General features: G+C 35.0%; 3 protein-coding genes across 5 annotated transcripts; 2 read left to right on the forward strand and 1 right to left on the reverse strand.

Moving 5' to 3' along the window:
* Positions 1 to 7,019: 7,019 nt before the first annotated feature.
* LOC140872573 (RNA polymerase sigma factor sigE, chloroplastic/mitochondrial-like) lies at positions 7,020 to 10,585 on the forward strand. Of its 2 annotated transcripts, none has more exons than XM_073275456.1 (6): positions 7,020 to 7,205; positions 7,735 to 8,494; positions 8,645 to 8,791; positions 9,071 to 9,307; positions 9,392 to 9,649; positions 10,237 to 10,585. In XM_073275456.1, the coding sequence occupies exons 2-6, from the start codon at positions 7,787 to 7,789 to the stop codon at positions 10,435 to 10,437; spliced, it is 1,551 nt and encodes a 516-aa protein (XP_073131557.1). In that variant the 5' UTR covers positions 7,020 to 7,205; positions 7,735 to 7,786; the 3' UTR covers positions 10,438 to 10,585. The 2 variants fall into 2 exon arrangements, with proteins under 2 accessions (XP_073131557.1, XP_073131556.1); XM_073275455.1 differs by having other exon boundaries at positions 7,020 to 7,196; positions 7,727 to 8,494.
* Positions 10,586 to 17,031: 6,446 nt separating this feature from the next.
* Positions 17,032 to 20,344, forward strand: LOC140872432 (bidirectional sugar transporter SWEET3). 2 transcript variants are annotated; one of them, XM_073275250.1, is made up of 7 exons: positions 17,032 to 17,480; positions 17,570 to 17,606; positions 17,871 to 18,093; positions 18,504 to 18,665; positions 18,799 to 18,918; positions 19,013 to 19,284; positions 19,639 to 20,344. In XM_073275250.1, the coding sequence occupies exons 1-6, from the start codon at positions 17,444 to 17,446 to the stop codon at positions 19,277 to 19,279; spliced, it is 846 nt and encodes a 281-aa protein (XP_073131351.1). In that variant the 5' UTR covers positions 17,032 to 17,443; the 3' UTR covers positions 19,280 to 19,284; positions 19,639 to 20,344. The 2 variants fall into 2 exon arrangements, with proteins under 2 accessions (XP_073131351.1, XP_073131350.1); XM_073275249.1 differs by having other exon boundaries at positions 19,013 to 20,344.
* An 18-nt stretch (positions 20,345 to 20,362) lies between these two features.
* Positions 20,363 to 22,727, reverse strand: LOC140872431 (putative pentatricopeptide repeat-containing protein At3g25970). Its single transcript, XM_073275248.1, has one exon. The coding sequence runs from the start codon at positions 22,544 to 22,546 to the stop codon at positions 20,363 to 20,365; it is 2,184 nt and encodes a 727-aa protein (XP_073131349.1). The 5' UTR covers positions 22,547 to 22,727.
* Positions 22,728 to 72,089: the final 49,362 nt, after the last annotated feature.

Raw genomic sequence — 72,089 nt, forward strand, 5'->3', positions numbered from 1 at the left:
CATTTGCTTCAGGAAATGCCGTTGATCCAGTGGGTCGGGATTGATGATTTCTTATTAACAATTCGTTGTTCTTTTCCGCCACAAGAAGACATGCAATGAGTTCGGAATATCTCGTAAAACCACGTACTCTATATTGTTGCTGTAGAGTTATATTTGATGCGTGAAAAGTGGAAAATCGCTGGTGAGTACAAAACTCGTGAACATGATGATCATAGTCGTTATGAAAAATATCCTTAGAAAAGCCAAAAACTCCATCTTCTTTTTCGAAAAAAACCGAGGAGAATGTTTTGAGATGAAGAATGAATTTTGGTGTGATTGAAAATGAGTTTGAGTGAACATATTTATAGGCAAAAAAACTAGCCGTTTATGACCGTTGAGGGTAAGAAAAAAATGATTATGTGTTGAATAAAAATTCGTGATAATCATGTGATGCGTATAATGATAATCATAATTAAATATACGCAATAAAATATATATCATATCACGTTATTATAAGGTCAGTGTCCTAGACAACCTCTTATATAATAACATGAAATTATATATTGATATAGTTAGTATATATACATATATCATATCACGTTATTGTTTAAAAACCTTAGAGGCTTTTATACTTGTCGTATCCCTTACCGGGAGTGTGGGATGTCGTCTTAACATCCTCCCAGGATTTATAACAAGTTTTTAAAAACTAATTTTTTTTTTCATAACATGATAATATATATTAAATATATACACAATAAACAATAAAATAATTATTCTTACTTGTTGAATATTTTTGACTTCTTCTTGTATTTTGGATCGTCGGAAAATATAGAGAACCTTCGAGCGATCGTGCTGATAACGTGTTGTGAAAAAGTAAAAATTTACGGTAAAAAGTAAATATTCCAAAACTCAAAATATATCAAACTCTACACTTTATAATATTTTTCTCTCAACTTCAATTGTATTTTTCATCACAAATGAAGACCTATTTATAGATCCACATTTGAGATTAGTCCAAAAATTAAAACATCATCATCTACATCATCACACACTAATTTTCCACATTTTACAACTCAATATTCAACATTCAATATTCAATATTCAACATAATAATAATATATTTTTCAACAGTTTCAAGGTTTGATTCCTCCTCTCAAAATTGTATTTTTTTTTCTTATTTCTCTCATCCTAATTTGTTTTCTTATTTCCATCCTCTTTATTAATGTCACCGAATATCTAAATTATTTTTATTATTTAACGAATAATAAAGTATTTATTTATTGAAAATTTTAAAATTTATTCTCTAAAATTATATAAAACAAAATGACATTATAATAACAAATAAAATAAAAACAAAATGACATTATAATAATAAGTAAAATAAAAAAAAGATATCGTATTAATCGAAAAAACAATTTCAAATATTTTAAATATTACATATTTATTGATATCTTTAAAAATATATGTTCTAAAATTATTCTCTGTGTCATATATAATCATTTTTTCAGATTTTTTTTCAAGTATATATACCTGTACGATAATTAATAATATATTTTTCGGTTTTTTTCATTAATATGCTCATATAATTAATTAGACTTTTCATTAAATATGTAGATTACTTTCAATAATTTTTTACGTCATATAAGTATTCATTAAATTAAACTTGAAAAGTTATTTATCCATTGACATTCCAAATTTTTTTTTTGATATGTGTGAAAAAGATGTATATATATTTATTTATTTAAAGGTAGACATATATATTTTTAAAGTATTAAAATAACATATTTGAAATACATAAAAGATCATGACCAAATTAAATGGAGGATGATTTTCTTTGGATGCATTGATAATATGTATTGAAAGAGAAATTGCTAAAAAATTTGTATTGATGTTATCATCGAAATTTTAAAAATTCTAATGAACATCGAGTTCTTTAATGTATAAATATTTTGTTCGAAACATATATTTGATTCTTAATTAGTTGAATATAACTGATACTGTAATTTGTCTTTTCTCTTTAAATCTCGTGTCTAGCTTGTAGGCCCCCCCCCCCCTACAGAAATCCTGGATCCGCCCCCTGTGTTGTGTGATGTCAAGTAATAATATAGGAATTAAGTCCAAGTCGATCCCACATAGAATGAATAAAATGATATTATATTAAATATTTGCAACTAATAAAATCTTAATCCTATGTAGAGCTACGAGAATGGTTTGAGTTTAAATAACTAAAAGTTCCAATAAATAAAAATTTAAATAACCTCGAGTTTGCAAGATAAAAATTCAATAGGAGATGAATGCTAGTAATGGGCTTAAGTTGAGTTATTCGGCCAGTCTAGAAGTTTATGGGCCTAAGTCTAAGAAGTCAGCAGTCTGAACCAATCCATAAAAAATATGCATGTTCCGTAAATATATATTTAATTATTGCATGAATATTTTAATTACGAAAAAAATTATTATTTTTATATTTATATTAATAATTAATTAAATATATATTTACGGACAATGTTTTATGAAAAATAAGATCATGAATGATTTTTATGATGTGCATGATAATGTATGTATATGTATGATGTGGGGCATGAAAATATTTTAAGGAAGTTGAAGTGGGTGTGTGAAAAATACGGGATTGGGGATGGGATACCTAGGCCTGGATCCCTTTCCATAGAGTACGGGACTGAGAGTCGGGATTTTGGGGCCCGATTGCCTTTTCATATGTTATGATGATTTGCCTATGGATCCGGGGTCAGCCTGATGAAGGGTCCAAGAGGTGGAGATCTCACCGCCACGTACGTTGGTTCTTTGATTGATCAATCACTTACACGGTCACACGACATGGATACAACATTCAGAGTTTTTAAATGATTATATGCCCTAAATATGATGTATGATGAACATGTTATGATATGATTATGCATAAATGTTTAAGTTCAGCCATGAGTTATAATTTTTTTAAGGACATGCATGTATATATGTAGTATTATGTATGTTGCATGTATTATGTGATGCATAAGTTTTTATCATGTTGTTATTATGAGATAGAACGTGTTGAGCTTCTAGGTTCATTAGACTTAAATGATGCAAGTGAGCAAGAAATAGATCTAGAGAATATTGCCCCAACTGGTGGTGAAGACGTATGAGCTCCCGACGGCCAGCTAGCCCGTGACCTACGCTCAAGTTTATGTTTTCAGTGGTTTTAATACTATTATGTTTTCCACACATATTTTATGATTTTTATTTATGAGTTATGGATTTTTATGTTGAGATGTTATGAGAGTTAAGTGATATTATTTTATGCATGAATTTATGGATGTTTAAAGATATTTTGATTTCATGCAAAGTAATGAGATTTTTATGTAGAATATTTTTATGGATATTTATTCATGTTTAAAAATATTTAAGAAATTATTTATTTAGTATATGTATATGTGCACACGTTTTAATTTTATATATATATTAAGTATTTAGTTATTTATTAATTTATTTATTTATTTATAGATGCATGATCTCTAAATATATTTATGTATTATTTTAGTAATACACGTTTTTAATATATGTATAATATATTTAAGAATTTAATTAGTGATTATTTTTATTTGCATGCAAAAATGTAGTATTATGTGTAGAATATTTTATTGTAAATTATCTTAAGCTTATGTGCATATATGTATGGGCATATATGTATTACTTTTATTTTAAATTAATATATTTATTTATATATAAATTTATATAATAGAAATAATTTTAAAAAAAAAACCAGTAGTAGTAGGAACGAGTCGTTTCATAAATATTGATTGAGATATCCAGTGAGTATGCATATTTATATTTTGAATTTTACGTGGCATGAGATATGTTTTACTGCTTTGATATTCATATTGTCATGTGCACATACACGTTGAGCCTATTCTTTTGAGATAGTCATGTCTGTGGGGCCGCTCAGCCCTACATCTATATATAGTCTAGCACTGGGAGTACCGCGGCAGCAGGGACAAGCATGTCTTACTATCGTGGTATAGACGAGTGTAGTTGTATCTAGAGGTTTGATCCAAGAGGACATAGCACTCATTGGCACCGGTTCTGAGCAATACTTGTCAGATGATCTGTTACCCAATCATCACACTTGCATGCATCCTATTTATATGTTTACTCATGTTTACGTACTGTGCATTAGTCGCTCACGTCTTAGTTATTATCTTAGACATCTCATTCGACGGAGCAGGTCATAGGTTGGACGAAGCTGGAAGTTCGAGACAGGACTAGACAGCAGGGGTTATCAGAAGAAGCAACATACAGCATGATTAGATATAGCTGTATATTAATACATTTAAGTTTTTATTGCCTACACTATCAATATGGTTGTATCATTATATTTGGGTTTATGTAAACTATAGGTTTAAGTTTTTGATCATTACTCTGTTAATTAAGTATTTTAAATTAAGTTGATTGCATGATTAAGGTTGCCAGTTAGTAGGTGATTCTCAGAGGGTCACTAAATGATGATTATACGCTTATAGGTTTGGACTAGAGAGTCAGTGTTGTTAGGTTGCTTGAATTTCTAAATAGAGGTACGAACGTACTATCCGAGATATCTTGGTTGAGTATGCAAGTTCCATTTTTGCATGATTTATATGACATGGATTTATGTGCATAATATGCCATGGTTATTACTGTTATATGTATTATCATGTTGAGCCTATAACTTGATACTACAAGTAGAGGGGTTGCTCAGCCCCGAGTTATTGTGTGGATGTATTCCATGGATTTGTATTTTGTTACTTTTATCAACTTATTCTTATGGTATGGGAGTACCTCCTGATGCGACGGATCAGTTTACTACATATCATGCATCTTATTGTTTAAGCAAGAGTTTCTACCGTGATAGGTTTCTGATACCTTTCATTTGCATTAGCATTCATGACATGTGTATACTCATACTTTCGTACTAAGCGTTGTTAGCTCACGTCCTCGGTTTTTTGTTCTGGACACCCAATTTTACGGGGCAGAGCCTATTTTGGATTGACGGAGAGATAGCGGTCGTTGATTTGCAACAAGATTGGATTTGTATCGTACCAGGTTTCTATCAGTGGATTTTTTTAGCACTGTTATTCGTTGGGATTGTATAACATTTGACTGCACTTAATTTTAATAATGGTTGTATTCTATCAGAGTATTTAGTTTTATCATTTTAGTTTTCTCTGGTTTTATTTATTGCATGTTTAAACTTTGACTAGTTGGTTATTCTGAAATGAGTCACTACATAAAACATTTCATAAAACATTTCGGTCCACATGGTAGCATGATTAAATTTTGAAAAGACATAAAGTACCTTAAACGCGGTTAAAATTTAAAAATAGTTGGGCAGACCACTCATACCCTAATCATGTATTAAGACTCGATTTGGATTGAAACAGACTCCAAGATCATGGTATGCGATTCTAACTAAGTTTTTTTTTTAACATGATATTACAATAAGCACAGTGGATAAAACATTATTCAAATTCAATAAGGATGATCACACGTTGCTAGTTCAAATTTATGTTGATAGAATTAGGGGTGGAATAGGGTCCGTCCCAAAAAAAATCGAGAAAATTTTTATCTCTCGATCCCATACCCAACACATATCGGGCTCCAATATTTTTCGGGATCCGTCGGGTAGGGAGAGGAAATTTCCAAATTTTTATTTCAAATTCAAGATTTTGTTCTAAAAACAAAAACAAATGTGATTATTTTTATAAAAAAATGTTATTTAGAAACTTATATTTCTGAATAAAAAATAAATATTCAACTTAAAACATATAATATTAAAATCTTCTTGATATATTCCGAAAAATATTTCAAGGTTTTGGTAAGAAAAAGAAGTGCATCGGATAATTATTAATAAAATATTCGAATACAATTAGTAAATAAATTTTGTTAAATATATAGTCAAATTGATCTCTTGTTCTACATATTTGTTCTAATTAAATAATTATAAATATGAATTAATTAAATTATTAATTTGTTTTTTTAAAAAAAATACACAATAATTAAATGTCATTTCTTGATTTTACGATTCGATCGTTCCAACAATAAAATTATATGAATTATATTTACAATTAATTGTTATATGAGTTGAAACATAATAATACTTAGCTACATATATTAATAAAATTATTAGTAAAATATATCTCTCAAAAAAATTTATTAGTAAAATATATAATTATATTATTTCTGGACGGGTCGGAAATGCCATCGGGATAAGGTTTTTTTCCCAATCTCTCTCCCGATATTAATCGGGACGGGAAAAATCCCCAAAGTTCGGGTTGGGAAAGTGTCGGGTGGGGATTTTTTTGGGACGGGAATGGGATGAAATTCGTGAAGGATCGGAATTTCGGGAATTTTTTCCACCCTTAGATGAAATATCTTTGAGTTAACTCACACCAAGCTATGCAAAAATTTTGCTAAATTAATACACGAAAAACTGGAGATGATTATGATGGGTGAACTGATCATATTTTTCTTTAGATTGCAAGTAAAATAAATGCAAAATGAGATATTTATGGGTCAAACCAATTGCACCAAATAACTTTTTAAGAAATTTGAAATGGAAACATATGCAGCTACAGCTACCTCAATGAGCTCATGAAGATGTTTAAAGTACTCGACAATCTCAACTTTTAGACAACGGAGAAAATATAAATATAAATATAAATATAAATATAAATATAAATAGATAAGTGTGTGTACATTTATATATATATTATATACTATAATTAAAAATAAAGAATAAATTTTAAAATTAAAAGGTTGCAATAAGGCGACGTCTGGAATCATAAACCACCGAAAATGCTAAGGCGGTTAGCCGGTGACCGCCAAAGTCCAGGTATTACATTTGAACCATTCACAGGTAAACACGTGGCAACCATTAGAACTTCTCTCATACCGTTCTATGCTCTGCCATTGGCCACGTCACCAAAACTTCTCATATTGATGACGTGGATAGACTGAAGGCCGTCTATCATTTGATTATTTAATTTCAGCCGTATGCAGAAAAGCCTGTGGACGCCAAAATTCGAATGAGTATTTATATTCTTCACATATTTCGGAAGTAGGAAATTTTGCTTCGGTTCAGATTTCTGTTTTCAGCTTATTAGCCACCGGAATATTCCGTCGCCGGGGAGAGGAAACGCGGTGTTGGCTCAGTGAATTTGGATTTGTCGAGTTCTTTTTCCGTTGCCCAGGTATGTACGGTGTTTGTTAAGTGATTATAATTTCTGATTGTTGAAATCGTTTTCCATGATTTGTTTGATTGATGTATTAATGGATCAGTTGTCTAATCTGTTGTTGAGTATTGTGTGGTTTTTTAAGTAAGTTTGGATCCGCTTCTGCGGTTTTACTGATGGCGGTGGTTTCATTGCTTAGTGGTGTGATGAAGTTTTGGTTTATGCAATCTCTGATTAGCTTATGGTGGTAAAAATATGTTGAAACGGTCTGATTGTAGATTATCCAGCGTCTACATGTGCTAAAAGCAAATTCGAATAATTAATTTTACGAATTTAAGGTCAGGCAATACCAACAATATATGCCGCTGCACAAAATTGATGGTGATTTGGGTTTTCAGACGCATCTGCTAATATTTTGGAGTGTGTTTAATATTACATTATAGTTATGTATCTAACTTTATAGCCTTTTGATTATTTGTGGTATTGTTTTACTTATGTAGTTTGTTGTTTAGAAGGAATAGCTAATGTACTGTTAGCTTACGCTACAGGATTCGAGTCACCAGGCTTAGCTTATTTAGCGCAGTTTTTCTGGATCATACAACTTTGGCATGGGAGTTGTGACTATTTCTAGTTCTGCTGCACGAACTCCATTTGGATTGAACTCAAATATTTCATCTCGCATAGCTGTATCGAAAAGGCCAGTAATACTGTCTTTCAAAACTGATAGAAGTAAGAATACATCTTTAATTGCACCACCAAAATCTGTCTCTCTACCTGTTGAGACTGATCATGGAAATGAAAAGAAGTTGAGAAAGGGGAGAAGACGTTCAGAAAGAGTGCACGTTGTGTCACTTGATGAAGCCTCTTCAAGTACATTAGATCAGTTGGATTACAATGAAGCTGCAGCTAAATTAGAAAATATATTCAAACGAAGCCATGCTGCAGCTTTATCTGACACTGAACTTAAAGATCATGTGGCCAAAAGAAGGTGGGCGAAGAGGACTGGAGAAGCTACTGAGGAGGCGGAGCAGATTGAAACAGCGGACAGTTTCGTTAGAAGTCTTCGGAAGAAAGATAAGAGATTGAGTCTAGAGAAGAGGATAGAGTTGAGAAGTAAGAAAGAAAGTGAAAGTCTTGGATCGTCCGAGAGAAGGAAACGTGGCCAAAGTTATGAACATGAAAAGTTAGATAGGCTTGTGAGGGACTATTCATCTTCCACCGACTTGGTCAGCTTAGATTGGAAGAAAATGCAGATCCCTCCAGTTCTTTCTTCATCTGAGCATAGTTGGCTGTTTAAGCTGATGCAACCGATGAAGGTGAGCAAGTACATTAACTTTCTCCTTAGAAATAAGGGTAATTTTCATGGTGAAGTTGAAGACACGACAAAAAGGGGAACAGGGTCCCATTTTTTGGTGTTCTTTTATTTGTGAAACTATCTTCACCTAGCTTTGGTTATTGTCATTCAGGCAATCCTCCAAGTTAAGGATGCGTTACAGAATGATTTACAAAGAGACGTGATGGATGAAGAATTAGCAGAAGCATGTAATATGGGCTCTGTTCATCTGCGAAAGCAGTTGGAAGTTGGTCGTGCTGCCAGAAACAAGTTGATCAAGGTAATTATGTTCCCATGAAAATGGTCAGTGTCTCCTGGTTTCAATTGCAATACATTAGTGTCAGTTAACGGGGAAAAAACTAGCAACATTTTCTTGAGAATGATGGATTAATAGAATTCTTTTTAATGATTTCAGCATGCGATGGCAGTAGCTTTAAACATTGATGGCTCTGGTCCTAGACCCCTTGCTGTTTTATAATATTAGATTTTGCATGAAGTTACCAATTTCACCAATTTCAGGAAAATGATGTTACTGAATTCATACGTTCTTTTATTGCAGCATAACCTCCGGTTAGTTTTATTTGTAATGAAGAGATACTTTCAAGACTTTGCAAATGGTTCAAGATTCCAAGACCTTTGTCAGGCTGGAGTGAAGGGTCTTATAACAGCTATTGATCGATTTGAACCAAAAAGGAAGTTCCGTCTCTCGACATATGGCCTTTTTTGGATCAGACATGCCATTATCCGTTCTATGACACTTTCGAGCTTCACAAAGGTCTCCTTTGGCCTCGAGTCGGTAAGCTTGTTGTATCAAAGTCATTTTTTTTCTCTCTTGTAACAAAACGACTGTAATCAAACATGAAACTACTTGATAATGTAGGTTAGAGCAGAAATTCAAAAGGCAAAGCAAGAGTTGGTGTTTGAGCTTCAGAGATTGCCAACAGAAGAAGAAATCATAGACAGAGTCGGTATATCTCCAGAAAGATACCATGAGGTGATGAGAGTATCGAAGCCTATTTTCTCTCTGAATGCACGGCACGGGGTAACACAAGAAGAATTGATCAATGGTATTGAAGATGGTGTTGAAGGGGATAAAAGAAGTCAACCTGCAGTTCTCAGGCTTGCTCTGGATGATGTGGTAAATAAATGCTAATCTTCTTCTGTAATACATGTGGTATCAAAATTAATTTTTCTTTGATAGGACAGGACAGGATGCAAATTACTCCCTCATCTATACCTTGTCTGTGGGATGTCATAAATAGTTTCTCATTTCCCTTACTTTTAACTACTCCTTTACTCAAAGTAATATTGTGATATATGTAGCGGCGACCGTTATATTAAGATCCTCAACTTCTCAACTTTCCTCTAAAACTCTGTTGCAAGTCAAAATGATTGTATTTGAACTTTATTTTCAAGTATGAATTGGGCGCTATGCAAATATATGGGGTTTCGTTGATTTTAATTTTGTGCTTCAACTAGTTTTGCATCTTCGACTTTGTTCATTGGAAGAGTGTTACATGACCTTTCTTTACCAAGTTGTGTTGATTTGAGAATTCACATATATGTAATTATACTAATTATGCCACTATTGGCAAATGGATCAAACAAAATATGCTTTCTTAGAATATATATGGTGGTGCATTTATCACGTCTACAGTCGAATAGCATAATGGTTCCTATTCCATCTCTCTTTACTAATCTGCCATTATTCTTGTTTTTTGACAGCTTGATTCTTTGAAACCAAAGGAGAGTCTGGTAATTAGACAACGGTACGGCCTCGATGGCAGAGGAGATAGAACACTAGGGGAAATTGCAGGAAACTTGAATATTTCAAGAGAAATGGTCCGAAAACATGAAGTGAAGGCCCTTATGAAACTCAGGCATCCAGCTCGAGTCGATTATCTTCAACGTTACATTTTCAAATGATCCTAACTGACCTACAGCAAATACAATTTCTACAGAAACCAATTATTGTCGTGTATATATATAAAGCTTCAACATGGTGTAACATTCCATCAAGGTAAATTTATTGATAAATAAATAAGGATGTCACAGGTTTTTGTCTCTTTTTCGCGTTTTACGTAGGGTGCTTAGATGTTATCATATAAGTAGTGTTCAAAATATTCTTAAAAAAAAAAATTGATATGATGGTTATGATGAAGATATATGTATTTTTTTCATATTGACAACACATTGTATTACATTAAAAAAAAAAATGTCTCTCATGTAGTCGTTGGATTTTAAAGTACTACTGATATGATAACATGAACAAATCGTCTTTAGTAATTGAGGGTGGTTCCAAGACATGAATTTTACGACAAGAAGAGGGGTACTTTCTCCAAATAATGGGAAACGAACAATTTGAGAAATGTGGAATTTGTCTTGGTTAAAAGGTGGAAATACTTTGTCAAATAGCTACCGAACGGTAATGACATGTAGAGCTGTCAGACGGGCCAACTCATGATAAGACGGGCTAGCCCACATAAAATCCATAGTTTGGAGACTTGAGGACAGGCCGGCCCACCATCTCTGACGGGCTGAAAAGTTTTCAACCCAACCCAAACCAAGGTGGGTTGCGGGATAGACGGACTAACCCGCGGGTTGGCTCACTATAAATAAAAATAATTATTCTTAATTATTAATTTCATTTCATAAATATTAATAGAAACATATTAATAAAATTTTTAATGATTGATTTCACACGTGTAAATTTTATATAAAATAATTAATACAAGGGAAAATTGTCATAAAATCCCCAAAAGTAAACATAAATTTCTTCTCAGTCCCCTTGTCAGTAAATATGCATTTGAGCTCCCTGACACACATTGTTTCTTTGTTTGAGCTTCCTATATGTGTATATTTACATATTTACCCTCCATAATTATGTTTGCCTTCTTCTCAAAATGGTTTTTAGTTTTCTCTCTCCTATATTATATTGCATGATTGTGCATTTCATCGTAAGATTTTTTTAAGTTTTTTTTTTACCATTTTAAATATTTTCTTTATTACTCCCAAAAATATATATATACATATAATTTCTACTTGTTCTATTTCAATTTTATTAGAAAATCTGTCTATTAAATCGAAATTCTTCATTTTTTTAAGGTGAAAATTCTTGATTTTTTAGTTTTGAAAATAAATGTTTAAAAATATAGATGCAATATATAAATAATGGGATTACAATAGATTCTTAGTTTTTAAATATTACAATATATTTAAAAAACGATATTTATTTGTTCAAAAAATGTGATCATTTCTAGTTTATCTTATTATTTAGTTAATATTGGAAAGTGGAACTCTGAAGAATTATAAATAATTAAAAGTGATAGGCAAATATTTATATTTGGAATTTCTTTTATTTTTGTTGTTTTGGTGGCGTACCCTAGAGAATATGGATGTTTGAACTGATTTCGCACTTCTAAGTTGTTCAAATATCTTCAGAAATTGAGAAAATCGGTTGAGTAGATTAACATTCATTCGGTCCTTTGTTTATTTTTAAAAATATTTTAAAAATGTGTATTCACCCCCCCCCTCCTCCTCCTCTACACACACAACAGATCTCCAACAAGTGAACGTGAACAACTCGTCATAATCATCATATTACATTTTGATGTGTGTGCAAAAAAATGAGACTCTTGCTCCCAATTTCCTATCAGCTTGTGTCGTAAATGTCGGACATTGTTTCACATATGTTTGGTATTATTCCAAATATGAGATAATTCGAACCGAAATTATTTTCACTAGGCAATGGTTATCTTTAGATCCCAACTTTTTTTTTTTTTTTTTTATTTTTTATCTTGGTAAGTAAACTAACACATGCTCAATTAAGCCTCATGTGTACTATTGTTGTGGTTGTGTTGTGCCAAACCCAAGTATCACATATGATTTTTTTAATAATGTAGTTCAGATATATAAATCGTCTTTAAAATTAGTATAATCGATTACTAAATATCATGTTCAAAAATTGTTGCAGTTGTGAGTTAACATTATTTTAGACATTGAGCAATTAATTATGTCAATACATGTGATCTTATTGGATAATGGGTAATGTGTTATCTTCTACATTAATCGAAGTAGTGCATATGGTATTACATGACAAACACTAATGTAATTGGTCGACAACTCTTACGACAATGAAAACTGATCATAATCATCATAATGTGTGTTAAATACCTAAAAATAACATCTCGATACATGCGCAAAGAATGAGTCTCTCGGTCTCAATTGTTGTCAGGTTGTGTTGTAGATGTCCAATATTGTTCTAAATAAGTTATGAATTATTCCAAATCAGAGACAATTCGAACCAAATTTACTTTTACTAGGAAAATTTGATCTTCAAGGCTAAAATTTTTATCCCGAAAAGTAGAACAATGCATGCTCAATTAGACCATATGTATACTATTATTGCACATGTGTTGTGCCAGATACCAGTATCACATATGCTCTTTTAATAGTGAAGTTCAAATACATTTGTCGTCTTACAAATTGGTATAATCGATGACTAAATATCATAATCAGCAATTATTACAGTTGAGAGTTAACATTAGTTACTCAATTGTAGACATTGAGAAATGAATGATATTAACACATGTGATCTCATTGAATAATGAGTAATGTATTTCTCTTCTACATTTGTCAAAATAGTGTAAATGACATTACATGACAATCATTAATGTAATTGGTTGAAAATTATTACGACAATGAAAACTCACCATAATAATCGTAATGTGTGTTAAACACATGAGGATAACATCTCGGTGCATGCATAATGAATGAGTTTCCTATTCTCAATTTTTGTCAAATCGTAAAGAAAATATCCAAGATTGTTCTAAATAAGTTATGGATTATTTCAAATCAAAAAAAACTCGAACTGAAATTACTTTCACTAGGAAAATTTGATCTTCAGTGCTAAAATTTGTATCCTAAAAAATAGAACAACGCATGCCCAATTAGACCGCATGTGTACTGTTATTATGCATGTGTTGTGCCAGATACCGATATAACATATGCTCTTTTAATAGTAGAGTTCAAATATATACGTCGTCTTACAAATTTGTATAATCAATGAATAAATATCATATTCAACAATTGTTACAGTTGAGAGTTAACATTTACTCTATTGTAAACATTAGGAAATGAATCATATGAACACATGTGATCTCAATGAATAATGAGTAATGTATTCTTCTTCTACAATTGTCAAAGTAGTGTATATGACATTACATGACAAACATTAATGTAATTGATTGAAAATTATTACGACAATGAAAACTCACCATAATCATCATAATGCGTGTTAAACACCTGAGGATAACATCTCAGTGCATGCATAAAGAATGAGTTTCTCGTTCTCAATTTTTGTTAAATCATGCAAAAAATATCCCAGATTGTTCTAAATAAGTTATGCATTGTTCCAAATCAGAGACAATTCGAACCGAAAATTACTTTCACTAGGAAAATTTGATCTTCGGTGCTAAAATTTGTATCCTGGAAAATAGAACAACACATGCCCAATTAGACCACATGTGTACTGTTATTATGCATGTGTTGTGCCAGATACCAGTATCGCATTTTCATTTTTAATAGTGGAGTTCAAATACATTTGTCTTCTTAAAAATTGGTATAATCGATGGCTAATATCTCATTCAACAATTGTTATAGTTGAGAATTAACATTAGTTACTCAATTGTAGACATTGAGAAATATATGATATCAACACATGCTATCTCATTGAATAATGCTTAATGTATTCTTCTTCTACATTTTTCACATACATTACAAACACTAATGTAATTGGTCGACAAATCTTATGATAATTAAAACTCATCATAGTTATCACAATGTTTGTTAAACACATAAGGATAATATCTCGGTGCATATGCAAAGAATGAGTTTTTCGTTCCCAGTTCATGTCAAATTGTGCAAAAAATGTCCAAGATTGTTCTAGATAGGTTATGTATTATTCCAAAGGTTTGATACCTAATTTTTTTTTTAAAAAAATTTATTCAATAAAAGCCTCAATTGATACTATAATCAAAATGAATTATATCACAAATATTAATCACTCACTTCGGTAATTAGACCAATAATGAAATTGTGTAGTAATAATTATTAAATTATATATATTAAATTTTTATCCTAATTATCCATGGAGCAAATGCGATACGATACGTATACAATGTATTTTTATTTTATTTTAACAAATAAAAGTAAATATATTTTTGGATGTTAATTTAAATTTGGGTTATAAATGTAAATTTTAATTTGTAGTAATTATTTCGGAACAAAATAAGTTTTTTATAAAAAAAACTGAGTCACTGAAGTTTTTTGCAAATCACTAGTATTAATATTGATACGTGAAAATGTATTATATATAGAGTTTGTATTCTTTTTCTTAGTATATTTTTCGTTAACCAAATTAATCATTAAAAAATGTTATTCCAAATTTAAAACTTGGAAATATCTTAAATTTTTAAAAATGATTGGTTATCATTTAAAAAATAACAAATAATAGTTGTAATAATTATTTTAAATATTAACAATCAAATTTAGATACTCGATTTTTTTAAAACAAAATTCATAACCAATATATTAATTATTATGTATACTAATGAGCAAAGAAAAAAAAATTAATTCTAAAGCAAGTCTAGAGAAGAAAGATAAACAATATCATTTAAAACAAAAACAAATGGCATTATTGGGTTTTTATAGGTGACAAGGGGTATTGTGGTACTTTGGTTAGGTATAGGGAGTTAGAACAAATAAAGATTTGGCAGTAGGGAGTTGTAACACATATAATCTGACATGGGGACTGACAAACAACTTAGGTTTGCTATTAGGAATTTATTGATAATTTTCCGTTAATACAATAGAAATCACAACTTTTATTTAAAAAAAAATACATGTATATATCACCATAAAAGTACAAAAAAAATAAATAAATATATTGAAAGCCCGCGGACCAACCCATGCCCGCCGAGCGGCCCGCCTTTAGTTGAGTTGAAATTGTGTGACGGGGCAGATCGACCCGACGGGCTAACCCAAATTGAGGGACAAGCCAACCAAAACCAAAATGGTTAATTATAACAATTTTCCTGATCAAAGAACACAAGCAGAATTTGAATTTGTTTCATCACCTGAATAGGATAACAATTTTTATTTACCTTGTTGGTCCCTTTTTTTAGGTGATATGTCGATTTATAGTCATGTCGTGCCCACATCAACGTCCGCACCAACAGTCACAAACGCAGAAAGCATCATGAGAAATGTCCATCCAGGGATTTGTGCTTCACACGAAAACAAAAAGAGCATGCAACTTACATCGCCTGAGAATAAGAATATATTCAGCATTGATTCACTTCCTTGTACGTTCTAATCTCTTCTAACATAAAAATAACTCCATGCAACATTTGGTCTGCAAACATCCAAAAGAATATGATTCTGACCTTCAAGTTCCACAAACAGTCTTTCAGCCGAAGGTTTATTTTGGACTGCGAACAGCCACTTAATCAGGCATACAGCTGCCAAAGATATCATGATATTCATATTTATATAAGAATACCCAGAAAAAAAAAATTTGAATTTCGGGTTGGAATAACATTTTGAGTGCAACACCATCAAAAAGAATAAGCCTTGAAGCATCAGAATTGCTCATGCTTGCTCGAGCATATATAATTCCATTTGACAGTTGAGGTGAGGGAGAAATAGTGGGAGACAAAAAGAAATGCATGTGTCACTATTATAGAAATGATATTTTTCATTAGGGATGCATTTCTCTGAGAAATAAATTCCTTGGGAATTATAGTTCTATGCGTCACAAATTTGACCCGCTAACACTTGTCCAACCAAGTTAGATCATGTATGCTTCAACCATATGGACCGAGGGTGACAAAACTAACTGAGCAATACAGCTGATGGAAGATTAGGAGCAGAACTCAGAAGAACCACTTTACATTTAACTCATAATCGCATGATTCCAATAACTAATTCAACTGAAAGCCGCATCAACGCTAAAACACACGAATGCGTTGTGTACAGTTAGAATTTTCTGTCAATTTAAGCAGTCTAACGGAATTTGTTGATATATGCTAGTTTAAGTCCTCAATATTATTTTTTATCATGTTCCACGTTCTCAGCTTTAGTCTATTGATTCTTCATCTTAAGAGTTGCAAGAACGTAACACAATTATTGGTTTTTTTAATAAATCAAATAGCTAAGAAACATAATTCTTGGGGTTAATGCCATTTTTTTGGCGAAGGCCCCACAAGTCAGTTATTGTTGATTATTTAAAACTAAGAAACTGATAAGAATGCACATCTTCATCAGCATTAATTGTTATTTTTTACTATTCACCAAATCACAACAAGAAATGACATTAAAATACCTAACAAAGAACAAGAGCACCGAATGGACAGTGGAAGTTTAATGACATGTTCCAATTGCAAAAGAGCAAGTGGTTAATTGCTTCTTTTCTATTCACCAAATCAGAGCAACACCTGAAAATTAAGACAGCCAATACATCTCAATTGCGTCAAATTGACAGTGGAAGTCTGTGAACATCTTCCACTAGCAAGAGAATCAAAATGGCAAATTCTGCTTTTCTGTTTTAGTCTCCTTGTTTTACTATTGAAAACAAAGGCATTTGAAGTATTTGCATTAAATATATCAAAGAAAGAAACACTAAATCAGCATCAACACCTCCCGTCCACAAATATTCCTTTTTCCTTTTCTTATTGGTATCTTTACCACCTCAAGTTCATAAGATGGCAACAACACTATCAGAATTCTAACAATTTGGTTCATGTTATTCTCTTTCCCCCCTCATTTCTTTTCATTATAAATATCACATGGACACAAAACAGTACAAAGCAACATTAATCTTCATTAAATCTTCCAAAATCACCTCTAGAGTAATTTTTTGGCTTCAAAAGACATGGATCAAAAATTGCGTCTGCCAGTAGGCATTTTGGGTAACCTCCTCGTTGATTCTTGTAATCAGATATGAGAACTTTCCAGATGTTTTCATGTTAAACCATAGTCGTTTTGGTGTTTCTTTCAGGAAATGCAGCCTCCATGCTACTATACGCGGCGCCAATGTAATCACAAGTTCTTGTTCTCCTTCTCAATTAACTACAAGATCAAAACCACGAGTTAAAACTAAAACAACTTAAAGCTACTTCTATGTTTGGCAATAATCCTACATGCACTTGGCACTGTCTTTGAGTATATATTAACTTAAGTGCCATTGAAGCCCATATTGTCTCTCTGGTTAACTACACATTTTTTAGCACAAAATGAAGGATATATATACAACAGTATAACTGATGTGCTAATCTTGTATCATGTTTTCAATATTTCAGATTAACTTTCTCAAGGGTGATAAGAAAGAAAAGCACTGAAGAGTTTTCGTGTACTCCGTATATCATAGCTCTATTAAATTGTTTACTTTACACTTGGTATGGCTTGCCAGTTGTAAGTTACAAGTGGGAAAACTTTCCAGTGGTCACTATTAATGGTTTGGGCATTCTTTTGGAGTTCTCCTTCATAATGATATATCTCTACTTTGCTTCAGCAAATAGGAAGGCAAGTCACTTGTATACAAGAATTTGGCATTCTATACCATGTCTAACATCAACTTTTTACAAGTGCATCTTTCATGGTTCCAATAAGTTTTACTCTTATCATTCATTCAGGTTTTTCAAATTCAACTCACTGGGCTAATTGCTCGTCATAAAAATGTCTGGTTGGTATATAACCGCTGTCAATGAATTTGCACAGCAGTTTGTATGTGCTGTAATAGCGAAATGAAACTTAATGCCTGTATGATGCAATGATTATCCAAGTAAAGTTTAAGCAAAAGATGTACATAAGTTTTTTCAAAGTAAAGGATGGACGATGAGTTTTATCAACATAATAGGTGTATAATTTCATGCATGTGCGAGAAGAATAGAAGGTACACTATGTTGTAACATACCAAACCGATGTACATGCAGAGGAAGGTGGTCATGTTAACAATACCTGTTCTCCTGGTGTTCTGCCTCACTGCAATTCTATCAGCATTTGTCTTTCATGATCACCACCATCGCAAGATGTTTGTTGGAAGCATCGGCCTGACAGCATCTGTAGCAATGTATGGTTCTCCGCTGGTGGTTATGGTGAGTCATTTTCTTTTAGAATGATGTCATTATTTACTATAGGGAAGAACAGAAGAGAATGTACATGCACAAAATATACATAATTGTACATTCATATATACTTTCACTGATTTAGTCGTGTTAATAATGCTAGAAACAAGTGATACAAACTAAGAGCGTGGAGTTTATGCCATTCTACTTGTCATTATTCTCGTTTCTGGCTAGTTCACTCTGGATGGCTTACGGATTACTAAGCCACGATCTTTTCCTTGCGGTTAGTGTGATAAAAGGCTCTAATTTCAAAGTGAAATGTCATGCTACATAATAGTCGGATTTACTGAACTTAAATATGATATTGTAATTTACAGTCTCCAAACCTGGTTGGTAGCCCTCTAGGCATCCTCCAGCTTTTGCTATACTGCAAGTACAGAAATGTGGGAATTACGGAAGAGCCTAAAGAATGGGATCTGGAAAAAAATTACACGAAGCAAATGCCACATCTGAAGGCAAGTGCAGAAAAGGATGAAGAGAAGTTGATGCAATCTTTGAAGGCAAACCCACCGGCAAAAAATGATGAGAAATCAACAGAGAATTTTGAGCTTGTGGTTACTGATACAACAAATGGACAAACGTGAACAATGTAAGCACAAAGTTCTATCACTTTTTTCAGTTTTTATCGTCATATACTACCAACAAAGCAGTTTATTTTGGTTAAAGAAAAAGGTGTATAAACCTGCTGTTCTTTGCCTCGGCCATCGGGACTACCAACAAATATTTTCTTTGTGCATGGTACTTCCTACTTATAGCTTATAGCTCTATTCTTGCTGAATATTAATAGTAGATAACTATCTTAACAACTAGTCACTTAAAACAATTACTACTAATATTCAACAATTCTTCTATTTGTAACGACAGAGAAAAACACACACACACATATTCAATCTTCAAAGAGGCTGTATGAAGTTTCTTAGACTCTGTTTTGCTTTTTTAACAGGGAGTACTTTTGCCAAATATACAAGCAATAAATACAAGATCTTCAAAATTGGAGAGATGCTGATTCTAAAAGCAGTTTGTCAATAAATTGGGGAAGCGGGTAGGGATGAATATATCTAACCTAAAATGAAAAAGTATGCATGTATTAGTTGATATCTATGGAATGATAAAGAGAAGCTACTTCATCAGTTTGCATTAAAATGCATCTGCAACCTCCAAAGCATCACAAGACCACAGTACCAACCTGGTCAAGAAAATCAACCTGATTTAACCACTATACTCAAAACAAAGATTATTCATCATCAACTATACTCAGAAGTCAGAACCATGATTATTCAATCATACCAATCCTGATAAAATATTTTCAAATTCCATAAGACTAAGCAAAAAATTTAGCTTTAAAATCAATTAAACTTAACTAAATTCACAACCATGCCTCAGAAAGAATATAGAGAGAATATTCACTAGAAACATTCTCACAAGGATTTTATATGGTCAAGAATGATGGTAATCAATACCTCAAAATGATATAAAATATAGATAGAGGCGCAGGTGCAAGAAAATGAAAAAATGGCAAAAACCCTTACAAAGATGGGGCAGTAACAGAAGATCATCTTGCATCCAAAGATTCTGCTGAATATCTTTTTTGCTTTTCTTTGTAGTTTGCATACAAATTCACTTGAAAGAATTTTCAGCATCAAGATTATGTTGGTGCATTAGGAATGCTATGATATTAGATGTGGAGAAAGAAAATTTAATAGACTTGTAGAATATGCATTTCTTGTTAGGGATTCTAAATATGCTATCATATTAGAATCTGGACGCTTTCTATCATCTACAGAAAATACATGAACTCTGTTGTTTACATCTATCCAACTACAGCCAGGGTCCTTCTTGACTCCCAATTCTGTCAAAAGTTCCCTAACCATTAGCTTCTCCCCCCACTTCCCTAAACCTGAATAAATATTAGACATTATAACACAGGCAGATGATGGATTAGGGTCCAAAGCGAAAATTTTTTCTGCCACTCTCTCACCCATTTCCCTGTCCATCCAAAAGCAACAAGAATTGAGCAATGATATCAAGAGAATTTTGTCTGCTTCAATTGGCATCGACTCCATAAGTTCCTCAGCTTCTCTTAGAAGACCAGATCGACCAAGAAGATCCACTACACATGTAAAGTGTTCTATGGTTGGAATTATACCATAGTGCTCTTTCATTGAGTAGAAAAGATGGATCCCTTCATTCAATAAACCTATGCGTGTGCAAGCAGATAGGACAGCAACAAAAGTTGCAGCATTTGGATTTATCCCCATTTCCAACATAGCAGAAAAGAACGACAATGCATCAGTGCCAAGTCCATGATGTGCATGCCCATTAATTAAAGCAGTCCAGGCAGCCACATTGGGAGAAGAAATGCAGCCGAATGATGCCCTTGCATCGGCAAGGCTTCCACATCTTGAGTACATGTCAATGAGAGATGTGCCAACGTATACATTGGATGAAAATGGAGTTTTTTCCAGATGTGCATGAAGTACCTGACCCTGTAGCAGAAACCCTAAGCATGCACAGGCCTGAAACAGAGCAGAGAAGGTGGATCTGGTTTGGCTTATTGATGACCTGAGCATTGATGAGTACAGTTTCAATGCATTTTCATGCTGATCATTGTGAATATATCCCTTAATCATTGAATTCCAGGTAATGGATCCCCCGTCTACTTTTGTCATTTCAAATAGATCCACAGCTTTGTCAATATGACCGTTCCTAGCATAAACTGTGATCATAGTATTCACAGAAGCTAAATTCTTCACAGGCATTTGCATAAACAACATTTCCGAATCCTCAAATCGGCCGCACATATCATACCCTTTGATCATCAGATTATAAGAGACTGGATTCTTTTCGATCATATTAGTAAAGATTGACTCTGCATTTTTAATCTGACCCAATTTCACAAGCCCACAAATTAACTCATTTGAATCATCCAAACAGGGAATCATTATCCCATCATAAACTCTCATAGCATCATCCATAAGCTTGCAGCTAGAATAAAAGTAAATCAATGAACTAATTATTGAACGTTCAAATTCAAACCCAAGTTTTATTGTAAGCCCATGAACCACCCTTCCTACCCACACATCTTCTAATCTACCACAAGCTTTCACAGCACAATCCAAAGTAAACTCATTTGGAACAGCCTCATTTCTCTCATTCATCTTCTTAAACAACTTCAATGCCTTCTCGCACCCAGCCTCACAGTTCACAAAACCCGAAATCAATTTAGACCACTCCACCACACCCCGCCTCGGCATTCTTTCAAAGACACTAACTGCTTCACTAAGTAAATTGCACTCAACATAAGCAACTAACATCAAACTCCATAATAATTCATTTTCCTCGTGCAACTCACCGAACACCCTCATTCCATCCCCGATTTCATAACAATTACCATACATATATAGCAATGCACTTCCCACAAACTTGAATCTTTCGAGTCCAGATTTCAAAAGCATACCATGAATCTGCTTCCCAACAACCAGCAACTGCGCACGTGCACATAAGCTCAGCGACATCGAATAAGTAGTCTCGTCAAACTTCACATTAGAGTGATGCATAACAGAAAGCAAGTCTAAAGCTTCTGAAAACATATTCCATCTGAAGTATCCAGTAATCATGGTGTTCCACGAGACCACAGTTCGTTCAAGCATTTCACCGAACAGATGCCGGGCATGTTCGAGTTCCCCCTTATCGCTGTAGAACTTGATGCATTTATTCGTCGCAACAACGTCTGCATCTGGATTCCCTTTCAAGCGTTGGTGCTTCCAGGTGCCATAAATTGGCGACGATCCCACGGCCATCTTCAGTGATTTTCTGAGGTTTGTCAAAAAACCGAAACTCAGTTTGGGCATAAAATTTGCTGCGAAAAGTGGGACTTTCTCACTGGTTAAGTTTGTTCAAAAGAAGAGACGATAGTAAAATGGAATTCCAAATTAGATGGCACTTTGCTTTGCTTTGTGCATCTCTTTTCACCAAGTTTAGTATTGTAACGTGATATTTGAATATGATTTTTATTTTATAACTTCTTAATAAGTCTAATTAGCTATCCTTTTTTATAATCATAAATCTTATAATAAATAATTTAAATAAACACGGTGTTTGTAAAAACTGAGGACAGGAGGTTATAATTTGGGGAGAATGACTTTCATAAGTTTGAAAAAGTGGGGATAGGTGGTTATAATTGGGGTAATCAATTTTATATTAGTATACTCCTCATTGAATTCAATAGTGAATAAATTTGAGGGCTAATTTAGGATTTATATATTTAAGACCAAAAAAATAGTTTTTATAAGGGGTTCACCTATTATTAAATAGTAAAGATAGTAAAGATGACAATAAACAATTAGATCATGTACGACGTCACGCTCATGTCATTGTTTTTCATGGCCATGATTTGTCCCCTATTCAATTATCATTGTCTAATAATATTGACGTTGTAGCGATGATGTTTCATCATTTTGCATTTAAATTTTAAAAAATAGTAAAATTGTATATAATTGAGAAAAAATAAAAGTATTGATAATTATTTTTTTTTTTGATGTAATCTGTAATTAAATATAAAACTTACACGTAAGTTTAAAAAATATAACATAATTAAATTTAAAAACACACATAACAAAAAAAATCATAATTAAAAATGACACATTGGTAATTTTTTACATTTTTAAAACAAATTTAGATATTTTTTCAATTTTAAGATTTTTTAAAAATAATTTTATATTATTTTAATTTTTAATAATCTTTAGAACAGTCAGATTGATCTGACTGTCATACTTTTTTTTACGAAAATTAAAAACATTAACTAAGGATTCTCCGCGCGGCTCACCAATATCTCTGCACGCGAAAAATTTCGTGTGCGTTTTATCGTCCCTTGGAGATAACAAGGATGATATGGGTTGAGGAAGCTTCCTTGCCCGTTGTACCTACTCCCAGGGGCGGAGCCAGGATTGAAAAGTACCTGGACTGGCTCCGCCCCATGTTAGACAACATATATATGTATGAAAAGTCAGTTAAAATCGAACCGCACTTTTTAAAATTAATTTAATTTTTTTTCAATAAAACGAATCAACCGAACTTTACTATGAACATCAAAAAAAATTTAAAAAAAAACTATTATTTTGATCAGTAATCAAATTAAACGATCTCGATCTTTTAAATTTTTTTTAAAAAAAATCAAGTTCTACTTCTAAAATTATAGTTAAAAATTTAATTATATAAATTTAAATTATTTATTAAAAATATATTTTCAAATCTAGTTCTATTGTCCAATAAAATTTTATTAGAAAATTAAACAATAATAATTTTTTTTATAAATATTAGGTTTGTTCAGTAAACAAAACTATTACGTTAAAAGCCGAAATCAAAGCGATTTAACCAATATTTTTAAAATCTAAAACCAAAATTCTGAATAAACTGAACCGATTTTTCATATGAATTTAACTTGGTAGGTTATTTTGATTGAAATTGATATTTTCTGCTCATCTAGACTGTAATTGATGTCTGCTCCAGATATGTCGATATTTGCTCTTTCGGTTTAAAAATAAATTTTAAAATTTTATTTTTTTATTTCCTGAAATACCTAGCTAGAAAATATCAATCATCCCAAAAATTTACAACAAACAGTCATTTTTCAAATCTCATAATTATTGAATTTTCAGTTTTTCTAATTAGAAAAATAATAATACAAGCTCAATAATAATTGAAAGTCAATAAGAGCTCAAATATTTCAATTTTCAATCAATTGATTATTTTTCCTAAATTTCGAAACAATAGTTTTTAGGATAAAAATTCAAACTTGAAAATGCATATGTATCATAAATCAATATTATCACAACTAAATATTCGACAAAAATTTAGAATTTTCGAATTTATCTCAAATCACATAATTTCAAAAACTACTACAATAAATCAACCACAAAAATATAATTGATCATTCTATTTTTAATTTTTTTACATGGGGCTGAATTATTTTTTTTTAAATTTAGTACTACCAAAATTTTTTTTGAAAATTTGGGTGGGGCTGGAGCCCACCCTAGCCCAAGGATGGCTTCACCCCTGCCTACTCCTAAGGTAAATCCCCGATCAAAGACACAACTTACTCGTAGTTCCTCCTAATTCAGAATAATTATGCACTTCTTTCCCATGATATCATAAAACTAGATGTAAATGAGTCGAGTTGAGCTTAGTTGAACAGAAATAGGCTCGAGCTCGGCTCATTTAGTATACATAGCTATGGTCGAGCTCAATTTGAGATTTTGTTCACGAGGCTCGAGATCGACTCGTTATAAATATATATATATATATATATATATATATATATATATAAAAGTTTGATCTCGGTTCATTAATAGCTCGTTAAGGATCTCGTTTTCAGGTTCGTTCAAGCATACAATTAAACTCGAGTTTGAGATTTATTTGAACTTGCAAAAGATAAATTGAGGTCACACATACAATATAATGCATCTTTTAATTCTAAACTCAGACAGAAAATAGTAAATTCTTTCATAAGTAACAAAAATAAAAAACTAAAAACTAAAAAAAACATAAATTTAACACATTATTGAATATCTCAAAATACTACATCCAACTTTTAAATACCATATAAAAATAATATCACCACAAAATACATTATTAAATATCTCACAACACAACAAAGATCGGGCTTGCAAACCACTTAAACGAGTCAAGATCGAGCTTAAAGCTCAAGCTTGGATCGATAAAATTTTAGATTGCGAAATCAAGATCAGACTTAACTCGATAAGTTTAACTGTAACGTCCCAAAACCCGAGGACGCTACTAAACATACTAACTTATTTAAAACAAAATTTATGGAAAATAAAAAACTTTAACTAAAATAAAATATTGTGATCCAAACAACTTAATAAAATATTGTTCAACAAAGTTTTGCCAACATATGAAAAAATTTAGAAGTAAACTTGTTTTCCCTTCACATAAACTCAAGAGATGCACAACATAAAAGTTCTTTGGACAGCGCGCTATTGCATCTTTTCTCCGCCCCGACCGTCTACTCCCCTTCATGTCCCTCGACATACTCATCAATGATATCATTAAATTCATCGTTACCTGCATCATTCAAGCATAATGAATCTAAAGACGCAAACATTACTCATATCCAAAATAGATACAAAAAAGGTTCATCATGCTATGGACGTGTAAAACATAAAAATAAACATCATGCATAAAACATATGTCATAAAAATATTTATTTTTGGGTGATGAGGTACATGTAATTGTGGTAACCACCATTTATGAGCACATTAGATTCCCGTGATTACGGTAGTTTTACAACAAGCATATGAAACATACTGGCATTGGCCAATATGCTTCTCGTCTCGGTCTTGACCGCTTAAACTTTTATTCTTTGGAAGGGCCTCTCCTGGACTCAATTCGGAGTACCAATCCCGTACTGTTACCACAAGAACACATACAACATCAAAATATTTTTCATGCATCATCAAAACATCATCATAATCTTCATAAATTCATCATAAAATTTTCTCATAACTTCATCATTATCATCATAAATACATTCATCAAACGTGATCATCTTAAAGCATTTCCATCATATAACTTCATGCTTTCAACAGAACAAAGCTTTCGTGAAGAAAGATAACATCTACATGCAATACATAGCTAACCAGATCCACGTGGGTCCTTCTTTCAGTTCTAGACGTCAAAACTTGAAATTTTTTAGATAGAACATCTTAAAAATACTTAAAATACCTTAAAAGATCATAAACATGAATTTAGGACCTAAAATACATGTAGTGAAATTTCTTGGACATAACACTTCCCGTCGGGATGAAAAAATAATTCCGCCCCAGCGCATGCTCAATTTCTTGCGGTCGCACCTGGGCACAAGAAATTTGCGCCTGGGCGCGAGGCGATCTGCCTGGGTTTCTAGGCAGGTCGGCGCTGGTGCAAACTCGACCAAAAATGTTTCCAAATGATCCATTTCGATCCCCTTTGACGTCTTTTGATAAAAATACACACTCACGCGTTGAAAAGTACGAGTACACCCCGAAAAAGCTTCAAAATATAAATGGAATCCATCAAACAACCCAACTTTCAAAAGTTTTATTCAAAACCTCGGAAACAAAATACACACACTGAAATTATGAGTTTTACACATCTCAAGTCATAAATCTCACTAAACTTCAAATAATTTTATATCAAAACCTCAAGAATGATCCATACTTCACGAATCTACATCATGTCCTTAAAAATCAATGCAAAGGAATACATATACACATCAACATGAATATTTTCATATCAAAATACATATATCTTGAATTGTGGTTTCAAAAGCATTAAAAACTTGCCTGATCGTTGTGGGTTGAAGATAACTGGTACTTTGATAGCGATCTTAGCCTTGCACGAATGAGATTGGGAAGACTTTTTTCTACCTTGGTGCATCGTTTGAACAAGAGAAGAGAGATGGAATAAGGGGTAGGCGGTGGCCAGGGGGATAAAAATGATAAAATGATTTGATGCCTACTCAGTTGGTAACTTATGGCCTTGGAAGTTGGCCCATTAGTTGCAAACACTGCTTTTTCAAATTTCCAAATATTAAAATAACACTGCAACAACCTAAAACTTAAAATAAACGTGAAATATTTTTTTTAACCTCGTTCGAAGGCTAGTCTCGTTTCTCGGTCCAAAATAATCCTAACCTGAAAACATTAAACTAATTTTCAACATTAAAACATCATGCATAATCATATCATAACTTTAAATTCCAAGAATAACAAACATAAATTCATAAAAATCACTTTAAAATTTATCGTGAGTGAACTAGTGGACTTTTGGACTTTATATTAACGATGAACTCAAATGAACTTTTTTATTGAGCCGAGCTCCAAATTGCTCATGAATATTTCAATTCATTTACATCTCTACATAGAACCTACTTTCCACTCTATAGTTCATCATTTTAATTTTTTTGTTGGGAAATCAATTATTAAGTTTTGGTATTTAACAAATAGTTAAAGGCAAAGAAACTGAATTAAGCTTAACTGAGCTAAATGAACTTATTCCATGACCTTAATTGAAGAAATACCTTAACTGGAAAAAGTTTGGAATCGATCAAATTACTCAACTGGAAGAAGCTGACAGAATGGAGTCCCTTAACTGGAGTTGATATCTTGACTGGATGAAATACCTTAACTAGAAAAGGACACTCAACTGGACTCAAGCTTAAGTGGAGAAGAATCAAAACTAATTACTCGAATGAATATTCAAATTGTTAGTCACGTTCCCAAAAGGAAAATCAATTATGCCATGTATATATTTTTGGATAAGGATTTTTCGTACATTTCAAATGGCTAATTGAAAGTTTTTTAGGCGCATTACATCGTGCTAATGTCATAAATGATGACGTGGATTGCAATCACATGGCACTTGGCCCGTATCGGTATATGATTAATTTGTTATGCCCAATATATGATGATATTTTTGAACTTTATGAACCATAATTTTTAACAAATATATAGTATTTCAGTTAGTTAAGTTATATATCTCAGTAATTTCAATAATTTAATGAAAATATAGTTGGTTCAATATGTTTAATCAGTTGATTAATGAAATTATTTCAGTTGGTTCAATATTTTAAATCAATCGGTTAATGCTTATATTTCAATTGGTTCAGTGCTTAATCAGTCAGTTATGAAAAATATTTTGATCTATTTAAGAAATATGATGGGATCGGGTTTGGGGGAAAAATACACAAGTTTAAAAATATTTTGGAGCTACAGTAGCTCGGTTCTTGAAATATTGAACATCTATGAATTAAATCGAGTTTGTTTTAAAACCAAGTGGAAGACACTCAAAATAATCCTTCGTAGAAACCGATTTAATATTTTTTAAGCCATTTGAAGACAATACAAGTTGAAATGATCAAAACAGTTTGTTGAAGCATTTAATGAAACACTTTGTATGCAACATTTAGGTATATGAAGAACACATAAAATGCTTCAACAATGAATTTTAAAAACAATGGTAAAAGTAAAGTAAATGCGATAAAGAAATAGACACGAGTTTGTTTATGGATGTTCGGAGCTCAAACTCCTACGTCACCTCTTCTTCCTCTTCAAAAGGATAGCACTAGAAGACTTTGATTTATACAACCCATTTGTACAAATCCACTCCAAGACTTGGACTTACCCACTGCCTATCTTAGTAATCCTAGCCACTCGATTGTAGGCGGCAGCCTCACAATCCACATAATATTTAACATATTTTATGTCAAGACTTCAAACACAATCTTTAACGTCTTTGTGTTAAAACTCTCACTCAGCTAATTTTTCAAAGTACATCTCTCGTATGTGTGTGAGTGAGCTCTCTTCAACTAATATACAAAGATATTGAACATGGAAGAATGTTCTAAAAACTTGGTTTGGTGTGAAGAAGTAGGCAGTGAACGCTCATCTTTTTTCTTGTTTTTCACACCTTGGGCTTTGCTCTCATTCTAGCCAATTTCTTCAAGTAGGCTGCTCATGCTTTGAATCCCCTTCAAAAGCTTGCATTTGATCTTCAAGATGTTGTATTTATAGACTCCAAGAAAGATATAACTGTTAGACACAGAAATAGAGTCGTTGGAAGATTTATGTACTATTTCTAGAGCTAAAATGATCTTCGAGCTCAACTGAATTTTGGTGCGAAACTGATCTTGGAGCTCAACTGAACACTGGTGCGAAACTGAAACTGAAGTATTGTAGCATTTTGGGTACTGTAGCATTTGAGAAAACTTTGGTTTGGTAGCAGTTGAGCAAACCTCAGTTTGGTAGCAATTGAGCAATCTTCAGTTTGGGTAGATAGACTGATCTTGGTAAACTTCAGTTTTGGTAGGTAAACTGATCTTGGCCAACTTCAGTTTTGGTAGGAGTTTGGCAAGCAAAACTGAAATGTCAAACTGGATGCTGTTTGGTATGATCCATTGATATTTAGACAAATTGATGAACACAAAAGTTGTATCTCTTGTCTCGTCTTTCCAACGCATCAAGAATCACTCAATTTAGATTTCATATGAGAGATTTAAGCTAGAAATACCAGACTATGCCAGAAATTCTGCTCTGCAGAATTTCAGTTCCAAACTAGCAATTTCAATGAAGTTTAGCAGCTCTTTATGCTCAGATTCAGACTTTGAATTGTACATATGATTTGTAGATCATTGTCTTTTCTTTGTAACGCATACTGAATCGTTTTATTTGGATAACTGAGTTGAAAGATATGGCCAAAATACCATAACTGCTCGAGTTAAACTGATTCTGTTTTCTGCTCAACTGATCCAATTCAATTTGGTTTTGCGATGTCAGTTTGATCTAGATAACATCCGTTTTTTCTCAACTGACATGAAATACGATATGTTTCAAATTGAGTCTTCTATGCAGTTATATTGACAGCTAATCATTTTCATCATTGATCTATGAGATATCATTAAAGAACTAGAGCTTGCCAGAAATTCAGTTTGGCTAAATTTTAGTTTTGGCTTCCATCTTGAGTTAGCTACTTCACACTAGAGTTAATATGTTAGAAATACGTTAGCAAGTTTTGTTATCAACAAAATCGAGATTTCTTGTATGTTATAACTCAAAAAAATATTTCAGTTTGTTCAATGTATTTAATTAGTTGCTTATGATTCTAATCTATTAAGTATTTGTGTTTTATAGCATAATATGTGTGTGTATAATTTCTAATATCATATTCAATAAATATTATAAGATTATCAGGACTATATATAATACATAAATGTGTTACATATCTTACATTTGACAATTTTATTTATAGTCACAAGGACTATATATAATACATAAATGTGTTACCATAACTTACATTTGACAATTTGATTTATAGTCACAATAACATTCGACTTCTCAATTAATACAATAATATGACATATTTACCAAAAATATATATATGATTAATTCGTTATGCCTCGTTAATATATTTGAAATTTATAAACCATACATTTTAATACATATATAGTATTTCAATCGATCAGTTCAATAAGTTAAATAAAATATTTCATTTGGTTCAATGTGTTTAATTATTCGATTAATGCAAATATTTCAGTTGGTTCAATGTATTTAATCCATTGGTTAATACATATATAATTAGTCGGTTATTGCATATACTAGTATCTCAGCCGTGTGATGTATAGAATATATCTCGTATATAATATTTATTAAAATGGGATAATATGAAAATTTTGAATATGAAATTAAAAGTTAAAAAAAATTAATTTTATAATGACTAATATGAATAATGTGCGGAAACATATTATTTTTAAAAAATAAAAAAAAAACTTTCTTAAATACAACATTTGTCGTGCGATGCAAGTTATGTTATTTTTATACGATTAATAATAAAAATTAATAAGCATGAGCATTTGAACAAATAATTGAAGTATAAATTATTTAAATGGATTATATATCGTACAATTAGAAAACAAAAAAAATTATCCTATAAATTTTGAAAAAGTTCCTAAAATACAATGTTTGTCGTTGAATTTTGCTGGTTGCAATTACTATCACATATCAAAATTTTTAGACCCTTTGGATTCATAACTCTAGATATAGCGATATAAAACTAACCGTGACTAAACACGGGGTTCCTCAAAAGAAGTCCTACGCGAGAAAATGATTGACCCTGACTTTTGTTGATTGTCATTGCATATGATACAATCAAATGATACTGTCTTCGTTGACATTTAAAAGAAATTCTTGGATAAGAAGGGGTCAATGACATTCTTGGAATAAGCACTTTATGACCCGCATTACTTCCAGTTAGAATTTGTTCCTCCAAAATATGGTTTCCGGTCCTCGTCACTATCAATCTAGCTAGTGCCATTGCATAATTTAAATATAATATTCCCTCAAAATGATTTAGAGATATCATGTATTTATTTATGGACTGGACGACATCAAGAGTCGGTGCCAAAATAGCTATCTATTGAAAATATGCATTATCACCGATAGTAATGTCTGAAGACGGATATTTACTCTCAACTATTGATGCAATAGTATCGTTCCAATCTTTCAGCAAAAGTTTATCAGGAATATATATCGATTGTCGCATAACCATCATTTGGTCCTCTAATTTTCCATCTCTTAAATTAGCAATCCAATCCGAAATTGCTTTGTTTTAGCACATTCTTCATCAGAACCTAATTTTTGTAGTCTCGTGTTTTTCGTCAATCTCAAAACCGTGCAAAGTCTCCAAATATACAAAGAATTGATGGTGGCAAGAACAATATCTTGTCTACTACCTTTTGGAATAACGAGCAATATATGCCGAAAATCACCACCAAAAACAACAGTTTTACCTCCGAATGGAAAATTAAGGCTTGAGAGATTGACAAATCTCATGATATATTTTATGCTTTTATCCAAAGCTTCAAAACAAAACTTATGAGTCATTGGAGCTTCATTCCAAATTCTAAGTTTAGATTTTTCAATAAGCTCCGCAAGAGGACTCCCTTGTTTGATACTGCATGTTGATTCCTCATTAGGATTAAATGAAATTGCAATAGATGAAATACCACTGGGCGCCACATTCAACACAACCTCCCCCTTCGATCTCAATGATGCAAATAGAGTCTTCCAGAAAATTATTTTTCCATTACCTCAATATCCATATATAAAAAAAAACCCTCCTTTATTTGAATGAACTACAATCATTATCGTATCATATACACGACTTTTCTCAAAGTTCAAGTTATTGAGGATATTATCATGTTCTTCTGACAAAGATCTTCTATCAAACCGCGACTTATCATGTATAAATCTGTTTCTTGAAATTTAAAAATATTGATCACGGGGAAATGATATTGACTAGAATTCACGTGAAATCTTTCCATAGCTTCGCAATAATTTTCAATTTCAACCAACGCATAATTTCTAATTCATCATCATTCAATTCAAATTCTACAAATATATATATATATATATATATATATATATATATATATTATATAGCTTACAACAATACCAAATATAACAAAAAAATGTTTATTGATGCATGCATACCTTGGTGTTGAGCAAGTTATGTTGTCTCTATAAAACATCATCTAAAAAATATGTCCAACATGACTCCCAAATTACTTCAGGTCGGCTGATACAGTTCGATGAAAATAGAGTAGCAAGCAAAACTCTCAAAGATTATGTTGAAGCCCAATGACTTGCCTCAATAATGTCGTCGATATACTCCTTATCATAGCAAGAATCGTGAAATGAATGGTATTGAACGCCATAAACATTAGTTATATCATCATAGGAAGTGGCACCACGGTTTACATTTAGGAGACATCTTAAATAATACATGTCTCCACAACCCGGAGGAACATAAAAAATACGCCCGATCAAAAGTCTCTGCTTCCTAGGAACAAATTCTCGTGTATCTTTATTCCAAACATACTTCATTAGAAATTCAGCATATTTCAATTCTCTTTCCGCTGAATATTCTTATTATATTCCATCCATGGTAGAAACATGCTCTGGTTAACAGTAGGTCGATCGAGAACATTACTGATTTCATCTAAATCTGAAAAAACAATATTTTGTTCATTTGGAAGATGAAAGCTCCGCTCAATGGGTGGATCTCTATATTGAATATAAAATCCAAAAATTCGCCACGCAACCTCATGGGGAAATGTATATGTAGTCGTAGTACATATTAAATTCATCAAATTTTTTCCCAAACTCTCATCATCTGAGCTCTGATAGAATGATGTTGTCACATGACCGTGTCCTTTGTTTATATATTTGAACAAATATTTGATAGCCCGAGATTGGTTGCACCATTCAACATTCATATGAGCTCCATACCGAATCAACAAATAACGATTATGAGGAAAAACAAATCCATTGTCCAAATTAACTCCATTTTTTTTATAACTTTTCTCCCATTATCTTTGCGTCGATAAATTGGGTATCCATATTAATCAATTGATGTCACTTCAACAAACTATTTAGGAAAATGCTTTGTGCAACGACCATCAGACATGTGTGGAGATTTTTTTTCTTGCCTCCTTGCATGGACCGTGCATCATTAGATCCTATACTGCTTCATAATAAACATGATCATATTTTCATCAGGAATTTTGGCAGAAATGATATGATTGATTGTCTTTACTACTGGACATTTTTCTTCTTTACGTAAGAAGAGAAAAATATGGCATGCGGTAATCCTCTCTTTTGGAATTCCACTTTATATATTAATGAAACAATTAAAGAAAATAATTAATTATATTTACTAAAATATATTAAATTGATAAAATCAGAAATATAGTTCCTTGGATAAAAAAATAAATTAGTTTACTTGATTTAACATTTTAAAATATTTTATTCTTTCGGACATCTTTAATCAAGGCATCCAACTTAATTTTAAAGATTCTGGAGACAATATCCAGACGATCTGCGGCCTTCAACCCTCGAGCCTCAAGAAATCTCACAATTTCTAGCCATTTTGGGTTATATGTAAATATAATTAACAGATCTGGGTATCCGAACTATTTATTACATATAGCTATTGTATCTTGGTTATTCTGAATCATATATCTTGCACCTCCAGTAAAACTAGAAGGCAAGATAATAAGTTTTCGTTGTGTAGATGCATTTGTTTCACCACACAAAAGCGCATCATGAAGACCTTTGTACATTTCACATCTCAATTGTTTTATGCATCCGAATATACGTCAACCTTTGAGATTCAACCATTGGATATGCATCAACAATGAACTGTTGAAAAAATCTTCTCGAAAACAAAGTACTTGAAAATTCGATATCCCTATCATGCAGTCGATAAGCAAAAAAAATTCTCTTGTACTAAATTTTTTCCTACCTCCAACACTTTCCTTGGATCCTGAGAATGAAATAACTTCTCTATATACATCCTCACCATAGGGGAAAAGTATAGGATACTGGAGAGCGAGATACGCGAGATTCAACTAATTGATATGTTTAAGTTGTCCCGTTCGTGTTTCTACTAAAATATCTTTGTCGCCCAAAGACTCATCGAAATCTCCCACAATTAATGCAGCAACCTCAGAAGTAGAAAGAAGATTATATCGTCTTCTGTCCCTACCCCTTATACCAACCAACTTTAGTTTAATATCAGATGGTCCTTCTACCATCATTTTTTTGGTCATCCGAAAATATTTGAGCAAGACATTGTTTTCATATGACATGACCTTCACATCAGAAACTATCGCCAAATCCAGATTATCTGTGTCACTATTTTCTGGAAAAAATTTTGTCGATTCAATGTAATTGAATATTTTCTACTCAAATCGTGTAAAGCCCAGAAAATATTTAATTTGGGAATTTATGGGATTCAGATTTAAATTCCGAGATTCTTAAATTAAAAGATTGAATTGGAAGTTTAAAGTTTGTTTGGGGACTGATTTGCAAATATGAAAGAATTCAGGGACCAAAGCGCAATTTCTTGAGCTAGTGGATGCCACATGTCTTCTTCACAATTATAAGCATGTATATGTGTATATTCATCAGATTTCTCAGAAAGAAAACCGAGAACACATCCAAATTCAGATTCAATCCATTCCTTTAATTTTCAAAATTCGATTCTCTTAATCGGTCCGTCAGATTCGAAATTGAACGCATATTCACATCAGGGCATCGAAGGCTTCGACGTGACCTTTGATAAGGGATTGAAGATCTTGAGAATTCCAGATTCGAACTGATAAAAATATTGGTTAAGATTTGAAGCACCATAGAACCAAGATCTAAATGTATGAGCCGACATCAATCAAGACGGGATAGAATACTCGGGATAGATACGATCCTCGAGTTCCCTAAAACATATACTTGCATGTTTGTTGATTTTTGGTTTATGTGCTTTAATGTCTTTATGTGTTTTCTATCAATATTTGATTATCATGATTTATGTTAATTTATTATAGTATGATGCATCAAATTTTATATGCATTCATCTTGAGCCTTAACCAATGAAGCATAGAAAGCGGAATGGCCTAGATTGCGATAGACTCTTGGGGAGCTATACTTGAGTGGCATGGGATGTATATGTACTCCTAGAGCTAGATTACTCATAGTCGCGCCAAATTCAGGGGATTGAGATGCTCGACACCATGCCGAGTGGGAGTGTAGAGACCCTGCATTGAATCACCTACTAACTGGCAACTATGACATGCATTAAGCTTAATTAAAGCATAATTACTTAACAGAGTAAAAGTTCGGAAACAGAACCCATATATTACATAACTGAAGACAAAAGTTCAAGGCTTAATACTGTAGTTATACAACCAAATCGAAACAACTAGAAAGTAAACATTATACAGCTATATCGAATCATGTTGTATAATAACTCCTCAAAGCTCGTGCTCCCAAGTCCTGCCTCAAACTCCCAGCTCTGTCCATCCTGCGACCTGCCCCGTGGAATGGAGTGTCCAAGATAACAACTAGGACGTGAGCGACTAACACCCAGTACGTAAACATGAGTAAACATAGGTATATGATGCATGCAATCGTGATGACTGGTAACAAGTCATCTGATAAGTCATGCTCAGTACAGGCGCCACATGAGTGTTGTAACCTCACATATCAACCTATGGGTACAACCACACTTGTCTAAAACACTAGAGTAGTCAGACATAAACGTCCTCGCCGTCGCGGTACTCTCAGTGATAGACTATCAAGTATAGAGCTGAGCGGCTCTATAATCAGGATATAACAAGGTACAGGCTCAACATGTATGTGCACATGACATATGAATATGAAAAGCAGTAAAACATACACCATGCCACATAATAATGCCACGTAAATGCGGCATATAAACATGTATATTCGCTGGTAATCTCAGTCAATGTGTACGTACCTATAGGCTAGTTCAAGTATAGTAGGACCTAGGTTCCAAGCCTATATTCAAAAGTTCACCGTATCATTATATAAGTTCTATAAGCCTTAACTAAGCTAATAAGTACTCCCAAAACTTAATATGATTTCCGGACAATACCTTTGTCCGTAGTCAACCCTTTGGAGTCTCTAGTTCTGGAGGACTATGTCAACACCTTGTTATTCCAGAACCTCTATATAAACCGATAGAGCCCCCAAGTGTATATCTAACACTATATAACAGAAGAAAAAAACTCGAAAATTCGTAATTCAAAATGAATACAAATGACCCCTATTTATAGCCCCCAAATTCGTCCACGTTTGGAGCCTCCAAACTCGAGTTCGGAGCGTCCGATCCAGCTCCCTGCTTGCATGTGACACGTTAGGTTTGGAGCATCCAAAGTCAAGATCGAACCGTCCGAACTGCTCTATGTCCGACACTTGTCAAAACTCATGGCTTAGTCATCGTGCATTGTTGGCTGAAGGAGTTCGGACCATTCAAACAGGGTTCGGATCTTCCGATCCTGCCTTAACTCCAAAGTAAATATGCTCATCATCGGAGATTCCGATTCATAGGGTTCGAATCATCCGAATTGGGTTCGAACCGTCCAATCCTGTCCAACTTCGAAAGTCCAATTTTTTTACTCTGAAGCCCGTTTAAGCCCTTGAATTGGTTAATTACTAACTCTTAATCATATTTAACATATTATTATCTTAAAATGGAATTTGGGTTACTACATTCTCCCCACTGTTAGACATTTTATCCGCGAAATAAAATCTAAAGACAAATCAAGATAATAATATGAAACATAAAACTATGTTTTATTACAACAAACTGTAATTACATCTATACATGATAATCAAAAGTACAAAAAAAACAACTCAGAATATTCTGTTCGCATACGGCTCTCCGTCTCCCAAGTTGCTTCCTCGATGCTTTGGTGCTGCCACTGTACCATCACAAGTGGTATAGTCTTGTTCCGAAGCACTTTCTCCTTCCTATCTAGAATACGAAGTGGTCGTTAAACATACGAGAGATCTGGCTCTAGCTGAACGTCAGTATGCTGGATAATATGTGACTCATCAGCTATGTACTATTGAAGTAACGATACGTGAAAGACATATTCACCAAGCTCGAAATTAAGTGGCCTGCGGTGAATATTAGCATAACTGGCTTGTCTATCCTGAGCAGCTTTAATCCTCCTCTTGATCAAATCTACCTTGTTTACAATCTGTTGCACTAATTTTGGGACCCTCAACTTGTCGTTCTCTACCTCATCCCAGAATAGCGGAGTACGACATTGTCGACCATATAATGCCTCGAAAGGTGCCATATCAATGCTGCGGTGATAACTGTTATTGTAAGCAAATTTGATCAAAGGTAACTGATCTGCCAAGACAAACCAAAATACATCGTCGAAGCACGCAACATGTCCTCAAGCGTACGAATCGTTTGTTCAGACTGCCCATCAGTCTCCGGATGATATGTAGTGCTCAGACTCAGAGTGGTACCCAATGCCTACTGAAACTACCCTAGAAACGTGAGATAAACCGCGGATCTCTATTACTGACTATGCTCACTGGAATCCCATGCAATCGCACTATCTCGTGGATGTATAAGCATGCCATACGATCATAAGAATACTCTAGGTTGTAGGGAATGAAGTGTGCTGATTTCGTCAAACGGTCAACAACGACCTAGATAGCATCACATTGACGTGAAGTCATAGGAAAGTGGGTTACAAAGTCCATAGTCACGTGCTCACACTTCCATTTGGGAATCTCAAGATTCTGTAGTAATCCACCTGGTCGTCGGTGTTCAGCCTTGACCTGTTGACAAACTAGACATCGTGAAACAAACTATACACACTTTATTTAATCCCTTTCCACCAAAATCTAGTTCGCAAATCCTTATACATTTTCATACGTCCAGGACGAACTGATAATAGACTCCTGTGAGCTTGAGAAAGAATATCATTCCCGAGCTCCGCATCATTAGGTATAACCACTCGATCAGATAAACATAATAAACCATCCGATCGATAATGGAATCGAGATGTATTTACTCCATTGACTAGACGTACCAAGCGCTGAGTCCTAACATCAAATATCTGAGCTTCTCTGATCCGAGAGTACATTGCTGGCTCAAATAAAATAGTATACAAACGAATTCCATTTCTCCCTTTCTTGTGCTTAAATGTGAAACTCAAAGAATAGCACTCCTGAATCCTTTGAGATAATTCACTATTCTGAAGTGCAGAAAGTCTTACCTGCTGACTCAAGGCATCAGCAGTAAGTGTTGTGAAAATTCCTCGCAAGCGTACGAGTGTCAAGTTTTAATATAGTGATAAAATCAGATATCGATCCCACATGGAGTAAAATGAAAATATTCAGTACTTGTAATTAAAATAGTCCAAACTTTATCTAGAAAATCAATAACTCAGAATTTTGCAGAAAAATAAAATAGCAATGAAGTTTTGATTAGCACGCACACAACTTTCAGATAAAATTCAATCAGAGAAAAATGGTCTAGAGGTATAGATTTCACCTGGTTTCAACAACAATCAATCCTAATTAATTTAGTTTCATGAAATCCAGTCAATTAATAGCCAAGAACACTTAAGTTTATTATTTCCCTCTCCCGAGCAATAAATAATTTTTATCAACTACAATTAAATTCCAATATCCCTATTAAGAATTTATCGCAGTGATCTATCACAAAACAATGTTCTTTTTAAAAGCTCTGTTAAAATTATACACTCTCCCGAGCGATATAAATAAATAACAGTGTATTTTCTAATGGTCCTATTCAAAATCTCCTCTCCCGAGTGCCAGATTTCAAATAAATATTACAAATCAATTATTGATCAGATAATTGAAAAGACAATAAATTCTAGAAAAAACAATAAATCTAGAAGAAACTCAATTCAATAAAATCAAAAATTCATGAAAGTGTCTACACCAGGTTCCATCCGACCTCTAGACTCTAAAAATTAGTTCAAAATAAAATTCTGAATAAAACAAAACATGTTCAAAAATCCAAACATATTCAGAATAAAATAAATAAAGATAAGAAACAAATCCGTCGATGCGATGCCGTGTCCGATCTATTGATCTCCGTCTTCGTTCTTCAATTAAAGCTCCAAAAATCCTCCAGAAATCACACGTTCAAACCCAGAAATCTCTTCTTTGATATATCGTGTATGTGTGGCGGCTTTCCCTTTTTTTGTCAGATAAAAATCCTTTTATATCGCTCAGCAAAGCCCAAAAATAAAGCCTATAAAAATAATTGCCCGATTTAATAAAATTTTCCAATCCACGATCGGGGCAGGCGCTCTAGGAACGGCGCGTGCGCGCCTTAGTTTCGTAGAATTATTTCTCAATCTTGACAGCACTAGCGCGTTAGCTCTTTCCTCAACGCTAAATAGAAGCACTATCCTTAGGCCCATCAAAGAAGCTCATTACTGTTCAATCTCTTCTTTTCTCTTTACGTTCATTTTCTTCTTCTTTTCTTTTCTCAGCCTCTTCTTTCTTCTTTTCTTCTTTTTCCTTCCTTTTATTATTTTCTTTCATTTTCCAAATAAATTCAATAATTCTTCTTTTCTCCACAAAATTCCATAATTTACTGTAAACACAAATACAACAAAATACTCACATAAATCTGCTCGAAACAAACAATTAATAATTAAAATTATATACAAATTAAGTGTATAAAATACACTTATCAAATACCCCCAAACTTAGACTTTTGCTAGTCCCGAGCAAAACTATTCAAAACAATAAATTCTAAAAACTCAATCTCTAAAACCAACAAGAATAGTCAAGAAATATTATGGAACAATGGCCTCGACAATGATTTCAAAAATAATCAAATCCAATCTCATCCAACCTACTAACACTTGAAAGTTTTAGCCAATAACAAAACTCACAATCTCCGCAACTCACGTTCAAAACACCCTAGTCCAAATTCAATTCAAACATTCATAGATCATGAGGACTTTTCAAGGTAGCATGGATAAAAAATAGGATATTTATCAAAAACACTCACAATTAGGTAAATGCAACAAATAATAGTGTGTGCGTGTTTCGATCAAAATTCAAATCATTAAAAGCATCAATCAACAGTCCATAGGCTAAATTCTCGCAACTCTTCTCCATTAGTATATTGGGCAACTGAGACTCGGTCAATAGGACTTAATTAGCTTATAGTGTAAAGCCTGGCTTATGGCTACAAATAAAGGATAAGAATTCAAATTAAGGAGTAATTTATATTCATGCTTAATTCTAACTTCAATTCCTTTTCAATCACAATTTTTTTTTTTTTTTCAATTCACTTCAATGATTTTTCAACATTTCACTTCATCTCTTTTTTCTCTTTTTCCCAACAATTTCTTTTCACAACTTTTTCAACTCTTTTTTTTTTCTACTACTTTTTTTCATCTTTTTCACTCATCCACCACACCATTCCATTTTTCACAAATAAAACTAGGAGCATATAACATTTTAGCACTCAAATTACTTGATTAAAGGTAGGAATTAGTGTTTAGGCTAATTAGGTAGTCAATGTAGGACCTTGAAAAAATGACGAATGGGGGTTTATCACACGTTTACACGCATGCTATTCGATTTTCAATAAGGCTCAAACAAGGTACTAAGGATAAAATATATATAATTAGGTAGCTTGAAAGGCTCAAACGAATTCAGAAAAATCGCCTAAATCATTCTTAATCACAGTTTTGCCTGTATTTTGCCTCGAACAGTGTTCGAACTAGTTCTAGACAAGTCTCAATCCACAATTAAATTATACAAATATCAACCAGTGCAGAATAAAATAATCATCAATAGTAAACGATGATTTTCACAACAAAATTCAGATTATTCCATATCTCAAAGTACTCATATACGTGTAGGCTCAAGCGGGAAACTAGGATAAATTAATTCAATGAAAATTAGGCCCAAAAATTCAAACAATGCCTCAATCATCTCTATGTTTGTATGTTTCAAAAATCAGATTCAAGTATTAATCACAGAGTATATAGGAAATTTGTTCATTCAATTGGTTCCATTTTTTCAAAAATTATGACGTGGATTGCAATCACATGGCACTTGGCCCGTATCGGTATATGATTAATTTGTTATGCCCAATATATGATGATATTTTTGAACTTTATGAACCATAATTTTTAACAAATATATAGTATTTCAGTTAGTTAAGTTATATATCTCAGTAATTTCAATAATTTAATGAAAATATAGTTGGTTCAATATGTTTAATCAGTTGATTAATGAAATTATTTCAGTTGGTTCAATATTTTAAATCAATCGGTTAATGCTTATATTTCAATTGGTTCAGTGCTTAATCAGTCAGTTATGAAAAATATTTTGATCTATTTAAGAAATATGATGGGATCGGGTTTGGGGGAAAAATACACAAGTTTAAAAATATTTTGGAGCTACAGTAGCTCGGTTCTTGAAATATTGAACATCTATGAATTAAATCGAGTTTGTTTTAAAACCAAGTGGAAGACACTCAAAATAATCCTTCGTAGAAACCGATTTAATATTTTTTAAGCCATTTGAAGACAATACAAGTTGAAATGATCAAAACAGTTTGTTGAAGCATTTAATGAAACACTTTGTATGCAACATTTAGGTATATGAAGAACACATAAAATGCTTCAACAATGAATTTTAAAAACAATGGTAAAAGTAAAGTAAATGCGATAAAGAAATAGACACGAGTTTGTTTATGGATGTTCGGAGCTCAAACTCCTACGTCACCTCTTCTTCCTCTTCAAAAGGATAGCACTAGAAGACTTTGATTTATACAACCCATTTGTACAAATCCACTCCAAGACTTGGACTTACCCACTGCCTATCTTAGTAATCCTAGCCACTCGATTGTAGGCGGCAGCCTCACAATCCACATAATATTTAACATATTTTATGTCAAGACTTCAAACACAATCTTTAACGTCTTTGTGTTAAAACTCTCACTCAGCTAATTTTTCAAAGTACATCTCTCGTATGTGTGTGAGTGAGCTCTCTTCAACTAATATACAAAGATATTGAACATGGAAGAATGTTCTAAAAACTTGGTTTGGTGTGAAGAAGTAGGCAGTGAACGCTCATCTTTTTTCTTGTTTTTCACACCTTGGGCTTTGCTCTCATTCTAGCCAATTTCTTCAAGTAGGCTGCTCATGCTTTGAATCCCCTTCAAAAGCTTGCATTTGATCTTCAAGATGTTGTATTTATAGACTCCAAGAAAGATATAACTGTTAGACACAGAAATAGAGTCGTTGGAAGATTTATGTACTATTTCTAGAGCTAAAATGATCTTCGAGCTCAACTGAATTTTGGTGCGAAACTGATCTTGGAGCTCAACTGAACACTGGTGCGAAACTGAAACTGAAGTATTGTAGCATTTTGGGTACTGTAGCATTTGAGAAAACTTCGGTTTGGTAGCAGTTGAGCAAACCTCAGTTTGGTAGCAATTGAGCAATCTTCAGTTTGGGTAGATAGACTGATCTTGGTAAACTTCAGTTTTGGTAGGTAAACTGATCTTGGCCAACTTCAGTTTTGGTAGGAGTTTGGCAAGCAAAACTGAAATGTCAAACTGGATGCTGTTTGGTATGATCCGTTGATATTTAGACAAATTGATGAACACAAAAGTTGTATCTCTTGTCTCGTCTTTCCAACGCATCAAGAATCACTCAATTTAGATTTCATATGAGAGATTTAAGCTAGAAATACCAGACTATGCCAGAAATTCTGCTCTGCAGAATTTCAGTTCCAAACTAGCAATTTCAATGAAGTTTAGCAGCTCTTTATGCTCAGATTCAGACTTTGAATTGTACATATGATTTTTAGATCATTGTCTTTTCTTTGTAACGCATACTGAATCGTTTTATTTGGATAACTGAGTTGAAAGATATGGCCAAAATACCATAACTGCTCGAGTTAAACTGATTCTGTTTTCTGCTCAACTGATCCAATTCAATTTGGTTTTGCGATGTCAGTTTGATCTAGATAACATCCGTTTTTTCTCAACTGACATGAAATACGATATGTTTCAAATTGAGTCTTCTATGCAGTTATATTGACAGCTAATCATTTTCATCATTGATCTATGAGATATCATTAAAGAACTAGAGCTTGCCAGAAATTCAGTTTGGCTAAATTTTAGTTTTGGCTTCCATCTTGAGTTAGCTACTTCACACTAGAGTTAATATGTTAGAAATACGTTAGCAAGTTTTGTTATCAACAAAATCGAGATTTCTTGTATGTTATAACTCAAAAAAATATTTCAGTTTGTTCAATGTATTTAATTAGTTGCTTATGATTCTAATCTATTAAGTATTTGTGTTTTATAGCATAATATGTGTGTGTATAATTTCTAATATCATATTCAATAAATATTATAAGATTATCAGGACTATATAATACATAAATGTGTTACATATCTTACATTTGACAATTTTATTTATAGTCACAAGGACTATATATAATACATAAATGTGTTACCATAACTTACATTTGACAATTTGATTTATAGTCACAATAACATTCGACTTCTCAATTAATACAATAATATGACATATTTACCAAAAATATATATATGATTAATTCGTTATGCCTCGTTAATATATTTGAAATTTATAAACCATACATTTTAATACATATATAGTATTTCAATCGATCAGTTCAATAAGTTAAATAAAATATTTCATTTGGTTCAATGTGTTTAATTATTCGATTAATGCAAATATTTCAGTTGGTTCAATGTATTTAATCCATTGGTTAATACATATATAATTAGTCGGTTATTGCATATACTAGTATCTCAGCCGTGTGATGTATAGAATATATCTCGTATATAATATTTATTAAAATGGGATAATATGAAAATTTTGAATATGAAATTAAAAGTTAAAAAAAATTAATTTTATAATGACTAATATGAATAATGTGCGGAAACATATTATTTTTAAAAAATAAAAAAAAAACTTTCTTAAATACAACATTTGTCGTGCGATGCAAGTTATGTTATTTTTATACGATTAATAATAAAAATTAATAAGCATGAGCATTTGAACAAATAATTGAAGTATAAATTATTTAAATGGATTATATATCGTACAATTAGAAAACAAAAAAAATTATCCTATAAATTTTGAAAAAGTTCCTAAAATACAATGTTTGTCGTTGAATTTTGCTGGTTGCAATTACTATCACATATCAAAATTTTTAGACCCTTTGGATTCATAACTCTAGATATAGCGATATAAAACTAACCGTGACTAAACACGGGGTTCCTCAAAAGAAGTCCTACGCGAGAAAATGATTGACCCTGACTTTTGTTGATTGTCATTGCATATGATACAATCAAATGATACTGTCTTCGTTGACATTTAAAAGAAATTCTTGGATAAGAAGGGGTCAATGACATTCTTGGAATAAGCACTTTATGACCCGCATTACTTCCAGTTAGAATTTGTTCCTCCAAAATATGGTTTCCGGTCCTCGTCACTATCAATCTAGCTAGTGCCATTGCATAATTTAAATATAATATTCCCTCATAATATCTAGAAAATCAATAACTCAGAATTTTGCAGAAAAATAAAATAGCAATGAAGTTTTGATTAGCACGCACACAACTTTCAGATAAAATTCAATCAGAGAAAAATGGTCTAGAGGTATAGATTTCACCTGGTTTCAACAACAATCAATCCTAATTAATTTAGTTTCATGAAATCCAGTCAATTAATAGCCAAGAACACTTAAGTTTATTATTTCCCTCTCCCGAGCAATAAATAATTTTTATCAACTACAATTAAATTCCAATATCCCTATTAAGAATTTATCGCAGTGATCTATCACAAAACAATGTTCTTTTTAAAAGCTCTGTTAAAATTATACACTCTCCCGAGCGATATAAATAAATAACAGTGTATTTTCTAATGGTCCTATTCAAAATCTCCTCTCCCGAGTGCCAGATTTCAAATAAATATTACAAATCAATTATTGATCAGATAATTGAAAAGACAATCAATTCTAGAAAAAACAATAAATCTAGAAGAAACTCAATTCAATAAAATCAAAAATTCATGAAAGTGTCTACACCAGGTTCCATCCGACCTCTAGACTCTAAAAATTAGTTCAAAATAAAATTCTGAATAAAACAAAACATGTTCAAAAATCCAAACATATTCAGAATAAAATAAATAAAGATAAGAAACAAATCCGTCGATGCGATGCCGTGTCCGATCTATTGATCTCCGTCTTCGTTCTTCAATTAAAGCTCCAAAAATCCTCCAGAAATCACACGTTCAAACCCAGAAATCTCTTCTTTGATATATCGTGTATGTGTGGCGGCTTTCCCTTTTTTTGTCAGATAAAAATCCTTTTATATCGCTCAGCAAAGCCCAAAAATAAAGCCTATAAAAATAATTGCCCGATTTAATAAAATTTTCCAATCCACGATCGGGGCAGGCGCTCTAGGAACGGCGCGTGCGCGCCTTAGTTTCGTAGAATTATTTCTCAATCTTGACAGCACTAGCGCGTTAGCTCTTTCCTCAACGCTAAATAGAAGCACTATCCTTAGGCCCATCAAAGAAGCTCATTACTGTTCAATCTCTTCTTTTCTCTTTACGTTCATTTTCTTCTTCTTTTCTTTTCTCAGCCTCTTCTTTCTTCTTTTCTTCTTTTTCCTTCCTTTTATTATTTTCTTTCATTTTCCAAATAAATTCAATAATTCTTTTTTCTCCACAAAATTCCATAATTTACTGTAAACACAAATACAACAAAATACCCACATAAATCTGCTCGAAACAAACAATTAATAATTAAAATTATATACAAATTAAGTGTATAAAATACACTTATCAAATACCCCCAAACTTAGACTTTTGCTAGTCCCGAGCAAAACTATTCAAAACAATAAATTCTAAAAACTCAATCTCTAAAACCAACAAGAATAGTCAAGAAATATTATGGAACAATGGCCTCGACAATGATTTCAAAAATAATCAAATCCAATCTCATCCAACCTACTAACACTTGAAATTTTTAGCCAATAACAAAACTCACAATCTCCGCAACTCACGTTCAAAACACCCTAGTCCAAATTCAATTCAAACATTCATAGATCATGAGGACTTTTCAAGGTAGCATGGATAAAAAATAGGATATTTATCAAAAACACTCACAATTAGGTAAATGCAACAAATAATAGTGTGTGCGTGTTTCGATCAAAATTCAAATCATTAAAAGCATCAATCAACAGTCCATAGGCTAAATTCTCGCAACTCTTCTCCATTAGTATATTGGGCAACTGAGACTCGGTCAATAGGACTTAATTAGCTTATAGTGTAAAGCCTGGCTTATGGCTACAAATAAAGGATAAGAATTCAAATTAAGGAGTAATTTATATTCATGCTTAATTCTAACTTCAATTCCTTTTCAATCACAATTTTTTTCTTTTTTTTTTTCAATTCACTTCAATGATTTTTCAACATTTCACTTCATCTCTTTTTTCTCTTTTTCCCAACAATTTCTTTTCACAACTTTTTCAACTCTTTTTTTTTTCTACTACTTTTTTTCATCTTTTTCACTCATCCACCACACCATTCCATTTTTCACAAATAAAACTAGGAGCATATAACATTTTAGCACTCAAATTACTTGATTAAAGGTAGGAATTAGTGTTTAGGCTAATTAGGTAGTCAATGTAGGACCTTGAAAAAATGACGAATGGGGGTTTATCACACGTTTACACGCATGCTATTCGATTTTCAATAAGGCTCAAACAAGGTACTAAGGATAAAATATATATAATTAGGTAGCTTGAAAGGCTCAAACGAATTCAGAAAAATCGCCTAAATCATTCTTAATCACAGTTTTGCCTGTATTTTGCCTCGAACAGTGTTCGAACTAGTTCTAGACAAGTCTCAATCCACAATTAAATTATACAAATATCAACCAGTGCAGAATAAAATAATCATCAATAGTAAACGATGATTTTCACAACAAAATTCAGATTATTCCATATCTCAAAGTACTCATATACGTGTAGGCTCAAGCGGGAAACTAGGATAAATTAATTCAATGAAAATTAGGCCCAAAAATTCAAACAATGCCTCAATCATCTCTATATTTGTATGTTTCAAAAATCAGATTCAAGTATTAATCACAGAGTATATAGGAAATTTGTTCATTCAATTGGTTCCATTTTTTCAAAATTATTTGTTAGATAGGTAGACAGTCATGAATTTCAGTTATAGCACAAAAATATTTTTTTCATCAGCCATGCATCCATTTCTTTCTCGACTTATTTTCAACTCAACTCAACTCAACTAACAACAACTAAACTCAACAAAAATTTTATCTATGAAGCACACAATAATTATCTATGAAGCACATAATAAAGTCCACTCAACTAATCAATTATCAACCAAACAAATAAATCAAACACTGATTCACCCCCCAAAGTTAATGTAATCATTGTCCCTAATGATTAAAAACAATAAAAAAAACAAGGGATTCATACCTCCGACACCGAGCATCAGGACTCGGCGTCATCATCATCATCTCCGTGTAAAATAATTTTGCAGCCACAATGCCATGGTTAAAATGTTTAAGATGCATGCATCACATGAACATCCAAATGATCAGCAGGGAAGTGCAAGCTGCATGTGGAAGTGCTGTAGGGAGCTGGATGGCGCATGGAAAGGTTGGAAGTAGAGTGCTAGCGCTGAGGAAGCTGCGCGATTGCGCCTCATTGTGCGCTGCTGGAGGATTTGCAGCACGATGGCGCTTCGTTTGGCGCAGATGGTGGGGTAAGACGCGCGATAGCGCATAGGGGGGGCCGCGGAAGGTGATGCGCGTTAGCGCTTCATGCGGCGCGGTTGATGACTGTGTTGGCGCTTGGAGGTGATGCGCGTTAGCGCATGTGTCTGCGCAAATGGTGAGCGCGATAGCGCATGTGTTTCATACTTAAGTATGCGTAGAGGTGAGGCGGGCGCGGGAGAGTCATAAGCGAGCGCGCACAAAGTTCTGCCTAAACGTCAAAAATCCTGAAAAAATTCAACAAATTTATAATATCATGCCTCCAAAATTTCCAAAATAATTTTTAAAAAAAACAAAATTAACTAATTAACAAAAATGAAAATAAAAACAATTAAATCAGAAATTGAATTAAAAAAAATAAAAATAAAACAAAAATTTTGGGTTGCCTCCCAAAAAGCGCTTGGTTTAGAGTCGTCAGCCCGACTTTCACCGGTGTTAAGTCTTCCCTTTCTCTTTCACTCGCCAAATAAATTCCACAAACCGCCTTTTAAATTTTGGTTTCTTTTTCGTGGTCTTCTTTGTTGAACTTGGCGCTTTACTCTTTGCTGCAACCTCAATATCGGCTCTTTGACATCCCTCTAGCTTCACGACCTGTTCAACTGAGCATAATTCCTCGAAGAGTGTAGTAGGTGTCTTCATGAATATATTAAAAATTACTCTTTTACCGTCCACACCCATCGACAACGCACCCTTCTTCACCTCTATCTTGGCATCGGCAGTGGCCAAGAAAGGTCTCCCCAATATCAGGGGCATATTTGCATCCTCGTCCATATCTAACACAACAAAATCCGCAGGAAAAATAAATTTATCTACTTTTACCATAACATATTCAATGATTCCAAGCGGATATGTGATAGATCTATCAGCCAACTGCAACGCGGTCATTGTGGGCTTCACCTCACCAAGTCCTAAGCTCCTGAAAACAGACAAAGGCGTGAGATTAATGCTAGCTCCTAAATCGCAAAGTGCATTATTAAAATAAGAAGAACCAATTGTGCAAGGAATAGTAAAACTCCTTGGATCTTTCAATTTTTGTGGCATCTTCTTTTGAAGCACGTTACTGCACTCTTCCGTTAAATTCACCACCTCGTTCTCTAGCAGTCTCTTTTTTTTGGACATCACCTCTTTGTTGAATTTTGCATAGTTCGGCATTTGTTCCAAAGCATCAGCAAAGGAGATGTTGATGTGAATTTTCTTGAAAATCTCCAAGAATTTGGAGAACTGCTCATCCAACGCCTTCTTCTTGAACCTTTGCGGGTAGGGGAGTGGCGGCTTGTACATCGGTTTTGTCTCAAGTTCAGGCTCCTTTTCTTTCTCCTCGACTTTTTTCTCCAATTTCTTCTCTTCAATAGCAGGTTCTTGGACTCCAACTTCTTTGCCACTCCTTAACTCGATGGCATTGCACTGCTCCTTGGGATTTACCTCTGTGTTGCTCAAGAACTGGCCTCTGTTATTATCCTTCAGTGCGTTCACCAACTGCCCTATGCTAGTCTCCATAGATTGAAGTACAACACCCATGTTGGCCATGTGCGTCTCCAAGCTGTCAAGGCGAGACTCAGTTCTCGCTATCCTCTTACCTGATTCCTACACAAAGGTACTAACAACGTCCTCCAAAGAAGGCTTACCCTCATCCTTGTTTGTATTGAACCCCGGAGGATTCAACACATTTTTATTGTTAGCATACAAAAAATTTTCATGATTACGCAAGCTAGGATGGTAAGTATTGGGAACAGGATTACCTCTGTAAGCTCCATAACCTCGGTAGCCATTAGGATTGATATAATTAACTTCCTCTGGGGTATGTGATCCTTCAACTCCAATTGAATCTGCAACATTAATCATATTTAAAGAAGCTACCTGTGTAGTCAGTGCAGATAATTGAGCAGTGATGGATGTGAGAGGATCCACAGCATACACTCCAGCTGGCTTCTTGACTCCCATACGCTCAGATGGCCATTGAAAACTATTGACTGTCATCTGCTCCAGCATACTATAGGCCTGCACATGGTCCTTAGATAAAATGGTACCTCCAGCCGCAGAATCCACATTCATCCTCGTAGGCGCATTCAGTCCATTGTAAAACCACTCGATCTGTTCCCAATCTGCAAAATTGTGGTTAGGACAACGTCTAAGTAATTCTTTGTACCTTTCCCACGCCTCGTATAGTTGTTCAGTGTCCATATGCCGGAAGGTGCTAATCTCTATCTTCAACTGAGTGGACTTGGCAGGTGGAAAATATTTAGCAAGAAATTTTTCTTCCATCCCCTCTCAAGTAGTGATGCTTCCAAACGGCAGTGATTGCAACCAACTCCTTGCTTGATCCCTGAGAGAAAAAGGAAACAAGCGTAAACGAATCCTCAGATACACCATTAATTTTTACCGTATCGGTTATCTCCAAGAAAGTGCGTAGGTGTAGGTGAGGATCAGCAGTGGTGCTCCCATTAAATTGGTTCTGTTGAACCATATTGATCAAGGCCGGCTTCAGCTCAAAATTGTTGGCGTTGATAGTTCCTCGAGCGATTCCAGAATAGTGAGCCTGGATCGTCGGCCGGAAGTGATCTCTAATTGGCACCAGGGGAGCTTGTTGTGCTTCTTGTTCAGCCATTCTCACAATTTCTTCTCTTCTAATTCTTCTTAAAGCACGTGCAGTGCATTCGATCTCCGGATCAAAAAGTAGAGAATTCGCACTTTGAGATCGTCGCATAGACTGCAATTAAAAATAAGAAAAAATTAATTAGTAACTTAAAATAAAATAAAAAAACTCTAAATTAAAATCTAAACTAATTGGTAACAAGACTAAAAATAATCAAAATTTACTCCCCGGCAACGGCGCCAAAAACTTGTGAAAATTCCTCGCAAGCGTACGAGTGTCAAGTTTTAATATAGTGATAAAATCAGATATCGATCCCACAGGGAGTAAAATGAAAATATTCAGTACTTATAATTAAAATAGTCCAAACTTTATCTAGAAAATCAATAAATCAGAATTTTGCAGAAAAATAAAATAGCAATGAAGTTTTGATTAGAACGCACACAACTTTCAGATAAAATTCAATCAGAGAAAAATGGTCTAGAGGTATAGATTTCACCTGGTTTCAACAACAATCAATCCTAATTAATTTAGTTTCATGAAATCCAGTCAATTAATAGCCAAGAACACTTAAGTTTATTATTTCCCTCTCCCGAGCAACAAATAATTTTTATCAACTACAATTAAATTCCAATATCCCTATTAAGAATTTATCGCAGTGATCTATCACAAAAAAATGTTCTTTTTAAAAGCTCTGTTAAAATTATACACTCTTCCGAGCGATATAAATAAATAACAGTGTATTTTCTAATGGTCCTATTCAAAATCTCCTCTCCCGAGTGCCAGATTTCAAATAAATATTACAAATCAATTATTGATCAGATAATTGAAAAGACAATCAATTCTAGAAAAAACAATAAATCTAGAAGAAACTCAATTCAATAAAATCAAAAATTCATGAAAGTGTCTACACCAGGTTCCATCCGACCTCTAGACTCTAAAAATTAGTTCATAATAAAATTCTGAATAAAACAAAACATGTTCAAAAATCCAAACATATTCAGAATAAAATAAATAAAGATAAGAAACAAATCCGTCGATGCGATGCCGTGTCCGATCTATCGATCTCCGTCTTCGTTCTTCAATTAAAGCTCCAGAAATCCTCCAGAAATCACACGTTCAAACCCATAAATCTCTTCTCTGATATATCGTGTATGTGTGGCAGCTTTCCCTTTTTTTGTCAGATAAAAATCCTTTTATATCGCTCAGCAAAGCCCAAAAATAAAGCCCATAAAAATAATTGCCCGATTTAATAAACTTTCCAATCCACGATCGGGGCGAGCGCTCTAGGAACGGCGCGTGCGCGCCTTAGTTTCGTAGAATTATTTCTCAATCTTGACAGCACTAGCGCATTAGCTCTTTCCTCAGCGCTAAATAGAAGCGCTATCCTTAGGCCCATCAAAGAAGCCCATTACTGTTCAATCTCTTTTTTTCTCTTTACGTTCCTTTTCTTCTTCTTTTCTTTTCTCAGCCTCTTCTTTCTTCTTTTCTTCTTTTTCCTTCCTTTTATTATTTTCTTTCATTTTTCAAATAAATTCAATAATTCTTTTTTTCTTCACAAAATTCCATAATTCACTGTAAACACAAATACAACAAAATACCCACATAAATCTGCTCGAAACAAATAATTAATAATTAAAATCATATACAAATTAAGTGTATAAAATACACTTATCAGTAAGGTTGGCAGAACCTGGATGATATTTAATTTCGCAGTCATAATCTTTCAATAAGCCCATCCAACGTCTCTATCGCATATTCAACTCTGCCTAAGTGAATAAATACTTCAGACTCTTGTGATCCGTAAATATCTCAAACTTCTTGCCATATAAATAATGTCTCCAAATATAGAGCGCAAATACAATGATGGCTAACTTGAGATCATGCATTGGATAATTCGTCTCATGAGTCTTCAACTGCCTAGAAGCATAGGTGATAACATGACAATGCTGTGTCAGAACACATCCTAAACCCTGACCAGAAGCATCAGTGTAGACAACATAACCTCTTGATCCAGAAGGTAAAGCTAGCACAGGTGCAGTAGTAAAACGTCTACGCAGCTTGTGAAATTATTCCTCACAATCCGATGACCATTTGAAGGCAAAATCTTTCCGTGTAAGCTGTGTCAAAGGCCTGGCCAACTGTGAAAATTTTTTGATAAACCGACGGTTATAACCAGCTAGATCCAGGAAACTCCGGATCTCAGCAACCGTCGTCGGATGAGACCAGTTCAGCACTGCCTCAATCTTGCTTGGATCCACATATATTCCTTCACTAGATATCACATGATCGAGAAACACTACTCTATCAAGCCAAAACTCACACTTGCTCAATTTTGCATACAGCTTCTTCTCCCGTAACGTCTGTAAAATAATTTTCAAATGTTGTGCATGCTCATTCCTGCCATGAGAATAGACAAGAATATCATCAATGAAGACGATGACAAATCTATCTAGATATTCTCAAAAAACTTGATTCATCAGATTCATAAAGACTGTCAGTGCATTCTTCAAACCGAATGACATAACCAAAAATTCATAATACCCGTATCTGGTCCTAAAAGCAGTCGTAGCAATATCTGAGTCTCGTACCCTCATCTGGTGGTATCCCGATCTCAGATCAATCTTTGAATAGACAGAAGTACCGTGTAATTGATCAAACAGATCATCAATTCGTGGCAATGAATACTTATTCTTGATGGTGACACAATTCAGCTGCCTGTAATCAATACAAAATCGCATCGATCCACCCTTATTCTTAATAAATAACACAGTTGCTCCCCATGAAAAAACACTCGGACGAATATAACCCTTATCAAGTAGATCTTGCAACTGCTGTTTCAATTCTCTCATCTCTGACAAAGCCAGAGGATAAGGTGCCCGAGATATAGGTGATTTTCTTGGTACTAGATCAATACTAAATTCCACCTCTCGAACCGAAGGAAAACCAGGAATCTCATCAGGAAATACATCAGGAAACTCGCTAACTATAGGTAACTGATCAATACCCGGACTACTCATGGACATATCAACTGCATATATGAGGTAGCCCTCCCCACCTGACTCTAAGACATGACATGCCTTCAGAGCCGATACAAGTGGCATCGGAGGTCGTGCTTCCTCACAATAGAAGTACCAGCTATCACCCTCATTGGGATGAAACTATACCAGACGCTGATAACAATTCACAGTAGCATGATATAAAGTCAGCAAATCTATTCCCAAAATACAATCAAAATTTGTCATCGCTAGAATCATTAGATTAGCAGACAACACATGACCCTCAAACTCTAGAAGGCAACCCATCACTAGACGCTTAGTTACTACCTCCTACTCCAGTGGAGTAGATACAACTAAATTCAAGTCTAATGATACATAAGGCAATCTATGTCTCTTAACAAAACGGCTACAAATAAAGGAATGTGATGCTCCAGTATCAATTAAAACAAGTGCAGGAATACCACATAGCAAAAAGGTACCTGCCAACATGCGATCGCTTCTTTCCTTAGCCTGCTCCATGGAAAGAGCAAATACCTGCCCCTGGGTGTGTGGGCGAAAACTGGAAAAACTAGGTGGTGCTGGCTGCTGACGTGGATATGTAAAAGCCTGAGATCCAACCTGTGATCCCGATCCACTCGCAACACCCATACAAGTAGGACAATCCCTTCGCAGATTCCCCTGCTCGCCACAGATAAAACAAGCACCAGATGCTCTCCGACATGATGTTGTAGGATTCTTCCCACCACAGTGAGTACAATATTCATCTTTATTCTTCTTTCCAAATCGAAACATACCTCGTGAACCACGAGATCCAGAAGAAGTAGTTGTAGAAGAAGAAATAGAACCAGACTACACAACAGATTGAGCCCTAGACCCAAGTAATCCACCAGGCTGTCCAGACATCATCAGTTGTGCCCGCCTACTGCTGTTCTCCACTTGACGGAACCGATTAACCACAGTCTTGTATGATGTCGGATCATCACAAACAACAACATGTGAATAAATATCCTGATTGAGGCCTTGCAGAAAGATATCATACTTGGACGCATAACTCTCATTGATATGAGGACTGTAAGGTAGTAGATCAAGGAATGCTGCTGATACTCATCAATAGTCATAGATCCCTACCTCAGCGTAAAAAACTCCATCGATCGTGCCTGACGGTCAACTAGAGGAAAATAAAGCTTCTGGAACTGCTGACAGAAATCCTCCCAAGTCACACGACCTCTCTTAGTACGAGCCTGAACTGCTTTCGCATCCCACCATAACCGTGCACTTCCATCAAGTACAAACTCCAGAACCTCCAACTTCTGCTCTTCAGTACAGTTGAAAGCATGAAAAACACTCTCAATTCTGGCCATCCAGTTCCTTGCCTCTTCAGGATTCTCGCCTCCCAACAAGGGTTTTGGTCCTACTTACATAAATTTACTGATGGAATAGCGACGTCTACCCTTGTGGTGATGTCGATGACGATGATGGCCACCTTCATGACCAACACTGCCATGACTTTCATTTCCTATATCAGCCATTATCTCAAAAAGAATTGCACATTTAAAAATCCCAAATGCGCAAGAATTAATCAAAACTAGACTAAATCCCAAGTACTAACCCCAAAATCTATTCATGCTCTGATACCACAAATGTAGAGACCCTGCATTGAATCACCTACTAACTAGCAAATATGACATGCATTAATCTTAATTAAAGCATAATTACATAACAGAGTAAAACGTGCAGAAATAAAACCCATATATTACATAACTGAGTACAAAAGTTCAAGGCTTAATATTGTAGTTATACAACAAAATCTAAACAACTAGAAATTAAACATTATACAGCTATATCGAATCTTGCTGTATAATAACTCCTCAAGGCCCTTGCTCCCTAGTCCTGCCTCGAACTCTCAGCTCCGTCCATCCTGCGACCTGTCCCGTGGAATGGGGTGTCCAAGATAACAATTAGGACGTGAGCGACTAACGCTCAGTACGTAAACATGATTAAACATAAGTATATGATTCATGCAATCGTGATGACTGGTAACAAGTCATCTGATAATTCATGCTCAGTACAAGCGCTCACGAATCAACCTTTGGGTACAACCACACTCGTCTATAACACCAGAGTAATCAGACATACACGTCCCCGCCATCGCGATACTCTCAGTGATAGACTATCAAGTATAGAGCTGAGCGGCTCTATAATTATGGTATAACAAGGTACAGGCTCAACATGTATGTGCACATGACATATGAATATGAAAAGCAGTAAAGCATACATCATGCCACATAATAATGCCAAGTAAATGCAACATATAAACATGTATAATTGCTGGCAATCTCAGTCAATATGTACGTACCTCAAGGCTAGTTCAAGTCTAGTAGGACCTAGGTCCAAGCTTATATTCAAAAGTTCACCGTATCACTATACAAGTTCTATAAGTCTTAACTAAGCTAATAAGTACTCCCAAAACTTAATAATATTTCCGGACCATACATTTGTCCGTATTCAGCCCTTTGGAGTCACTAGTTCTGGAGGATTATATCAACACCTTGTTATTCCAAAACCTCTCTATATATCGATAGGGCCCTCAAGTGTATATCTCACACTATATAACTGAAGAAGAAAACTCGGAAATTTGTAATTCAAAATGAATACAATGACCCCTATTGATAGCCCCCAAATTCGGCCACGTTCGGAGCCTCCAAACTCAAGTTCGGAGTGTCTGATCCAGCTCCCTGCTTGCATGTGTGACACATTAGGTTCGGAGCGTCCGAAGTCAAGATCGGACCGTACGAACTGCTCTATGTTTGACACTTGTCAAAACTCATGGCTTAGTCATCGTGCATTGTTGGCTGAAGGAGTTCGGACCGTCCGAACAGGGTTCGGATCGTCCGATCCTGCCTTAACTCCGAAGTAAATATGCTCATCATCGGAGCTTCCGATTCACAAGGTTCGGATTTTCCGAACTAGGTTTGGACCGTCTGATTCTGTCCAACTTTGGAAGTTAAATTTTTGACTCTGAAGCCCGTTTAAGCCCTTGAATTGGTTAATTACTAACATTTAATCTTGTTTAACATATTATTATCTTAAAATGGAATATGGGTTACTACAGAGAGAGTCGGTGGCTATGTTGTGAGGTCTTTTCCCCGGGATCCCAAAAGAAGAATCAAGATTCTTTTGAATTAGGATTTGATAGCCTTTTTACCAAAACATGCATTTTGTTTATCTTATGATCATAGAAGAACATCTATGGTTTGATGAGTTTACTTGATATTGTATGTTTATGTTGTTTATACTGGAAATTATATTCTCACCGGAGTTATCCAGCTGTTGTCTTGTTTTGTATGTGTGCACGGTAACAGGTGGGGCAGGGTTGAGCTGTAGTAATCCAGAATCCATTTTAATATAATAATATATTAAACATGATTAAGGGTTAGTAATTAACCATTTTCAGGGTTCAATCAGACTTCAGAATTAAGAATTTGGCTTCCAATGTTTTGGCTAGAGCTTGTTGACTTCGGAGTTAAGGCACGTTCGGACGGTCCGAACCAGGATCGGACGGCCCGAACTTCCTCATGCCAAGTAGGAAGGATTACTCAGCCATGGATTTTGACAAGTGACGGATTTAGGACACATCGGACGGCCCGAAGTGGCGATCGGACGGTCAAAACTCGACGTGCCTCGCATGAAGACAGTGAGTTGGATGGGACGATCCAAACCCGAGTTCGGAGGGTCCGAACTTGACTGGAAATTTTCCTATAAATAGGGCTCATTCGATTTCATTTTGAATTACAAATTCCGAGTTTCCTTCTTCAGTTATATAAGTGTGAGATATACACTTGAGGGCCATATCAGTTATAATAGAGGTTCTGGAATAACCAAAGTGTGGTTATAATCATCCGGGACTAACGACTCCAAAGTGATTACTACGGACGAAGGTATGGTCCGGGAATCTATTTAAGTTTTGGGAGTACTTATTAGCTTAGTTAAGTCTTATAGAACTTCTATAGTGATACGATGAACTTTTGAATATTGGCTTGGAACCTAGGATCCTACTAAACTTGAACTAGCCTAGAGGTACGTACACATTGACTGAGATTTTCAGCGAGTATACATGTTTTTGTGTTGAATTTATTTGGCATTATTATATGGCATGATATATGGTATACCGCTTTCCATATTCATATGTCATGTGCATAAACACGTTGAGCCTATACCTTGATATACCTGATTATAGAGCCGCTCAGCTCTATACTCGATAGTCTATCACTGAGAGTACTACGACGGCAGGGACATGTATGTCTGACTACTCCGGTGTACTAGACGAGTGTGGTTGCACCCAAAGGTTGATCCGTGCGGTGGCAGCACTCATGTGGCGCCGGTACTGAGCATGACTTTTCAGATGACATTTTACCAGTCATCATGTTTCATGCATTATATACATATGTTTACTCATGTTTATGTACTGGGCGTTAGCGCTCACATCATAGTTGTTATCTTGGACACCCTATTCCACGAGGCAGGTCGCAAGATGGACGGAGCTGGTAGTTCGAGGCATGACTAGGGAGCAGGAGCCTTGAGAAGTTATTTATACAGCAAGATTCGATATAGCTGTATAATGTTTACTTTTAAGCTTTTCAATATTGTTGTATCACTACACTATTAAGCCTGGATATGTTTTACTAAGCTAATATGTAAATTATGGATTATGTTTCCGCACGTTTTACTCTGTTACGCATTCTTGCTTTATTAAGCTAATGCATGCTACAGTTGCCAATTAGTAGGTGATTCAATTCAGGGTAACAACATTTTTGGTATCAGAGAATGCTTATATTTTGGGATTAGTACTTGGGATTTAGTCTAGTCTTGAGTAATTATTGCGCATTTGGTATTTTAAATGTGCAAATCTTTTTAGGATATGGCCGGGAGAGGTGATGAGAGCCATGGTAGTGTTGGCCAAGAAGGTGTTCATCGTCATCATCACCATCATCATGAGGATCGACATCGTCCTCATGAGGGTAGACGTCACCACTCTATTAATAAATTCAAGCAAGTAGGACCGAAGCCTTTATTGGGTGGAGAAAATCCTGAACAAGCAAGAGGTTGGATGTCCAAACTAGAGAGTGTTTTTCGAGCTTTCGATTGCACTGAAGAGCCGAAACTATAAGTTCTAGAATTTTTTCTATAGGATAGAACACGCTTATGGTGGGATGCCAAGACTACTCAGGCACGTACGGAGAGAGGACATGTAACTTGGGGGGATTTTTGTCAGCAGTTTTAGAAATTGTATTTTCCTCTAGCAGTTCGCCAGGCACGATCTATGGAGTTTCTGACTTTGAGGCAAGGATCAATGACTATTGATCAATATCAGCAACGATTACTTGATCTGCTACCTTTCAGTCCTCATATCAGTGACAGTGATGCGTAAAAGTATGATATCTGTTTGAAAGGTTTGAATCAAGATATCTATTCACAAGTTGTCGTCTGTGATGATACGAAATCTTATGAGACTTTGGTGAACCGTTGTCGTAAAGTGGAGAACAGCAATAGGCAGGCACAGTTGACGATGCCAGGATAGCCTAGTGGATCTCTTGGGCCTAGGGCTCAATTTGTTGTGAAATCTGGACCTATGTCTTCTTCTACTACTACTTAATCTGGTTCTCGTGGCTCACGAGGTACGTTCCATTTTGGGAAAAGAAGAAGAAGGAGGAGTTTTGCAGCCACTGTGGTGGGAAGCATCCTGCAGCTTTGTGTCGAAAGGCTACTGGTGCTTGTTATATTTGTGGTGAGCAAGGACATCTACGGAGAGATTGTCCTCAGCGTATGGGTTCTGCTAGTGGATCGGGATCACAAGTTAGATCTCAAGCTTTGACTTTTCCACTTCAGCAACCAGCACCACAGAGTTCTTCTGGTTATCGTCCACAGTCACAAGGGCAGGTGTTTGCTCTGTCTCAGGAGCAGGCTACTGAGGGAAGCGATCGCATGTTGCAGGTACCTTTCTATTTTGTGGTATTTCTGCACTTGTTTTAATTGATACTGGAGCATCGCATTCCTTTATTTTTAGTCGCTTTGTTAAGAGACATAGAATACCTTATGTATCATTAGACCTGGATTTAGTTGTATCTACTCCGCTGGAGCAGGAGGTAGTAACTAAGCGTCTAGTGATGGGTTGCCTCCTAGAGTTTGAGGGTCAAGTGTTATCGGCTAATTTGATGATCTTAGCGATGGCATATTTTGACTGTATTTTGGGAATAGATATGCTGACTTTGTATCACGCTACTGTGGATTGTTATCAGCGTCTGTTACAGTTTTATCCGGATGAGGGTGATAGCTGGTACTTTTATGGTGAGGGAGCATGACCTCCTATGCCACTTGTATCGGCTCTGAAGGCATGTACTTTCTTAGAGTCAGGTGGGGAGGAATACCTCATTTATGCAGTTGATATATCTACGAGTAGTCTAGGTATTGATCAGTTAACGGTTGTCAGCGAGTTTCCTGATGTATTCCCATATGAGATTCCTGGTTTTGCTCCGGTTCGTGAGGTTGAATTTGGTATTGATCTAGTACTAGGAACAATGCCTATATCCCGAGCACCTTATCGTCTGGCACCGTCAGAGATGATGGAATTGAAATAGCAGTTGCAGGATCTGCTTGATAAGGGATATATTCGTCCGAGTGTTTCTCCGTGGGGAGCACCTGTGTTGTTTGTCAAGAAGAAGGATGGATCGATGCGATTATGTATTGACTACAGGCAGCTGAATCGTGTCACCATCAAGAATAAGTATCCTTTGCCACGAATTGTTGATCTTTTCGATCAACTACTGGGTACTTCTGTCTACTCTAAGATAGATCTGAGATCAGGATACCACCAGATGCGGGTACGAGACTCAGATATTTCTACGAGTGCTTTTAGGACCAGATACGGGCATTATGAATTTCTGGTGATGCCATTCGGTTTGATGAATGCACCGGCAGTCTTTATGAATCTGATGAATCAGGTATTTTGAGAATATCTGGATAGATTCGTCATCGTCTTCATTGATGATATTCTTGTCTATTCTCATGAAAAGAATGAGCATTCACAACATCTGAGGATTGTTTTGCAGATGTTACGAGATAAGCAGCTATATGCAAAATTAAGCAAATGCGAATTTTGGCTTGATCGGGTAGTGTTTCTTGGTCATGTGATTTCAAGTGAAGGAATATCTGTGGATCCAAGTAAGATAGAGGCAGTACTGAACTGGTCTTGTCCGACGACGGTTGCTGAGATTCAAAGTTTCTTGGGTGTAGCGGGTTATTACAGTCGGTTCATCGAGAATTTTGCACAGTTGGTCAGGCCTTTGACTCAGCTTACACGGAAAGATGTTGCCTTCATATGGTCCTCGGATTGTGAGGAGTCATTTCACGAGCTGCGTATACGTCTTACTACTGCACCTGTGCTAGCTCTACCTTCTGGATCAGGAGGTTATGTTATCTACACTGATGCCTCTGGTCAGGGGCTAGGATGTGTTTTTACATAGCATGGACATGTTATCGCCTATGCTTCTAGTCAGTTGAAGAAGCATGAGGTGAATTATCCAGTGCATGATCTTGAGTTAGCCACCATTGTAATTGCGCTCAAGATCTGGAGGCATTATCTTTATGGCGATAAATTTGAGATATTCACGAATCACAAGAGTCTGAAATATTTATTCACTCAGGCGGAGTTGAATATGCGATAGAGACGCTGGATGGATCTCCCGAAGGATCATGATTGTGAAATTAAATATCATCTTGGTTCTGCCAATCTCACTGCTGATGCTTTGAGTCGGCAGGTGAGACTTTCTGTACTTCAGACTTGTGAATTATCGCATATGATTCAAGAATGTTGTTCATTGAGTTTTACACTCAAGCACAAGAAAGGAAGAAATGGAATTCATTTGTATACTATTTTATCTGAGCCGACATTGTATTCTCGGATCAGGGAAGCTCAGATATCTGATGTTAAGACTCAGCGTTTGGCACGTCTAGCCAATGGGGTTAATACATCTGGATTCCATTATCAGACAGATGGTTTATTGTGCTTATCGAATCAAGTGGTTGTACCTGATGTTGCGGAGCTCAGGAATGATATTCTTTCTCAAGCTCACAGGAGTCGATTGTCAGTTCATCCTGGAAGTATGAAAATGTATAAGGACTTGCGAACTAGATTCTGGTGGAAAGGGATGAAGCGAAGTGTATATAAATTTGTTTCTAGAAGTCTTGTTTTTCAACAGGTCAAGGCTGAACACCGATGACCAGGTGGATTACTGCAGAATCTTGAGATTTTTGAATGGAAGTGGGAGCACGTGACTATGGATTTTGTCACCCACTTGCCTATGACTTCACATCAGTGTGATGCTATCTGGGTCGTTGTTTACCGATTGACGAAATCAACACACTGTATTCCTTACAACCGGGAGTATTCTTATGATCGCATGACACGCTTATACATCCAGGAGATAGTGCGATTGCATGGAATTACAGTGAGCATAGTCAGTGATAGAGACCCACGATTTGCCTCACGTTTCTGTGGTAGTTTTCAGCAGGCGTTGGGGTACCACTCTGAGTTTAAGTACTGCATATCATCCAGAGACTGACGGGCAGTCAGAACCGACGATTCGTACGTTGGAGGATATTCTACATTCTTCTGTCATGGACTTTGGCTTATCTTGGCAGGATTAGTTACCTTTGATCGAATTTGCATACAATAATAGTTTTCATCGTAGTATTGATATGGCACCTTTCGAGGCATTGTATGGTCGACGATGTCGTAATCTGCTATTTTTGGATGAGGTCGGGGAACGACAAGTCGAGGGTCCTGAGTTGGTGCAGCAGATTGTTGACAAGGTAGATTTGATCAAGCGGAGGATCAAAGCTGCTCAAGATTGGCAAGACAGTTATGCTAATATTCATCGTAGGCCACTTCAGTTCGAGCCTAGTGAATATGTTTTTCTACGAGTATCACTTTTCAGGAAGGTGATGAGATTCGGTGTGAAAGTCAAGTTGTCACCTCGTTTCATCGGGCCTTTCCAGATACTGGAAAAGATCGGATATGTTGCATATCATTTGGCATTACCGCCATATCTTTCCAGTATTCATGTTGTCTTTCATGTGTCATTGATTCGACAGTATATAGCTGATGAGTCACATATTATCCAGCTTATTGATGTTCAGCTAGAGTCAGATCTATCGTACGTTGAATGACCACTCCGTATCCTAGACATGAAGGAGAAAGTTCTTTGGAAAAATACTATACCACTTGTGATGATACAGTGGCAGCGCCGAGGCGTTGAAGAAGCAACTTGGGAAACCGAGAGTCGTACGCGAGCAAAATATCCTGAGTTGTTTGCTTTGTACTTTTGATTACCATGTAAAGATGTAATTACACTTGTTGTAATAAAACATGGTTTGATGTTTCATATTGTTATCTTGATTTGTCTTTAGATTTTATTTCGCGGACAAAATATCTAAAGGTGGGGAGAATGTAGTAACCCAGAATCTATTTTAAGATAATAATATGTTAAACATGATTAAGGGTTAGTAATTAACCATTTTCAGGGTTCAATCGGACTTCAGAATTAAGAATTTGGCTTCCAAAGTTTTGGCCAGTTCGGACGGTCCGAAGAGGACTTCGGACGATTCGAACTCAGCAAACCGGGGGCTCCAAAGTAGAGCTTGTAGACTTTGGAGTTAAGGCACGTTCGGACGGTCCGAACCATGATCGGACGGCCCGAACTTCCTCATGCCAAGCAGGCAGGATTACTCAGCCATGGATTTTGACAAGTGTTGGATTTAGGACACTTTGGATGGCCCTAAGTTGCAATCGGACGGTCCGAACTCGACGTGTCTTGCATGCAGACAGTGAGTTGGATCGGACGATCCGAACCCGAGTTCAGAGGGTCCGAACTTGACTTGAAATTTTCCTATAAATAGGGCTCATTCGATTTCATTTTGAATTATGAATTCCGAGTTTCCTTCTTCAGTTATATAAGTGTGAGATATACACTTGAGGGCCCTATCGGTTATAATAGAGGTTCTAGAATAACCAAGGTGTGGTTATAATCATCCGAAACTAACGACTCCAAAGGGCTTACTACGGACGAAGGTATGGTCCGAGAATCTATTTAAGTTTTGAGAGTACTTATTAGCTTAGTTAAGGCTTATAGAACTTGTGTAGTAAAACGATAAACTTTTGAATATAGGCTTGGAACCTAGGATCCTACTAAACTTGAACAAGCCTAGAGGTACGTACACATTGACTGAGATTGCCAGCGAGTATACATGTTTATGTGTTGCATTTATTTGGCATTATTATATGACATGATATATGATATATCACTTTCCATATTCATATGTCATGTGCATATACACATTGAGCCTATACCTTGATATAACTGATTATAAAGCCGCTCAGCTCTATACTTGATAGTCTGTCACTGAGAATATCGCGACGGCGGGGAAATGTATGTCTGACTACTCTGGTGTACTAGACGAGTGTGGTTGCACGCAGAGGTTGATCCGTGCGGTGGCAGCACTCATGTGGCGCCGGTACTGAGCATGACTTTTCAGATGACCCTTTACCAGTCATCATGTTGCATGCATTATATACATATGTTTACTCATGTTTATGTACTGGGCGTTAGCTCACGTCCTAGTTGTTATCTTGGACACCCAATTACATGGGAAAGGTCGCAGGATGGACGGAGTTGGTAGTTCGAGGCAGGACTAGGGAGCAGGTGGTAGCGCTTAGTCGTGTCGCGCCCAAATTAACCCAACTCAGATTAACTAAATAAACATGTAGTAGCGAGAGTAGGGATCGTTCCCACGAGAAAAGTGAAATTTATTTGTGTTCTTAAAAATACTAAAAATAAATAAAAGGGAATTTGGAATTTAAATCAATTAACACGCAAGATTAAATTAAACTAGAGAAATCAATTAAAAACAAGCCTTGGTATCGGTCGACTACACCCTTGATATTCATTCATTCAATCATCGATTCCCTAAAAATAATTATTCCTATCAAATATTCATCATTGAAAATCAAATTCCTGTTTTACCTTAATCCTAGTTAATTAGACACCAGCGTTCTAGATTAACCCTTACCAATAAATGAACCCAGATTCCAGCGATCTAGATTTAAATCTAAGGTAGCATTCAAATGAGTGAAACTGATGAACCTAGACAACACAAACACCAGTGGTTGTATTTAGCCTAGTCAATAGTTGTTCCTACGATTCAACAAATTCAACAACAGAAAATATTAAACGTAGTTGCTTCGCAAATTAGTTGATTCAAACAATTACGGATTTGAATTCTAATTTAGCAATAGATTGTACGAAAGAATTATCAGGTGATCAATCTAATAATCAAACACACAAGCATGAAATAAACCAGAACAACTCTTGATACTCAATAAGGATTAAAGCATGAAAATCGAATCTCATGAATAAACAAAATCAAGGGATTGTCTTCCTCAACCAAGTTCTAAGACCTAGAAGAATATAATCAAAGAAAAGAGAGATAAAACCTAGCCTCTAGGAGAGTTCTTCCATGTTCTAATCCTCCCAATCTGATGATTCATGTCTAAAAATTGGAATCAAGACCTAATAAAAGTCTAGAGTCTAAAATAAAAGAGTTCCCAAAAATAAAAATTCTTTCCGAACAGACCCGCTCGCTCGATCGGTAAAATGTTGCAGATCGAGCGAGCATATTTTTTTCAGCTACTGTTTTCATAATTTTTTGGCCGTTCGATCGGTAAAATGTTGCAGATCGAGCGAGCTACTTTTTTTTTCCATCGAGCATCGATTTTGAAAAATTTATATCCGGAGATCTAGTCATCGGATTGAGCTGAAATTTGGACAGCGGCTTCAAAACATCTTGAACTTAATTCTGGACAAGGGAGATTGGATTTGGTTTTAATAAAATTAAATATGATTTTCTGATCATTGCTACTCCGTAATTCATTCTTGCGCAATAGCTTTTCCATCTTTTCCTCGACAAAATGCTACGTCCTATAAAATAAGTGTCATATGACACCACAAATGGGTCTTTGTTCCATGTGCCCTTAAGCTTGGCTAGATATATACGGTTTAAGCTCGTCACCTCAACAACACTCCATAGCTGGTAAACATAGGAAGAAAACATCTCTGCGGGCTCTCGGAAGCCAAAATCTTTTGAAACTGGTACTAATGGAAAGGAAGACTCAAACGCCTCTAAATCTTCAGCATGATTTGATTCACACTCCCAATCCTGGTTCTCTGAGTCATCATCATAAAACCAAATCGGGTTGGTCACTGCTTGAGTATCTTGCTTCTTTTCATGTTCTAGGTATTCATGGATGACTGATCTCTTGATATTCTCTATGTGCTCCACAAGGTGACATCTAGAATTTTTTAGATCTTCTACAGTTTCTACAGTCGATGCCACAAGCTTGCTCATGATATCCTCTAGCGGATGTAAGATCAACTTCGAACAACTTCCCTCCTCCTTTTGAAGCTCAAATGGTTGGTCTGTAAAATCCGGGTATTGAGAGTGTGAATACCGGTAATAGTCAAACTCGGCCATATCATCCAATAGGTGTCTCATGGTATCATCATCTCGGAAAAATATTGAAATACCGGCTGTGAAAGCTCCATCAATTACCCATTTTCTTGTCACTGCATCCAAACCATTAAGAAAATATGTAAGGAGAGAATAGTTAGAAAACTCATGATACCGGAAGATGGTTTCCAAATCTTTGAATCTCTTCCATGCTGCGTAGAATGGCTCTCCGTGTTGTTGGATAAAACTTGCTAATTCTTGTCGATTTGACATCTTGAAGTATTACACCGCACGGATCCCCTTCGCCTATGCAAAATTCTTTCTATCTCTGGGTCGTATGAAAATTCTTCTTCTTCCGAATATTCACCTGCACGCACGAACAAACTAGAGTAGCACTAGGAGGAATAATAAAAATAAAAAAAAAACAAAACAAAAACAAAAACACAAATAAATTAAACGCCTTTCCCCGGCAACGACGCCAAAATTTGGTAGCGCTTAGTCGTTTCGCGCCCAAATTAACCCAACTCAGATTAACTAAATAAACATGTAGTAGCGAGAGTAGGGATCGTTCCCACGAGGAAAGTGAAATTTATTTGTGTTCTTAAAAATACTGAAAATAAATAAAAGGGAATTTGGAATTTAAATCAATTAACACGCAAGATTAAATTAAACTAGAGAAATCAATTAAAAACAATCCTTGGTATCGGTCGACTACACCCTTGATATTCATTCATTCAATCATCGATTCCCTAAAAATAATTAATCCTATCAAATATTCATCATTGAAAATCAAATTTCTGTTTCACCTTAATCCTAGTTAATTAGACACCAGTGTTCTAGATTAACCCTTACCAATAAATCAACCCGGATTCTAGCGATCTAGATTTAAATCTAAGGTAGCATTCAAATGAGTGAAACTGATGAACTTAGACAACACAAACATCAGCGGTTGTATTTAGCCTAGTCAATAGTTGTTCCTACGATTCAACAAATTCAACAACAGAAAATATTAAATGTAATTTGATAAGTGCATTTTGTATGCATTATTTCATGTTATTTTTATGTCTATTTTGTGTGCATTCATATTATTTTTATGTGTTTTTATGTGTTTTAGTTCATATGTGTGTATTTCACTTCCCCGGTTAATTTTGTAGGAAATTAGATTTTTGAAGAGCGAATAACGGAGTAGCCTTGATCTAAAAATCATATTTAATTTTTGATAGATCCAAATCCGATCTCCACCAGTCAGAATGAAGTTAAAGATGTTTTGAAGCTGCAGTCCAAATTTCAGGTCAATCCGACGGCTAGAACTCAAGTTATGAATTTTTCAAAATTGTCGCTCGGAGCAGGTTGAAGGTTGCGCTGATGATGAAAGTTGTTGCGCGTTTGCCCTTGTCTAGGCGCTGATAAGCATGGGAGAAGCGCTAACGTGCTGAGAAACAAGTTGTTAGCACAAAAATTAGTTGTTAGCACAAGAATTAGCGCTATCGCGCTTTATGGCTGTGGTTGGCGCAAGAAGCAGCGCTATCGCGCATGTTCAGCAATTAAATAACGCGCGCGCGAGGGCATTATCTCGCGCGCACGCAGAAGAAAATTCCAGAGATTCGTGAGTGGAGCGCGCGCGAGCGGGACTATTTCTCGCGCGCGCGCGAGAGAGGAAGTTTGGGCCACTGTTTTATATAATTGCGCGCGCGCGAGGACTCCAAAGCGCACGCGCGCGTGTCGACGGGCCAGAAAATTCCAAAAATTATATTTCAACTAGGAAATTAATTTTTAAGGCTTTCCAAACACTATAAATAGGAGTTTTTATTATTTTACAAGGGTTCCACAAATTTTCTGAGTTGGAGACGGAGGCAGAGACGGCTACACGCTTGGGAGAAGAATTATTTTCTTTTCTCTTTTCTTTTATTTTCTTTTATCAATTCATGATTAAAACTTGGTTTTGAATTATGAATTGTGAGTAGTTTTTCTTTATTTCGATCAAGGCCACGTGATTGGGCCAGACAGTTTATGTAAAAACTTGATTTATTTATTTGAGATTTTCAGACTTAATTGAGTTTATTGATTATTAGATTTATCTTTGCCTTACAAATTTCTTGGCCAGTTATTTGTTTGCTTGTTAATCGATTCCAATTTGTACAGAGGAGGTTTCGAATTCGATCACTTTGGTTTTCAACATAGTGTAAAACTTACTAGAAATAGAATTCGGTTTCATTATGCGGTTTAGGTGTTTACTGAATTTTCACAGTGTTTATGCATTTGGATTTGATTAGAATTATGAAATATTAATCCATCAAATTTGAATAGGTTTGATTGTTCTAGAAATAGTCTTTCGAACAATTTAGGAAAATTCCCGTAAATTATAATTAAGTCTGATATCTTAGATAGATTGCTTGTTGTGTGAATTGTCTGGTACCTACGTGTGTCCTTGATCGAAGTTTTTCCCAAATTTTAAGTAATCCAAAATATTCCAGCTTTATTTTAATTAATTTGAGTTTTATTGCAATTTTAGTTATTAGTTTAAAAACCTGAAATCGCTCTTTTTAATTAGCCTAGATTAAGTAGAAATAAATATATTTTGGTAATCATATTTTTACAGTCCCTATGGGTTCGACATCTGGACCGTTGTCCACTTTATTATAATTTGACCTGGTTCGCTTGCCAGTAGAATTTTATTCATACCGAAATAGCCAGTCAAGTTTTTGGCGCCGTTGTCGGGGACTGTTTTGATATCAGAATTTTTATTTCGCTTGAGATTAGACTGTTTTTATTTTATTTTATTTAAAATTCTGAATTTTTATTTTCTTTTTGTTTGTCAGATACTCGTCTGCTAGTGCATGCGTCGATCTAGATTTTTTTAAAAATCTCTTACCACTCGACTTGGAGATAGAACGCACACTCAGAAAAATTCGTTGTGCTAGGAAAGATCTTAATTTGGAGCTTGATTCTGAGTCTGAGGAAGAAATGGCAGAAGAAGTTGACAACCGCACTGTTTGGGATCTTATTAGGCCTCCGATTGAAGGTTATGGATCCAGCATCATTCGCCCCGCTGTTGAGGCGAACAGCTTTGAGCTTAAACCCTCAACTATTCAGATGATCCAACTTCAAGCACGATTTGGAGGCACTTCTACTGAGGATCCTTACGCTCATCTGGAGCGATTCTTGTCGATTTGCGACACATTCAAGTTTAATGGGGTAACCTCTGATGCAGTGAGACTGCGGTTATTCCCATTCTCTCTACAGTGCAAAGCCTTGGAGTGGCTTGATGACCTGCCGACTGGTTGTATTACTACTTGGACGGGTCTTGTCCAAGAATTCCTAAAGAAATACTTCCCTCCTACGAAGATGGCTAAGTTATTCTCTGATATTATATCTTTCAAGCAAAAGAGGGAGAATCTCTACATGCGGCGTGGACCAGGTTCAAAAAGATGTTGAGGACATGTCCTCAGCATAATCTTACTCAAAGCCAGCAGACCCAGACGTTCTAAAACGGAGCCGATCAGTCGGTTCGATCTATGCTGGATGCTGCCGCCAATGGATGCTTATTCAGGAAGACGCCAGCTGAAGCTTGGGAGATCATTGGCAACATGGCAGAGAGTAATATTGGGTGGCCGGATGTAAAGAAGGAAAAGAAGGGTGGAATTCTAGAGGTCGATGCTTTGATGGCCCTGAACGCTAAGATCGACTCTCTAACACATCAAGTGGCACTCATGAAAACAGCGCCAACACAAGGGAATCTGAAAGAGGATCAGCAGTTGTTTGAAGTTGATGCTGTAAATTTTATGGAAAATCAAGGACGGCAGCCGTACAACTCCTACAACAATAATTATAATCAGAACTGGCAGTCCAAGCAAGAGGAGAAGAAGCCGAGCTTCGAGGAAATAATGATGAAATATGTGGCGGGTACTGAGGCTCGTTTACAAAATCAAGAAGCTATGATGCAGAGGTTGGAAAGTAAGATGGGTCAAATTTCTTCCCAATTGTCAAATCGTCCTACTGGATCTCTACCGAGCAACACTGAGCTCAATCCCAAAAGCGTGAATGCAATTATGGTAGTGATGAGATCACAATCTGAACAGTCTGAGAAGCAACCGGAAGACGAGAAGGCTGTGGAAGGGCCGAAAATTGATGAAGAAAAAGAGGAGGTGCGTACAGAAAAATCCTCCACGATAGGTAAGAAAGGTAAGACTTCAAAATTTGAAGTTAATAAAAATGTTGATTTATCTACTTTACCTTTCCCTCTTAGAGCTAAGCAACTATTATTTGATTCTCAATTTAAGAAGTTTCTTGAAATTTTCAAGAAACTGCATATTAACATACCTTTTGCAGATGCTTTAGCTCAGATGCCGAGATATGCAAAGTTTCTGAAAGACTTGCTGAAAAATAAAAAGAAGCTGAATGATCTTACGCAAGTCACAATGAAGGAAGAGTGCTCGGCAGTGTTGCAAAAGAAGCTTCCAACAAAATCTCAGGATCCAGGGAGTTTTTCTATACCCTGTCATATTGGAAGTTTGTCTTTTGAGAATGTGTTGTGTGATCTTAGGTCGAGCATTAATTTAATGCCTTATTCTATTGCTCGAAAATTAGGAGTTGAAAATATAGAACCTGCTGCTATCTCTCTTAAATTTGCTGATGGTTCAATTAAATATCCAAGAGGAGTAGTGGAAAATATTCTAGTCAAGATAGAACACTTTATATACCCTGTAGATTTTGTTATTCTTGACATGGATGAGGACAGTGAGGTTCCACTGATTTTAGGGCATCCTTTTCTTGCTGCTAGTAGAGCCCTAGTTGATGTTGAGAAGGGAGAGTTGGTTCTGAGATTGAACGATGAACAAGTAGTTTTTACTATGTCTAAGTCGGCTACAGAGAGCCCAATTTTGAAATCTTGTTCTGTTATTCGTTCGGTTGATGAGATGCATGATGTTGGTGCGTGTCTGCAGGTGCAGTTGTCTACAGGAATTAATCCCTTGCACAAGTTCTTTAATGATGTAGCATGCAAGTGCAGGACTGATTCGAGTTTTTCACAGATGGTGGATAAACCACCTTGAATTTCACCACTCAAAGAGGAGTATAGTCGGGCTATAGACTATAAATTTAGCGCTGATTGGGAGGCAACCTAGTGTTTTTGTTTTTTTTATTATGTTTTTGGTTTTATTTTTGTTTTTATTATTTTACAAGGGTTCCACAAATTTTCTGAGTTGGAGACGGAGGCAGAGACGGCTACACGCTTGGGAGAAGAATTATTTTCTTTTCTTTTCTCTTTTCTTTTATTTTCTTTTATCAATTCATGATTAAAACTTGGTTTTGAATTATGAATTGTGAGTAGTTTTTCTTTATTTCGATCAAGGCCACGTGATTGGGCCAGACAGTTTATGTAAAAACTTGATTTATTTATTTGAGATTTTCAGACTTAATTGAGTTTATTGATTATCAGATTTATCTTTGCCTTACAAATTTCTTGGCCAGTTATTTGTTTGCTTGTTAATCGATTCCAATTTGTACAGAGGAG

Source organism: Henckelia pumila, unplaced genomic scaffold (genome assembly GCF_033568475.1).
Source record: "Henckelia pumila isolate YLH828 unplaced genomic scaffold, ASM3356847v2 CTG_466, whole genome shotgun sequence".
Classification (NCBI taxonomy): domain Eukaryota; kingdom Viridiplantae; phylum Streptophyta; class Magnoliopsida; order Lamiales; family Gesneriaceae; genus Henckelia; species Henckelia pumila.

Bases quoted from the DNA above. Each gene is read 5' to 3' on its own strand.
- LOC140872573 (XM_073275456.1), top strand. From the start codon at position 7,787: ATGGGAGTTGTGACTATTTCTAGTTCTGCTGCACGAACTCCATTTGGA. The intron at 9,308-9,391 runs GTAAGCTTGTTG...TTGATAATGTAG, and splicing joins TCTCCTTTGGCCTCGAGTCG to GTTAGAGCAGAAATTCAAAA. The intron at 9,650-10,236 runs GTAAATAAATGC...GTTTTTTGACAG, and splicing joins GGCTTGCTCTGGATGATGTG to CTTGATTCTTTGAAACCAAA.
- LOC140872432 (XM_073275249.1), top strand. From the start codon at position 17,444: ATGGATCAAAAATTGCGTCTGCCAGTAGGCATTTTGG. The intron at 17,607-17,870 runs GTAATCACAAGT...TCAATATTTCAG, and splicing joins CTACTATACGCGGCGCCAAT to ATTAACTTTCTCAAGGGTGA. The intron at 18,919-19,012 runs GTTAGTGTGATA...TGTAATTTACAG, and splicing joins GCCACGATCTTTTCCTTGCG to TCTCCAAACCTGGTTGGTAG.
- LOC140872431 (XM_073275248.1), bottom strand. From the start codon at position 22,546: ATGCCCAAACTGAGTTTCGGTTTTTTGACAAACCTCAGAAAATCACTG.